This window comes from Sander vitreus, chromosome 18 (genome assembly GCF_031162955.1).
Source record: "Sander vitreus isolate 19-12246 chromosome 18, sanVit1, whole genome shotgun sequence".
Lineage (NCBI taxonomy): Eukaryota > Metazoa > Chordata > Actinopteri > Perciformes > Percidae > Sander > Sander vitreus.
This window is the reverse complement of record NC_135872.1, coordinates 25,865,013-25,937,101: the sequence shown is the minus strand read 5'-3', so window position 1 is coordinate 25,937,101 and position 72,089 is coordinate 25,865,013.

The window sequence follows — 72,089 nt, the reverse complement described above, 5'->3', positions numbered from 1 at the left end:
GCAATACTTTGACAACTAGTCAACCTTCTTGGAACAAAAAACATGTCAAGTCAAATGTATTTATGAAGGAGTTTTAACAAAACATATCCATCAAAAGGATATAAGTGATACGAAAAGGAGACAAATAAAACAAATCACAATATACAAAGCTTAAAGCCATCTGCATTCTCACGCATGTGAGAACGTGCACCGCTATGCGGGACAACTTCCACTCCCCCCTCGAGGAGCAATTAAGACTTTCTCTGCTGCAAAATGTGTCACAGAGCTGGTGGGACACTTCAGCACTTCACTTAATGTGTTAATATTATGCACCAACCTGAAAAAAAGTAGTTATTTATTTATGCATTTATCTTTTTTTGTGTCTTTCTCTACCAACTAAATAAAGATACATTAGTTTTGCAGCCAGTGTTACATTTTAGCATTGTCCGAGATGTCTTTGACATGACAACGTGACGTTAAACAAAGTTCATGACAGGTCCAAATTGTTTCACTTTATATGAGTTCAAGGAAAAATATTCATGACACAATTATAATGCTCTCACGACAGCCAATGTCAAAAACAACCTCTTAATGACAGCTTAATGTAATGTTAACACATTACATTAAACTGTAGATAAATAGTTTATTAAAGTTTAATAATTGGGCCTGTCGTGACATATTTATGACTAAATGTGTGTGTAAATATGTTATCTAGGTTAATGTCAAGATACCGACAGGTTGAATTGTCTTGTTTAAAGTCATGTTGGCATAACACAGAGATTGTTGTCTTCCTTAATATCAAGTTTTAATCACAAAGACATCTGGGACAATGCTAACTTTGCATTAGGAAAATAGGAAACACAGGAAAATAGGGTCCAGGTTGAAAAAAACGGCAGTTACCCTTTAACTCTCCTGAGATGACTCGGATGCAGTAGGCACTTGAAATGCCAGTTGATGTTCAAATACTGTATATCCTCACTTTACTGTGACTTGGATGTCAAAATAGAATTTCAAACACCGGCTTGAGGACGATAGAGATAAAATCAGTACGACTTTTTTTTTTTATCCCAGTATTGATATAAACCGTGATATAGCAAAAGAATTCTAGAATTTTAATTGATAAACACATAAAAAGGTAACTAGATGGGAATATCCTTTTTTTTTGCCTAATCCAGTAAATGAAAAACTTCTTTACATCAATGCAAAACAATCCTGATGCTGATTAATTCTCTCACAAAGGCCAGCGATTTGAAAAGAATAGCTACCTTAGTGTAATAAACATGTAGTGTGTCTGTGACAGATTACAAATTCACATCATCTCACAGTATATATATCTTTATATTGCACACTTCAACCAGCTAGTATGCGCTGCTGAGGTGCTTTGCATTGCAAACAGGGATGACAAGAGCAACACATCGAGAGGTATTTATTTAAAGAGTGATAAAGCTCTTTGATTAAGCATTGTACAAACTATCAGCAGGTCTTAATCTACCCTGGCACAAATGCCCTGTCTACATTACACCTACGTCAGTAATTTACCCCAGTGTGGACCCGTCCTTTTCATTTTCAAAATGAGAAGGATGAGAAGATGGACATGACAAAAGCAGATGAGGATGGATAAGGATTATAACTGAAGCCACAGGCAGTAGATGATTGAGGTAGAGCTCCAGCATGGACAATTGGAGCTTTCCAGGGAGGATATCCTTGCTTTGTAAACAGCCCTCACCTCTTTGTCTCTGGGAGGCAGAGTACAGCCAGAAAACAGCTGTGGTCGGTACAGGAGCCAACTCCCCTCAGCTTTATCTGACAAACACATTACCTGGGCATCTGCAATCCACCAATTGGTATTCATTGCAGACGGCAACAGCAAAACCATAGTTGTGTTGTTAAAGGAATCTACATGTCTGTGGAGATGGAAAATCAAACCACAGGGACTTCAACCTTGGGAACAGGAATAAAGCAGAGACAAAGGCAAGTAGCCCATTTGCTCGTGGTAACACAAGCTAGTGAGTACTGGCCGCACCCATTCAGGATGTTAGACACGTCTACCTGGGAGAAAAGCAATCACACACTCTATCCAATGATTAAAACAAAGATGAGACTATGTCTTTGCCCGACCCCATCCTCTCTGCTCCTGCTAATGAGATTCTCTGAGCCACAGGACAGGTGTGGAGCTATAATGAGTGACAGTGTTGCAGGGAAATATTTGGCCAGCACTCCTCAACTTGATGATGCTATACATAAGCCTGCCGCTTTCACTTGATCCTGAGGTGTCAGGCTTCTCTGAGGGATCGACACAGAAGTAGAAGTCGACAGGAAACCGTGCCCCAGATGTATGTTGATTATATTTTAGTGAGAAGCCTCCCTGTTTTCTGTTCTGCTCCTACTTTAATTTATTGACGCAGTTTGACAATGTAACACTAATTCCATCGGTACAGCTACAGTCATGTCATAATCACCATGTTAAAGACTTTTCATTTTCTAATTATTTCCATTAACTTGCACTTTTCAATTTTCTGAGCTCTACAGTATTAAACTGGAAGTGAAGTGTCACTATATTGCATAGATTTAATCCAATGTGCAAGCTAAAATAAACATTAGCAAAATAATGTGAAGTTTTTAGCGTAATTTGAGCTTGACCTTGATACAAATGCATTTCGTTGAATTGTGTTGATCTCAAAAGTATCACCAAATGAATGGACAGCGCCAAATTAGTTGAAAATGACATCCTAAATGTGTTTCTACAATGTTTAGTTCCAAAGTTAAACGCTTTTGACATTAGACCTGGGGGACAGGCGGCCATCTTGGATTCAACCTCTAACATGTCCTCAGAGGTCCTTCCACATCTAAAAATAAATCTTATGGTATGCACTAACTATGTTAGAAATGTCATGTTTTTCTCATAAAATGCATACTTTTTATAATATGAGAGCTGATCTGCTGTACCATGCTGTTAAACTAAAGCAAAATCCCTTCCTTTGCCTGGTAGGCTTTTAACATGAAACAATGGAGGAAGTGTTGAAACCATAAGCAATCGAGAAACAATTGAGAATGATAATAATTTTGTTGGGCTGTCATATAAAAATGATTACCAGCTGTTAATTAACAGTTTATAGTATTCAATCATAATTAACTGTACAACACACTGGCAAACTGGTAGTACATAACATGAAACAAAATGAGATTGAATGTGACTCCCTCCACCCCACTGAATAAAAGACTTTTCCACTGGACAAAAAAAACAACTCCCACTAACATCTGGCTTTTGTCTTTAGTGGGAAAGGTTACAATCAGCATTCATTCCTGGGACAAATTACTCTGCAGTAGTCACAGGTATTTATCGGTGCTATTTACGATTGGCAATTATAGCAACATGCAACACGTTTTCACTCCCAAGTCGTTCCAGCGTGATGTTATGATGCCTTTTCATCTCAGCCAAAAATTCAGTACGTTTTCGTGCAAGCAGCGCTGGAACATCATTCCAAATCAGTCGGTAACGAGTTTGAATGAGAGACTGAATACGTAACAGAAAAAAAAGAAGTAACCACCACATTTCACAGGCTTCCATGCTGCTTTGTACTGTTAACTAACCCTGTTTTCCGGCGTGTTCGTGACCTAGAACATGACAAACTAGAAAAAAAACATAAAGGCATATACGTCTAATGGGAAATCGCCTATTTGTTGTGGGTTTTCCCGCGTTAAAAAAAAATCCATCCTACCATAGAGACGCATGTAAGTTCCGCCCCCACCGGCGAGGAGAACAACACGACAAAGTGCCTGTAGCAAGCTAAAAACAAGATATTTAAGCGTGTCAAATAATTATTTAACCACCTTTGTTTACCAGAGAGGACAGACGTATTACTTGTTTACTATACAAGACATCTTGATGACACCCATGCTCCACCCTCAACCTTTAGCCATCTTGCCATCAAGAGCCAGGAAGCCTTTCTGACTCAGTGAGTACAATATCATACTATCTTACTTCCCACTTGGCTAAGTGGCTAGGGGCTGGTATGTATATGTCTTGAAGGGGAGTGCAAGGACGGCGAGTGTCTGGCTGATTGTGGCTGGTCTGTGTCTTAAAGTCCAGGGCTGATTTTTGTACCCCAGTCCAGCCCTGATGCCATCTAAAATCACAATTAAAATCTGAGTAACGACTATCTTACCATACCACCATTAGGACCATTAAAAGACAGTGTTAAAGATCTCTCAACATCTTCAGCCTACTCACGATCGAAACAACACCAGGCACAATATTAACTGATCAGCACACTGCCAATACATGTCAATCACTACTGTTACAGACGTCAATACTTGAGAGTAATATAGAAATAAATTTGACTCACCTATAGCTAGCAGTTAGCCAAGTTTTCCTTTTAAACCACTTTTGGTTAAATTATCTTTTTTTTCTAATCTTTTCCTTCTTAAGACATGATTAAGTCATCAGGTTGTGTGGTCCCATATTTTATTTCCAATATCTACTCAAGGTAAAGTGCTAAATCATACTGTAGTTAAATAATCTAATAAATGACTACTGTTGTAATCTTAAGTAACCAGTACCTGATATTTGTAGCAGAATCGGGCACAAAGACAAATGTACACACTACAATGCAATATTTTTCTTAAGAAAAATTGCATTCAGAATATGGTGAAAATTCCCAAAATGTTACTTAGACAAAGTGGAGTTTGCTTTAGGTCTTCATAATTAATCCAATAGTATTCGCAATCTCGATTTTGCCTTCCCACATTTACATGAACATGATCGACTGCAATATTCACATTAAAACTTGTAGAAAATTAGTTTATTTTTTGACCTTTGAGCACAAGCTTACTTCTATAATACTGCCATGTTCACATTTCTGTTTTTCAATTATGCTAGCGGTGCTATAAATATATGCTCATTCTTAACACTGTAAGGTGTTTTGGTGAAATGGCCCCACCAAATTGCAAATGTGAATTGAACTGTGTAATGTGATAGTTATTACTTTGGTTATGTGGCTCCTTGCTTTCTTTATTGTTCTCACTATAACAATAAAGTAAAGTCTGGCGTATTTTTGTATCATGCCGTTTTAAATTTGATTTGAGGGTCCATGCTGAATCACAGCTGTGTTTCCTCAAGAATTGCTTTAATGTAATTGGCTTTAAAGGTTTTTAACAACATGATGCCAAACACTTGAGAAACTAAATATATAGATGCTCCTTGTATTTTAAGAGGTTTGATCACTTTGGTTCAAACTTGGGAGGAGAAACTGACACAGAGTAACATGCAGGAAACATGTCATCTTGTGTTTGTTGTAATTTACTTCTCTGCTGTTCATACCAGTGAACATATGAAGAAAAAGCTGAATATTAATGTCAGTCCAGACCACAAAAATGAACAGTGGAGGAATGTTTCTTGATGAGAAAAAGTGGCCTTTTCAAATAAAAAATATTGTCCTCACGTTACTAGTATAAAGCAGTGGATAATGGAATGCACAAAATCCATTTCTCAACACAATTGTGAAAACATATTAAAGAGCCCTTATTATGCTCTTTTTCAGCGTCATATTTATACTATTGGGGTCTCCTAGAACAGGTTTACATGCTCTGATGTTCAAAAAACATATGTTTCTCATACTGCCTATTGCTGCAGTGTCTCCACCTGAAACTGTCTGTCTGAGCTCTCTTCCTGAAAAGCCCAGTCTGCTCTGATTGGTCAGTTGGCCCACTCTGCTGTGATTGGTCAACCAAATGTCTCCACGTTCCCATATTGTATTGCACACAGATGGCAGCTTCATTTCATTTTGCCTAGAGACCCAAAAACCAACCAGTACTTCTATGCTGAATACAACTGGGCCCCTTGTTTTAATGAAACACATCTTTATTTAAGAATATGCACCATGTGCGCACACTATATTATCTAAAATTATAAAGGTGTTCAAACTCGATTTTGTCACAGGGTCCTGGTACTGTACAAGACAGGGCCACAGGATTATGTAACACTGCAGAACCGAGGTGAGTTGTACTCCAGTGGTACTAATTCCCAAACAAGAGCCCTATAGGGATCTTTATGCTGATGCCCTTCAACACAAGTATTGTGTCTGTTTTGATTAGCGAAACATGATGAACTGAGAGAGAGGAAATTGTCTCATGTTTCAATTTGCAGCTCGCATTTACATTTACAAATTCTGTGAAAGGGGCCACTGGTGTATTGATTAAAACAGAAGCATATGTATTTGGTCAGATCCATGTGAGACAAACAACCGAAAGCCTGGTAATGTCCAATGAATGCAGCTACCTTGGCTGCACTGTGGTTCTTACACATCTTCACTGCAGCCTGTAGCCCAGCAGTCACTTACAATTTGAAGACATTTTACGCAGTTTGGTCACTCCTTGCATGCTCCATCAATCCATTAGTCCCTTATTAATCCATTAGTCCCTTGCCCCGGGTATTTCTGCCCTTTTTAGTAATGATGTGCTGTTTGATTTGTAATCCGTGGCCTTGAGGTTTATTCATGGGTGGAGTCATACAAATATGAGATCAAGTGGCAGCTCAAAGATAAAAGAATAAAGGGATAGTTTGGATATTTTGAAGTAGGGTTGTATGAGGTACTTATCCATAGTAAGTGTATTACCTACAGTTCTGTAGATGTTGGTTGGCATTCCCACAGTTTGGATAAACAGACACAGAAGTGAACCAATGCCTTGCTCTGGACGAGGACTGTGAGGAACTGTTAGAATGTAATAATTCCGTCAGCTCAGCGAAAGGGTTGGTGATTGGAAAGGCAGACTAGACTGACATGGTTGGAGCGAGGGTTCATGTTGTAGTTCTGTGGTGCTGAAGAACACCACCACTTTACACAGTGTCCTTTCTGAATGGGTTCTCATTGTCACTGTATTATTGCTGTGACTGAAATAATAATAAGAAGGGCCAAACTTTGCTCTACATCTGCTCTCTCTCTGACAAATCAACTTTAACAGTGCTGCAAACCTTACACCAGCAGCTTCCACACATTAAATTGCTAGTGGAACAATTTGGAGCCTTCTGAGCTAAAAGGCACAGTAGGGTGCCATTAAGGTTGTACAGGATGTTTTAATCTGGGGGGCATTTACACATGATTAGTAGTTTAATTCAGAGGACTAAAAGATTAACAATTTTAATTATTTATTTTTTACTACTTTAAACGTCATAAGACAAAATGATATCCAAATTATTTTTTTTTATCTTAACAATATGATGATGAAATGATTAACAAGATCAAACAAGCAAATCATACAATTTGTGTGTTCAGACCAGGTCCAGACATTTTTTCAATTTTCAATCATTGCGATGGTCTACAGACCAACCTATGTGCATGGGTTGCCGTGGTAATGGTGTGGTAACAACGTAGTTACTAGGGGTGGTACGGTTCACAAAACCCACGGTTCGGTTCGTGTCACGGTTTTAGGGTCACAGTTTTCGGTTCTGTAGGGTTCTTGTTATTTTTTCTTTTAATCTTTAACACTCCAGAAATATACAGCATATGATATATAGCTTAATTATCCACAATGTAGGATACAGTATTAAATAATGATATAGTTGAATTTGACTTGACTTTAAGCACATTATTGGGACCATCTCTGAGGAAAGCTAGGTGAGATTTTGATACAGCAAGAGGGAAGACATTGATGATTTCAAAATGCTTTTCATTTATTTGGCAAAAAAAGGAGAATGTGTATTGCCATCTACAGGAACTTATGTGCCTTTTTAGCACATGAAGATTGAAATATTACAGAATATCAATTGAAATAACTTGCATTTATCAAACTGCCAACTTCAGTGTAGCTCTTACAAAAATGTATCCTTTAAAAGAAAAAGAGAGGAACTCTTAAAGCTCTGTCTTTTGAATAAGTCAGAATACGTACGAAAACATAAAAACAGTTAACATTGTTAGTTAATTTCCTATCCTGGCCTGGGCTGGGACACACAGTCATACGGTTTGATAAAGTACTTATTGGACTTATCATTGCACTTACAATAATGAGCATAGCTGTCAGGTCCTCCTGTATACGTCTCATCTCCGTTTTTGAACTGAGCAGCCCCGCCCGCTGCAGAGACCTGATAGGATCTAAACTGCAGCCGCTTTAGCGAATTTAGAGTGAAAAAACATTACAGTACATTGATGTTAAAATGTTTACAGGTTGGAAGGACGGTCTGAAATGTTTTGCACGGTCTTTAGCTGTACGTTTTGTTGGTAACTTGTCCACACCTCTTCTTTCGCGCAAAAGGGAAACACACTGTCTGAGGTCACATACGGGTACCTGACGGGCACGAGGCTATATTGCGCATGCGTCGAACTGTGCGGCACACACACGCTCCGAACCGAGATAAGCAGACAGAGCGGTTCGGATGTTTTTTCATGTACCGTACCACCCGTAGTAGCTACACTTGCTTTCCAGGACGGAGGCATGAGCTGGCTAGCTAACCAGCCAGCTGCTATATGAAAAATGCTATATGACTAAAATGTAACTACTTTATGCTTCATCCACACACTGTCACAGTGCAGAAAAGCACATTGCTATCGCCAAATGAGTGACCATTTATTTTCTGTACTGTTTACCAGTGTAGCATTAAAGGCGAAATTAGCCAGCTAGCTAGCTAACTAGCCAGCTGCCCGCTAGCACAAAGAACTTCAGAGAGCGGATTAGAGCAGGCGTGCAGGTGTCAGATCTGTGCAGAGCACCGGAACAAAGACACATCACAGACACTATGTTACTATGAACTACGAGAGCTCAAGGGGTTCCATAATTACCCAAGTTAAAGTAAAAAAACTAAACCATAAATTCAAATTAATTCATAAAATCTATTTATTTCACAGGTCTAAAGCATTCCAATTCTTAAATCAAACAAATCAGTTAAATTTTATTTATATCACCTATGGACCTATATCACAACTCACAAATTTGCCTCACGGGGCTCTACAATCTGTACAGCATAGGACAATCTCTGTCCTTCAGATAATAAAAAACTGAAAATTCACCCTTTAACAGTAAAAAAAAAAAGGAAGAAGCCTCAGGAAGAGCAACTGAGGAGATGGAATAGATGTTTTGTCTATTCGAGAATGACAAAACTATAGATAGATTGTAATCATATATGAAGAATGGATACAAGAGGATGTCAGTAACTTCAAGGTGTCTAAATCTGATCCTGAGCTACACAACCTCCTCTCTACCATGGAGACATAGAAAGAGGACAGACTACACAGTGTTTGTCTCCCTGTGGGGACAATCTATACATATTACTAATACGCTAGGTCCGGACAACTTTTAAATTCAAAGCGAAAATTCTTTATATAAAAATCTGGTATCACTCTTATGTGCTATAAGCCTATATACATGAAGCCCATTGCAACTAGCCCCACTTCTTAGAGTGAACTACTGCAGACACTCATGATATGTTTATGCATTTTTTTGACACATGAGCTATATTCTTTGTTATCTTCTCCAATGCAGCCTGGCTAAAACTTTGGAACTTTTCTTTCTTTTACATAAGGGTATCATACTTTTTAGGGTCATGCTGTCCCCAGTAGATATAATAAACCCACGTGACAAAGACAAAATAAGGCCAGGAGGAACCAGACTGGGACAGACTTGTATAGAACATGTGCAGTTTTGTTAGCTTGGTCTCAAATGAAGAGCTAGAATTTGCTATCCATCTGCCAATTAGCCAGTCCGCATGCCTAAAGGAAACACAATATATATCCATTATGTTTTCTCACATGAGGCAGCAGACCCCACAGAGTTGTCTCACTAGCAATTCATTACTGCGATACGCAATCCTTCCCTTGGGGCAGAGCCAACACTATTACCCTGGACACACACAGTATCTGCCTCCCACTGCTGATATCACAATCTGTGAAACTCAAGGAGAGCTAGCGGTCTTTCACACGCACCCTCCTCCTTCACTGATAAGCTCCTATTACACCAATGTAATTCTTGCACTTCTTATCAAGACCCCCCTCGCCTACATGTGGACATACACAGCCTTCAAGCCAGTACTGTAGCTAGACGGGCTAGTCGTCACCACATTCTCTCTTCATCATGCCCTCATTTGCTTTCTTCTAATATTCCATTATACCCACTGCTATTTCTGTATCGCTCTCTCTCTCTCCCCCAAACAGTCGTGTCAGATGGTTGGCTACCAAGAGCCAGGTTCTGCCTGAGGTTTCTGCCTGTTAAAAGGAAGTTTTTCCTTGCCACTGTGGAACCAAATGCTTGCTTTTGGGTCTCTGTAAATTATCTGTAAAGAATCCTGAGATAACTTCTGTTATGATTTGATACTATAAAATTTAATTGAATTCCACTGTACCCATAATATTTGTTGTCCATTTACTTGACCAAGCATTACAACAGTTCCACATGTTATATTTATGCTGGCTAAATTATCCAATCGGACCACAAAATTACTGTGGGTCAACTGCCATGCAGGTAATTATCTAAAAAGTCTGAAGCCTTTAGGACAGGGGTCATCAACAACATTTTTCCAAGGGCCAGAATTTTTCTAAGCAGAGACTCCGGGGGCCGGACCTCCAAATAAAGAAAATAAAATGTATTCATACCTAATACGCCTATTCTTGTTCGACTTGTTCACTTTCTTATTGAATTAATGTATGTATTAGTGTGAGAAAACTCCTAAAAAACATGGTAACTCCATAATGATAACTCTTTAACTAGAAAATGATCTCAGACTAGGAGGCAGTTCACTAAGGAGTGATGATTAAAGTATGGAAATGTCGTTGTAGTATGCAGTGTCCTGATTGGTGGAAAATGCTTGCAGAAAGAAATGCCCAAAGCTTTAATGATGGATTGATAAACAGGCCACGCATTCGTCTAGTATGCTTCATTTGCAATGAAACGATGCTGCTGCAAAATAATACAACCAGCATCATTATCAAGACTGAAGAACGCGAACATAACGATCCTGTCATTCACGTGCATATTAAGTAGCCACATGCATATGTTTTGGTCTTATAATGCAGCCATAGATTTACTGCTCCAGCGCAGAGGATGGTTTGTTCAGCCAGCAGTTAAGTTTACAAGAATTTGTTAGACTACAAACCGACAACTGTTGTTTTAGCTAGTTTGTAAAAATTTGCTATTTGCAGAGTAGAGCTCTGTTTGCGTAAAACAGCACGGTGGACAAGAGTGGACTGTGCAGACAGAGCAGATTGAAATATTGCTTCCAACATGTTTATGCCTGTACACAGGTGAGTGGGTAGGCTCTTGATAAGTGTTGATTTTTTACCCACAAAGGTTTTATTGTAGCCTAGTTACAGTAACGAGCCTAGCATTAGTTCATCTGAGACAGCGGCCGTTGGTAATCCTCTCTGTATCATTCCCAATCAGGTAGTGTGTGTTGTAGAGCGTGGGCAGCTGTTCAGAATCCCAGCATGTGAATAGAGATGCAAATACAGGGGGCTGGATTTGTGCTCTACCTGTGTAATGTTACCTGCTGTAAATGCTTGAAATGCTAAATACCAGAACACATTTTTTCCACATTTTCTGAATTCATTACTCTGCGGGCCGGACTGAAAGCTTTGGTGGGCTGGATGTGGCCCGCGGGCCGCCAGTTGACGATGGCTGCTTCAGGATATAACTCTAGAGACTCTAAAGGGACTGCATGAGGAGCCCTTGCTCAATGTGATGTTATAATTATTTTAGCCTTTGGTCTAATGTTCAGGTGCTTAGTGTAATTGTATGGTACACCATTACTGAGCCAGTGTTTGGTGAGGTCAGCTTTGCTACCAAGCAGCATGTTTGCACATAACCATAACACATTACACATGCATATTTGTTATGTCCAAGTTTGTAGTTCTCAAGATCAGTCTTGGTCTCGAGACTGGTCTCAAGACCACTTTTTGAAGGTCTCGGTCTCGTCTTGCAATCTACCGGATCTCAGATAAAGAGGACTCTCTTTAGCAGCAGCAGTGTGTAAATTCTGCACTATAACGCTGACGGAGACAGCCGGGAACCCTTCACATTTTTATCGGCGCTAAGAAAGGAAACATAAACAAAGGTAAGCTGTGTAAGTGTAAGTAATGCTAGTGAAGCTAGCTAGATAACATTATAAATCTCTTTAGAAGTCTCTTCACCCCTCACTCAAAGTGATTTAGCAAATTGTTGTTAGCTAGTTGTGTATATACTATATTTTTCAGGGATCTGGTTAGGGTTAGTGTGGGACTCCGACTGGTCTGGACTTGGTCTTGCCCTGCGTTGGTCTTGGTCTTGACTTGGTCTCAACCCCTCAAAAGTCTTGGTCTTGTCTAGGTCACAAATCACAATGGTCTTTGTGATGACTAGGTCATGGTTTAGATGGTCTTGATTACAACACTGGTTGTGTGCCCATTTGACACTCGCTTTTGTTTTTTTTATATAGTTGTGATGTTACATTGGGTAGACTATTGGGTTTAGGAAGAAGAAGAAGCACTTTATTAATCCCTCATTGGGAAATTAAATTTTTACACTTGTTGTTATTCATTACACACATAAGCCCGAAATACCCAAACCAAGTCCCTAAAGACTGAGCTACTGCTGCCCCCAATAACTCCCGGCTGCGTATTGCTGTATGGCTGCAGTGAGTGCAAGCAAAACAAAATCGTTATACAAGTAGATTTGTGAGTCAAATCTACAGCTGCAATATAGAAAAAGTCAGTGTTTGGGCTGCAATGAATAATTTGGACAGGGTTGTTTATTCAGTTAAATTTGCTGCAGCACATAGAGATTGGAGGTCCCGGTACGCTGATGCTTATGAAGATGTATGGGTAAGTTCCCCCTGGGATGCACCTGCTCAGGCAGCACAATCTCTTCTAAAGCAATGACTCTTTTTTTCTCTTTTTCTCTGTCCACTGCTGAATCTTAATCACTGTCACTGAAATATAAGCCAAGCGCTAAAAGATTCAGATGGCCTTGCAAGAAAACAATATACACCATACATATTTCCATCTGTTTTTGAAAAGCAGAGTATAGGATTCAAAATCCTGTATTTAAGACAAGACCCAGGGCCATGGGAGTTACTACCAGGGCTACTTTGAATGTCTATGGATTAAGTTAACTGTTCTTTTAGATTCGCTGAAATGTGAAATATACTCATTCATATTCATTACTAAACAAGTTGGCGGCATCATTGAGGATACATGATGTTTAGAAAAGTTCTCAGCAGCCTAGACTAGACAGTGAGCAAGGTTCAAAACATAAGAGCCCTGAATATGTTTTGAAGATAAACTACACCAAAGAATTTTTTAAGTAGTAAACTTGTTTTATGATTCATCACAATATAGATAATACAATACCTGCTAAAATAAATGTATCACCCTATCTTGTACGTATTTCATTTCTTAAAAAATAAAAAAATTAAATAGGTAAAAATTCAACAAGGTTTAACTTAGGCAATAATCACCTACAAATAATCTTGGGTAACACTTTATTTGAAGTGGTGTTCATTAGACTGACTAAACACTGAGTCTTTTATGACTGTTGTCATTAAGTGTCATTTGGTCAATTTTGTCACTTTTAATGCAAAGTTAGCATTGTTTGTGATGATTGTTTTATGACAACTTGACATTAAGCAAGACACTATAACCTGTCAATGTCTGTGTTATGACATCTTGGCATCAACCCAGACAACAAATCCTGTCATTAATATGTCATGGCGGGCCTAATAATCAAACTTCAAGAAACTATTTAGCTTAACATTACATTAAACTGTCATTAAGTGTTTGGTTTTTACATTTTACATTTTACATGAGACCATTATATAATTGTGTCATGAATATTTTCCTTGACCTCAAATAAAGTGAAACAATGTGGACTTGCCATAAAAATGACATGAAGTTTGATTAGACTGTTGAATCCTTTCATAACGGTGTCATGACCACTTGACCTTAAGTGAAGTGGAACCATTTGGCATTATCATTAAGATGTCAAAGTATAAGGTTAAATAAAAAGTTGTAAGAGCAGTTTGACGACGAGGTGATTTAATGGGTTTTGGACAGATGACGTTAGCTTTAGGCTAACTTTACTTGATGCTAAAGTAACCGCTAACTGTGGTTAGCTGCCATTAGCTAGTTAGCTCTGTTAGCTGTACAGCTGACTCAGCACCATGGTGCATCCTTAAAGAAAACCATCTCTGTAGTGTATTCCTTGTCATAAAACTGGCCTCCCCTTCATCAAAAGTCCTGTTAACCATTAATGGCGAATTTGCGTTTCCTAAGGATGGCGAAGACATGTCCCGCCCTACTCTACCTTAATCTGCAACGGAGAGGAAAACATTTAAATATTGACGGCTGATAGAGATTGTGGCTATATCTGGTTGGTTTAACTAAAAGAGTAAACACCCATAATCAGCTGAAAAGGGGAAGCAGGAGAAGAGGGAGAGAATGTGAATAAGTGGGTAACATAAGATAGTCGTCCTGGCTGAACTTACGCTAAGCTTCATGACACATTAGATGCAGCAAAGGCACAGTGAGTGCATGCAAATATCCTGTAAATTATTAATATGTTCTTGTGTGGAAAAAAGTGCCTTTGTAATCAGAATCCGCAGTGGACATCAGAGAATAGTAGTTGGGGTTTTAAAATCCACAGTGGTGCCTTTGATCAAAGAACTGAAAGGTGCTGACCTACACTCTGTTAATACTCTCCACATCCTCTTTAATATGAGAGCTGTGGCTGGAAGACACCCAGCAGGTACAGTATGCAGCACAGTATGTAGGTGTAGACACTCCCAAAGCAGCATGGAGAACCTTCACATCTCTCTTTAGTGTCATCAGGCTGGACGCTCTGCGGCTGCAGCCCGTAACAAGACTGTATGTTCCCTGTTGTGTTCTTATGCTAAACACATTACTTGCTGTCTCAGGAATATGAATGGCAAACAAATGTATTAGCTGCCCTTGAATAGTTTTCCCCGTGTTCACAGTCTGTGAACACTGTAGTAGTCCTAATCAGTGGTGTGAAGCGTGAAGAGTACATTATCTGCACAGCAACAGCAACAAGACATACAAAAGAAAGCTGAGGGATGGACAAAGCTTCTCTTTTTCAAACAGAGTTTTCACTAAGCCTGGTGTCAGAACCTACCCCTTATAATTCATACCATTCTGGTGTTGTGCTGATTGACTGCTGTGTTCTCCGGTTGGAAAAAACAACTGAGCCAATCAAAGCTTTTACAGGTTTTTGTAAGTCGACAAATAGCAACTCTTGACAGATTTCTTTGATCGACATGACAAACAAAGAGTTAACTGCTTCTAGCAACCACTAATGCTAATTGTCTACTGAAAATGAAGTCAACGCTGCAGATACGTCAATCACTAGGCTACTGGGTGGTTAGAGCAAAATATCTAACAAGAAATGGCTGACTTGAACACAATGTCAAACTGAAAACAAAAGAGATTTAGTCTGCTTATTAGCTTATTTTGCAGTTTAGTCTTTTTATAATGGTTGTGCTGTAATTCATAAACTAGAAGTATGCAGCATTTATTATGTATACTATAGGCTTATAAGATAATGTTTAATTCAGGTCTATCACATATTGTTAAGCTCCCACTTGGCTATATATACTCAATACTCAATATCAACAATATCAATTTAGTTGATAACTACTTTTGTTAACAACAAAAGTAGCTATAGGCTATTTATATGTTGTGACTATACAGAAAGCAGTAACCCTCTTGGATTAATGTGTGAACACCAAAGTCTGAATAATAGGAGGTTTTTCTGTTCTTATTCTTGCAATATTGTGCGAATGCATACATATGGACTGGGAACCATAAGGAATGAATGTTAAAAGCTCAACACCTAAACCATTCTTCATGTTAGCCTAAATATCTTTCAAATCTAGCTAGCACCTAGTCGCCATTAGAAGAAGTGCAGCTTAAAGGGGAACTATGCCAAAATTCATACCTGCTATTCCTATGGTCAAAGACAGTCTAAAAATATTAGTTAACATGAAAATCTCTCTCCGAAATCCAAAAACTAAAGTGGTAAAGCTCAAATTTGTGATGTATGATCAGACAATGGATTGGGACTGAATTCATGTTCTGAGTATATGGGTGAACACTATAATAGAATAAAGCTCATATGGGTATAAAAAAGAAAAAGGTTATCCCATTCATTGTCACTGGAGCAGCTCCAGACTACTTGATGACATCACAAGTTCTTACTTCTCTGGTTTCTGGCTTTAAGACAGAGTAGGTCATGTTCTCAAGTATTGATTGAAATTTCCTACACCATGGAAAAAAGATACTGGGATTCTTTATTTAAGAGGTGTTCCCCTTGGCTTTAAATAATCAAGATCCCTGTCTGAAAAAAAATGCTTTTTTTATAACTAAAAGGAACGATAGACAAAACTATGAAAAGGTTTCTTTAAAGGTCCCATGACATGGTGCTCTTTGGATGCTTTTATATAGACCTCAGTGGTCCCCTAATACTGTATCTGAAGTCTCTTTCCCAAAATTCAGCCATGGTGCAGAATTACAGCCACTAGAGCCAGTCCCACAATGAGCTTTCCTTAGTATGTGCCATTTCTGAGAGAGGGGGGCAAGGTAGAGAGTGGGGTTGTGGCCTTGACCAACTGCCACTTTGCTCGTTTGAAAGCCATGATGCCTCTCTCTCATGGGTGGGCCAAATTCTCTGGGTGGGCAAAGCAGAGAAAGGGGAGGTAACCTTGTTCCTTATGATCTCATAAGGAGCAAGATTCCAGATCGGCCCATCTGAGCTTTCATTTTCTCAAAGGCAGAGCAGGATACCCAGGGTTCGGTTTACACCTATCGCCATTTCTAGCCACTGGGGGACCATAGGCAGGCTGGGGGAACGCATACTAACGTTAAAAAACCTCATAAAGTGAAATTTTCATGCCATGGGACTTTTAAGAGATAGACGAGCAGTAGCCCATGGACTGCCACTAAAAGCAGATTCAGAATTTCCTGCTAGCAGAACTAACCCAATGTTGACCATGTTTGCTAATATAAGCAAACTTTAGATAGGTATTGCTGTGTAGCTGACATTATTGGGTCAGCTTACTAACTTTACAACTCTTTTCGTAGTTGTGCTACTAGTAGCACAAGTAGAAAAGAGTTGTAGAGTTGTAGAGAGTCTTAGGCTGTTTCCGGTAGTGATGTCCAAATGAAGCTTCATGAACCATTAGTTGTATTTGTTGACCCAACTAGATGACGCCCTTGGTTTAAAGAAAAAGGCTCAAGGAATGGCAATTCAGTGTCTTTTCAACACTTTTCAATGACCAGAGAGCACAATCTATTGGACTCAGAAAATAAAGAAAATGCTTCAGGAAGCTTTATTTGGACATCACCAGTTTCCAGAATCATTCACTCGTTCACTACTCCCTACTTGCTATATCGGGGAGTTCTATGTAGAAGACTTTGGGACACTACACAGTACTTTCCTCTTACGTTACGTTATTGCTGTGGATCCACTACCGTTGCTATGGCAGCGTTACCTTATTCTTCCAAAACAACAATTCAGCAACAGCCAGCTAACACATATTTAGCTTTTTCACTTACAAAATGATTAATTTACGAGCTGTATTAATGTTTATGAATTTACGTTACTTGTTGTTGCTAGGTGACAGAAATCCGCAATGCATTGTGGTATAGTTTTAACATTGTAGTGAACATCGATATTCACTAGATATTACAGTGCATTGTGGGAAACAATAAGTGCCCTAAAACGTATTCCACAATTTATATGGTTTTATGACAAAAGTTAAACAAGAATTAAAACTGTGAAAATGTGCTAAACAGGAGAAATATTTGTTCTTTCTTGTACCTTGTTGCACTCCACAAACTTACGTTCAATGTACTTTTATCCTGTAGTTGCCTTGTGGCTTTATTGCTTCAAAACAAGAAGCAATATTTCTTCCCCCTTGTACAACATTGACCTGTAGTTAAAATACATATCTAAATGTCACATTTTCGCAACAGAGGCAAGTAGTAGAAGATTTTGGCTTCTTCTTTTCACTGGATTAGAAAGCCTGCTTAAAAGCCAGAAAATGTACAACCTGCTAAGTAATTGAATCATTAGTATTGATCAATAATCCTATTACCACGCTCTCTCCCCCTTCTTGATATACAATGGTCATTTTGCAATACAAGGCAGTAAAAGGAGTACAAATAGGAGTACAATGTAACAGAGAGTGTTAAGCCTGTTTGTCTCTATGCAGCACCCTGACTTGGAGCATTCAGCATGCTGTGCTTTGGGATTGTGGGTCAGCTGCAACAGAAAACGATTCAGCTGAAAGACACAGTAGCCAAGTACTGTATCTGTTCTCTCACCGTGGGGGGAAAGGGAACGTGTTTTAAATAAGGCCCTCTGTCAGAGTGACACCTACACTGCCACAGGCTACAGAGACTATTGACGGTGCTGCTTGTGACCAGCGACAATCAGAGGAAGTCAACTGGGAAGCTTGATTTGCACACAGTAGAGTACACATTAAATGTTGACCAAGGCAAGAATCCTGATCCGAGTGAAGCCCTTCTCTAACTAAAACGTTTTATTTTATCCTCTCAAAGTAATAATCTCCAGGTTTTTTGATAACGGAATGCACTTTGCTGCTCTCTGAATCCTCTATTTTGTTTACAGAGGCAAAATCATTTGAGTACTTTTAGTGTGTATTATCACAGAATGATGACCCCATTCTGACAGCAGTTTTAGTCTGCCTTCTCAAGAACATCAAATGTCCATTTCAAGGTTTCAGAATCTATCAACTGCTGAACGAGATTTGGGGGTTTGGGAATGTTATTTTCTAGGAGTGTTACGATTTTGATTCTAAATCGATAACCAGTAATAATAAACCAGTATTTGTTTTTCTCTCCACCGACTCATTTGCACACGTCCAAAGAAAACAACACACACATAGTTGACAGTGTAATGGCTGGTAGCATGCAGCTAAAGACACGGTTTAAAGTTAGCTTACCAGTAGCCTCAGTGTTTTCCCTCAGTGTTCATCTGCACTCTGTAAACCACGAGAGCAGAGGACATTAATGATCGTTTTAAGTTTTAGCAGCGGCACTCACCAATCTGTGGTGTCAGTGCAGACCGATAATGGGAAAACTCTGAGAGTGTAGCTGAACTTTTCCAGACACCATGGCCAATGGCCTCAGAGATGAGGGAGAAACAATAAAACTGGTGCATTCAGGGGCACCGCGTAAACTCTGACAAACTCAAACTGTTGTTGTAAAGTACCCTTCTGTCTTTTAGTGGGTCTTTTTTGTTGTACAACAGTTTGAAGAAAACATTTAATTGAAAATTGAATCAAATCGTTGATTTGGAGAAGTGTGACACCCCTATTACTTTTTGAGCCAGTATTCAGTTGAAAGCCTTGTCTAAAAAAAATAGCCTGACCTGTTACTAACAAAGGCCGGATTAAAAAAGATTGAGGGGTGTTTGGTCTACTATAGTTACTTAATACTTCATCATCTGTCGCAAACTTAGCTCAAATTTTGCAACACACACACACACACACACACACACACACACATTTCAAAAGCCAAATTACTTAAAAATGCAAGATGGAGATATAGAACGAGTCAGTGTTGTAATGCATGTAGGTATGAATGAAAGTATATGTGTTAGTGTTGTAACCTATGTAAACCTAAATGAAACTACAAAGATAGGGATTGCCATGATGAGATGTTGAGGCTGCCCAGCAAGATAGAACCAGGCTACTGAAAGAAGAAGACAGCTGAGCAGCACAGGAAGCCAGATGGCTGTCACAAGAGTCATGTCACTCATTTTTTTCTCTGTAACAGAAATTCAGTCTTTTTTCCCAGTCACTTCTACTTTGATGTTGATCGTTCAAACCGCTTGGAAAATAATATGTCGTTTGAGATGCTGAAAGGATTTTTGTGTGAAATGTCTGATAGACATGTTGAGTTTCTCTGACTTCTGGGAATGACTACTCAAAACTATTCATTCAAAAGAATGTGAACTATTGAATCATCATTTTGAATCATTAATCATAAAATGACACATTTAGCGGCAAAGGTCAAAGTTAGTTAATTTCCTTCTATTGAGCTGCATCACAAATCAGTTCTCACATTTGTACTGTATATTAGCACTGAAGAAGGTAAAGCATTACTTGGACCCCCACTGACTGTATGGCCCATTGATTATAAAGCATTCCATGTCATTGTGCTCATGAATACAATAAACACTACACGAAACTTGGCAAAGAAAACCTTTTTGATGTTTGTAGAGGGTATAAATAATGGATTTGTGACTTGTTGTGTGTCACAGGATGGGTTCTGGGCGCTCTGCTGAAACAGGCAGTGATCTCAGCGGGTCCTCCTCCACTTGTCTCTGAAAGCTGTCAGATGATCAGGGAGCATGCAGCGGTACTTTGGCAGGGATAAACAACACAAAGCAGCTCAATGAGTCCTGATGGGCTTCTGGCTATCAACCAAATTCAATATCACTGTCACAAACATAAATGTCATGTTTCCTCATGGTACACAAATTATATATTCATAAATTAGTTTAAAGAAATTTGGAAACTCTCTAAAGATCGTTGATAAATCAAACCCTGAGTTCTTACAGTTTAACATTGTTGGATCCTAACCATGTGGACTCTCTAAACAATGAGAAAACTCTGCAAACATGTGTGTGACCTCCTCTGACGAAGGAAAGGCCTACTTGCCTAGACACAGCCTGGACAGCCAACAGGCACTAAAAACTCACCTTTTTGAGACTGTATACACAGTTTGGTTATTGGTCCCTGAGTACACGGTGGTATCCTGGTTATTATGTATTCATTTTGATAAAGCTATCAACATATCAATATCAATAACTTTACCTTGGCTAATTGCTAGTAACTAAATCCAAACATGTCTCTAGCAACAAATAATGTAACTGTCTGAGATTTTCCTCTATGCCTTCTTGCCAAAGCACCAACAATGTCACCACAAGTCCATAAAACAAGCCCAGCTGACTGCATTAAGTTTACTTGGCTGTAGTTGGGCTGACGTGGCCTCAATCCGCTGCATCGCTGGCTGCCGACTTAGATCATGGTCGTCTCAGCCTGTAAGAGCTTCTTCTTCATCAGGTCTGGCTAAAGCCTCACACACACTGCCCATCACTGGCATGGATTAGAGGGCTACTGCTTGCACATGTCTGAAGCGTCTACTCTCACTGAGTCATGAGAGGCTGCAGCAGCTCTTCCCAGACCCAAAACATCACCTGAAAACACTTTAAGTCAAGGGTTTTGGTCTGACTTATCCTCCTTTAAACATAATCCCTCAAATCCAGCACTCTGTGGAGCATTATCGAGTCAGAGTGTAGCTTATAATTCCTAGACAAACAAACGTAGAAGTCTGGAATTAAAAGCTCCCAATATCCCAAGTTTACTTTGAAGTTCTGCATTCAACATGCAACCCAAGTCTCCTCCAGCATAGTAATGATCTACTTAGAATGTTTAAACTTCTACTTAAGTGCTTTTGGTCCATGTTATCATAATGATAAGATGGTTACTGTTGAAATTAATTTTAGTTTTTACAACAAAGTTTTGGCCACCACAACTGTCAGCTGTAACAACTTTGTACTCACCTGTTAATAGTGGAGATGTGGTTGCAGGGATACAGCTTTACAATGGAATTCAAGGCCATCTCTGTAAAAAGAATACACCAAACATGAAAATCAATTTTTAAATAAGTCAGTTTCACTCAAAAGGCTACATTTTGTGAAGAAAGTGTGGTATCTTGTGCTAAAAACTCTTTGAAAAGGTACACGTTTTAAAATGTTTTTTCATTACAGTTTAACTAGGAAGTTTTCTACTAAAGTAGCCAAATTTACGAATGAAAGTCTGAGTCAAAGTGTAAGCATGGAAATGAGTTGAGTTGTCAGTTGAACTGTAGACAATAAGCATAAGCAGTAAGCAGTTGAAATGTGAGTGTAAGCTCATACTACACAGTACTACAACAGTAGGTCAAAGCTGAACCAATGAACAGCTCTATAAAATCTATTTACACCAAAAGCTTTGAGTGGTTTGAATCCCCCCTGGTAGCTCGTAGATGTAATTGTATAGTTTTTATTGATTAATCAGCAAATTTTGTCCATTAATTATTACCTATAAAATGTATTTTAATAATTAAATAGTCATTTATTAAAAGGTGGTTCAGGCATCTGGTAAGGATGCCCCCTGTGCGCCTCCTTAGGAAGGTGTTACAGGCACATCCAGCTGGGAGAAGGCCTCGGGGAAGACCTAGAACTAGGTGGCAGGATGATATCTCCACCTTGATATCCTCGCCTGGGAACGCCTCAGGATCCCTTAGTCAGAGCTGGTTAATTGGCTCAGTAAAGGTAAGTTTGGTGTCCCATGCTGCTGCCCCTGCGACCTGATCCCGGATAAGCGGATGACGATGGATGGATGGATTTCATGAAGTTGACATCTTAAAATTCCTTGTTTTGTCCAACAATCATATATTTGATTTAACATAATAAAGGATTAGGAGCAAATCAGCAAACATTTACATTCAAGAAATCGGAACCACTGAATGTTTGGCACTTTTGTTAAAAAAACAACATAGACTATTTTATGTCAATCAACTAATCAGTTAATCGACTAATTGTTTAGGTTTTGGTTGTGAGAATCTGTGGACTTTTTTATGGCTTTTTTATGGCTGTAACTAACCTTTTAGTTACAGCCCTGGTAAGTGAAGTGTTATAATAACCAATAAGAATAGTGGCCACAACTATAAATACATTTTCCTCTAAAAGAGAGAGGTGTGCATTGTCCCATTGATTGAGGCTACAAAATAGATTTGATGGTAATGAGGTGGGTTTTACTCCCTGGACTGGCTGGGAAAACAGACAAGGTACAATAATTATGCCGTGACTAAGCAAGTACTTACTCTGAATGTAAGCAAAGTGTCATTTAAAGAGAATGCGTGTTTGTTGATTATTTCCTCTAAATTCAAAAGGTATCTTAATCCTTGCAGGTTCCTCTAATTCATCCTGGCAGTACAATATCACAACCCAGTCTCACGACAGTTCGGGAAATCACGTTTATCTCGTTTATTTCGTGGTGGTCAGCACGTATTTTAAACTAATGTATTTCAATGGAAAGCATGACTACGGTAGCGAGTAGTATGAAATGTCGAAAATCCGCGCAGGGAGGACTTTCACCCTGGAGACCGAGGATCGCGTCCCGCGTGTGACGTTAACTTTCCCCGTTGTTCTTTTCCTAAACTCAACCGTCCCATTGATGTCCTGCGTCCCCCAGAGACCACGGATCGTGTCCCGGCGTGTGACGTTAACTTTCCCCGTTGTTCTTTTCCTAAACTCAACCGTCCCATTGATGTCCTGCGTCCCCCAGAGACCACGGATCGTGTCCCGGCGTGTGACGTTAACTTTCCCCATTCTTCTTTTCCTAAACCAAACCTCCGTATAGATGCTTCCCATTACGTGCTGACCACCACAAAATAAACAAGATAAACGTGTCCGTGTACACGAATGAATAGATTTAAAATAAGGTAACCATTTCACGAACTGCCGTGGGACCGCGTTGAATATAGTCAAAACGTGTATAACAATTTTACTTCACCAATCTTAATAGTTCCAGCCATCTCTATTTGTTCCTACTATGATTTTGTTGTTGAAATACTCATAAACCTGAGCAATTTACCAGCCCTGCTTGCTTTGGAACATACTAATTTTGCTGTAACAAATTAAATATTCATAGCCATACAGCACAAAACACAAAAACAGCTTAACTTTTATACTTCAACTATAATATCTACTCTATTGAAGAATAAAAGGTCTAAAAGCGAAAGCTGATCCTGGGGATGCTTCCCTTCCGTCTAAAAATGCCATTATGTCTGTGTTGCATCTTTCCCTTTCAGGGCCTATATATAGGCCTTCAGCTTGGAAATGTAAACATCAGTGTGATCTGTGTGGCTGCCTGCTGACAGGGCCGTCCTCAGTCACTCAGGTGGGTTGACACTGCTGCCACAGCGACGGCGTCTCTACTCTGCCTGTCAACAACTAAAGAGGCTTCAAAAGAGTCTGGCTTAGACATGTTTATATGGAGAAAATTAAAGTAACGTCTCTTTATAATGTGCATCACAGGCAGAGAAAAAAAGTAAATATGGTGAATTTTGATTAGCCAGCTTGCTGCTCTATTAAAAAAATAGTTTACAGCCTGTTAACCATTAAGTATGTTTACAAATCACATGAACGAACAAATCATGCCAACGTGACAACAACAACAAACTTCGAGCTAGCAAGCCACATGCTAAAAATGGCAACTTTTTAAGAAATTTTGGATCGTGCAATAAGGCACATATGTTTATGGCATTTACTTTTGGCATTTACTTTACTTTTATCTGTTGGGACCGATTGGTGGGATTGCTGTAGACGAAGTACACGCGGCGATCCACTGGTAAGAGCAAATTATGTTTATCCATGTATTTAGCTAATTTAAATAGCTCATGTTACTGTATTGTGTGTCTGGAAATTAGCATCGCCGAAAACAATTGTGATTGGTTTAAAAATATGCAAACAACCCAGAGCGTTTTGTGGTGTAGCCAGACCTTACTCCTGGCTATCAGTTAAAAAGCCATAAGCAGCTACTGTCAGACTCCCTATTTTTCAGCTGGAAAGACAGGGAGTTTGGTGGAGCTTTGACAATCACTAAAAGCACATGTATGGCCCTTTGAGAGATAGCGGCTGCTCTACAGTGTGTCTGTGGGGGGAGTGTACGTCACGATTGGTGTAACTGTTCGTCAGCCCTACATATATTGTTAAGCTCTAAATATGCCATAGTATTATAAATATCTTGTTCATGTACAACATTGTGAATCCTTGTAAGTGTTACTAGACAGCATGTGAGCATTATGTGTCAATGGCACATCCTGGCGCAAAATTATGGCCAATGCTCTGCTTTTTATACTTTGTGCTGAAACTGCTACCGTATATTGTACAAAATGTACTTCACAGTCTTATCTATTATGTCATGGTTAGGACAAGAGAATTCGGTTGAACCAAACTTTTAAATCCACGCAGACAAGCTAGTTTTGTGCAGAATTTTTTTTTTTTGTGTATTGTTGGAAAAATCACCCATATTAACACCATATGCCAACAAGAATCTATGTGATTATGTGTACAGCACATCTAATCCACGTGACTAAAGGCAGTCAAGACAATGCTCAGTCAAGTCTGAAGTCTTTTGAGTGTGAAAGTTAATTCAAGACCATCTATGAGATGCAGTTGAAAGTAGTGACGTCCAAATGAAGCTTTGTGAAGCATTTGCTTTATTTTCTGAGCCAACAAAGAGTTGAAAGCACACTGAATTACCAGTCCTTGACCCTTTATCTTTAAACCAAGTGTGCCATCTGGTTGGTTCCACAAAAACAACTAGGCTAGTTCGTGAAGCCTCATTTGGACATCAACATTTGAAAGCACTGTAAAAAGCAAGTAAGCGGACCTTGTATTAAGAGGGGCTTTTTTAAATCAAAATTGCAAGTCACCTGTACGTCTTTAAGGTCTTCAATAGCTGACAACAAAAATGACTTTATTGTGAAGTAGGTAACAAGTAGTCAAGTCCAAGTCAAGTCTCAAATTATCATTTTTGTCACCTAAGTTTGACTCAAGTCCAAGTCTCAAGGTTCCAGTTTATGTCAGGATGTGTATATCCCCAAAAACCTCTACCAATGAGAGGGTTAGGGCAGCCTGTAGGAAGCCTGAGAATCCAAACCCAAAAGCATTTGCTGCTGCTAATAAATCTTATTGAAGGGAACCTAGACAACATTCTTATCAGTGTAGTTCAGAGCTTCTCTCCGAAAAGTAAGGGGACAACCATTTGATTCGGCCTTGATTGCACTATATTTGTATTTATAATCTGCCGACTGACTCGTGTTCACATACTGGACTTGGACATGAAAATGATGGATAAAGGATTTGCACAACAAGCAGCAGATGCTATTAAGGCTGATGATGAAGTAACAACTTAACTTTCTGTGCAGCATTGTCACGAAGACAAATACCTGTGACTGTTGCCGATTCTCTCTCTGGAAGTGACTGGTACACTCGTGTATGATTAATGAATCCATTTGCAACTAAGAATTTAACTGGAGCAAATTTGCATGCACACAGAGAGAAGAGAAGCAGTAACAAAGAGCAATGATTTGGTAACTGATTGAAGTAGCTAATAGTCTGTTTGCAGTTATGATGTATTACTGGCTGCAGGGCAAACAAGTATCTGTGGCTGACTTGGGGAAAAGTTCCAAGCTTTTTCTGGACTTCAGACTGGAGGGAGCAGATCCACTTAGCTTTCCACTGCACTGCCTCCTATTGCTTTGGCCATTCAATTGACAACCAGCCATATGGCAAGAGCACATTAAATTTTTAAACTGAGCATTATGCATGCTTATCATTCCTGACGGGCCCAAATTAACTTTTGTCACTGTCAGACGCAGAGTGAAATAAAGCAAAAAACAAGAGGAGAGCAGTGGCAGTGCAGTTAATAATGCTGTTTTCACATGCAAAGAGTTTTCACTCTCATTTACATTCTCAGATCACAGTGTATTGGAGGGGATAGTATGACTGTTGCTGTGCTGTCCAGTGCCAACTGTAGCCTGGGCGCTTAAAGTGCCCATATTATGAAAAAAACACATTTTCTGGGATTTGGGGTGTTCTTTTGTGTCTCTGGTGCTTCCACACGCATACAAACTTTGTAAAAAATCCATCCATGCTGTTTTGAGTGAGATACAGTTTCTGAATGTGTCCTGCCTTCAGTCTCTGGGTGAGCTGTTAAAAATCGGCACGGCTTGTGACGTCACAAGCCGAAACGTGCTGGCTAACCGCAACCGTTAGCTCGTAGCGTTAGCATGGTAACGCTAACGCTAGCATGCTACGTCGTTCTCAATAGCAAAGCACTGCTACAACACACACAAGTTCACCATAATCTCCAAAAGACCTACTTACATGTGCGCCCTCATTTAGAAGTCTCCCAGCTAATCCTGCCTTGTAACTGACCGAAGCTGGAGAAACGGCCTTTCTTTTACTGTCTATGGAGCTAGCTAGCTGACATGATCTACATCTGAGCTACTGCATGTGCGAGTGCAATCAAAGATAGTACAGAAGAAGAAGAAGAAAAGAGGTCTCACTCTGTAGCTAAAACAGAGACCAGGTGAAAAGAGGATCTGCAGCAGTGAGAGAGAGCTGTGCAGTACAACAAAAATATGGTGTTTTTTGAAAATTAAACCATGTAAACCTATTCTGGTACAACCTTAAAATACAATTATGAACCTGAAAATGAGCATAATATGGGCGCTTTAAAGGTCCAATGTGTAGGAATTTCTTATTTCCCCAAAGATTTACATTGCCAAAGAGACACCTGTAAATCGGTACATACATTTTTTTCAAGTGTCACAACCTCTGCAAAATGACTCGTTTCACTATCAGAATTTGATCCATCCACTCATTTGGAAAATCTAGAAGAGCCGCACAAAAAAATTTTTTACCCCCATTCTAGTAGCCAGCTCGGCCAGCTGTAGTCTCTAAGTGTGCCTGCTTTATTGGCCACACAGTTGTAATTGATAGTATTTGTAAGAATCAGCTATTAGTCTTATCCACTAACCTTAAGGCTTAAAAAGTTACCAAAACTCTCTATTCCAGCAGCCAGCTTTGTCTTTGACTGGTCTATAAAGAAAATGGGGAGTGATTTATAACTTGTGCAAGTGTGCAAAAGCTGTCAACTTCTATTGGCAATGGTGCTCCCTGATGAAGACCTAATGACTATAATTACATTGGAGAGGAGGGAAAGGAGCAGTACTCCCAGGCAAACAAACAAAGTCTAATAATCTCCCTACATTTAAACACATTAAATGCAGCTAATTGTCATTGCATGTAACATTTGTTCTTAAACATATGTTATTTTGAGATAAAAATGAAATGAAAATTTGGTCATCACTGCAGAAAAAAATAGGTCACAGTGACAAGCTAAAGAAAAGAAAAATCCTGCAGAATGTTCTAGGGAATCCACAACAGTTTTAAATGTGTTTGGTAGGAATGTGTGGAGTATTAATGATGTGAGATATGTTCACGCTGTAATATGTGCCAAATGATGAAGATTTTTTATGCATGATTCATTCATCAAAAAAGAATATTTCAACAGCTGCCACACGCACACATAATCGGCTCTTTTGCATCATTGAGGAGCGTCAGTGGAGTAATAGATGGTTACATGTCTTTCTCAGGGACACTTTACAATAGTTACTGAAGGAAGGAGAATTGCCAACCAACAGGGCCAACAAGTCATTATACCTAAGCAACAAAATAGGTCTTCTGTAACCCTTGTAATACTTGGGGCTTTCCAACTTCCAGATCCAGTTTCACAAGATAAATCTGAGATGATTTTACACTTTAGTCTTGCATTGCCAGAACTTCCTCCAAAGCACTGCTTAGGAGGGTCTGGCTAGTCCCCACAGCATTCCGGGATGGGAGAAAAACGTGCTCTGGTTTATTGGCATTTCTTTAAACCAATCACAATCGTCTTGGGTGGTGCTAAGCCACGGTGCCGCTGCAAAATAGCCTCTGGAAGGAACTTGTTTTGGTGGAACGTGTATGTTCAAAAGTTGTTTTAGTCGTGGGACAGAAAAATCAGCTTGGACAGATAGTCTAGCTAGCTGTCTGGATTTACCCTGCGAGATCTGAGGAGCAGTTAACCATAGTCCTCATAAATTGACCAGAGTTTAAAATTCCAACACTAACAAGTCCGGCCGAAAAGAGTGACATCCGGCGGAATTTCCAGTGGCACCTGAGCAATCCCGGAAGTGGAACGTCGTGGATGTAGACTAGAGAAACATTGATCATATGTTGTTGTCATCAGGGTTATCTTGGCTTAAGCATCGGGAAAACAAAGCCTGTGTTTTAAACTGAAAGTTTGGAGTAAGTAAAACTTGAACATTTCCCAGACTGGAAGGGTCCAATGCTTTTGGAGCTTGACCAATACTAAGGACTAACGTCATGTCCCCACTATGATAGTTAATTTTGAAAACAGCATTTGCATGGTAAAACCATGACCATTTACACTAAATTAATGTGAGAAAACAGCTAAATCTCTTTTACTTCCTTCTTTTTCAGCAAACTTATCTATGCATCACAGTCAACGTCTGGTAAAAAGAGGGAGTTTAAGGGTTTAAGACCATTAAACCTCTATTCTATCCTCTCTAGCAACACCTGTTGTGGTTTTAATACAGCCAAGCTTACAATGTAGTTATTCTCATTTACATATTCCTCTTGTTTTGTCTGTTCAGCTCATTTAGTTCTCTCGCATTGTGTGCTCACAGAGCTCTGAGTCTACTGCATTGTGGAGTAAAATGTAGTTTAGGTCACATTCAGGAGGAACGTGGCTTCTATCTGCTGAGATTAAAAACACTAACATCACTAATGTGACTGTCCCTACCTTTGTCAACATTAGGTCTGTGTTGTTGCCCTGACTACACATATAGAGCAGTTTTTTCTATAGTAAATAATAATAATCATAATAATCATTTCACTTTCATTACTCTTTAATGTCTCTCCCTCAGACACATAAACATACGCATCATAACTGCTTATGATCTGTTTGAGATCCACTTCATATCCTCCATAAAAATGTATTATTGTTGAACTTGTGTTGAAAAAACACCAGTGAATGTGTCTTTAGGCTCACCTTCACCTTGACTCTTGGGATACAAAGTTGCACTCTACTGTCATAATATTCAGTGTTGTTATGTAATTAAGTACAAGTACTTCAATACTGTACTTAAGTGAATTTTCACGTATCTGTACTTCGTTACTTACATTTCTGGAACTTTTGAACTGTGCAACACTAAGCCAGACATGCAGATGATATGACCCTTTTGTTGTACAGGTCTGCAGAGAACATGCATTTGCAAAACCTTAAAGTGCCCATATTATGAAAAAAATCACTTTTTCTGGGAATTGGGGTGTTATTTTGTGTTTCTGGTGTTTCCACACGCATACAAACTTTGAAAAAAAAAACATCCATGCTGTTTTGAGAGAGATACGGGTTTCTGAATGTGTCCTGCCTTCAGTCTCCGGGTGAGCTGTTCAAAATCTGCACAGCTTTCTACGTAACTAGCCGAAACGAGGGGGCTAGGGGGCTAACCGTTAGCATGCTAGCGCTAGCATGCTAGCTCGTTCTCAATGGCAAAACACTGCTACAACACACACAAATTCACCCTAATCTACAAAATAAATTGTATAGAACTACTTACATGTCCCTGTTCTGTAGGTATTCCACACAAAGTTGGAAGTGCGCCCTCGTTTAGAAGAAGTTGCCCGGCTAATCCTGCCTTGTACAGGCCGAAACAGCTAGCTAGCTCATGTAATCCTTAGCTAGCTACTGCGCATGTGCGACTGCCAACAAAGATGTTAAAAGTTGAGATGTCTCACTCTGTAGCTAAAACAGAGACCTGATCACAGGGTGAAAAGAGGTGCTGCAACAATGTGCAGTACAACAAAAAGATGGTGTTTTTTGAAAAATAAACCATGTAAACCTATTCTCATATAACCCCAAATTATAATTATGAAACTGAAAATGAGCATAATATGGCCACTTTAAACACACAGCTAACAGCTTGTCATGAGATGCTGCTCTCTTTTTGTATTATTATTATTCTCTGCAGGGAGAAAACAAGTGGAGCCCATACAGCAGCATCACTTCAGGAGACTCTCATTAGACTGTATGAGACGAGGATTAAATGGGTAACCGAGTCAGCACTGGTGCTAGCAAGCTACTGGTTCCTTTCTGACAGTCTCAGGAACATTACCCTAGTTAGCAATGCTAATATAAAATAACCTACAGATGTCTTCTATTCCCCTCATCCATCACGTGCCTCTCACCATGTTTGTAGTGGTCCTTCGACAATATTCCACGTCACTTTTTCTTATCTATTGTTAAACGTTTGCCTTAAAGGACAATTCCGGCGCAAAACGAACCTAGGGGTTATTAACAGATGTGTACCCACTCTGTCGCTCTTTGGGACATGTTTTCATGCTAATCGAATGTGTTTGTAGCTTATAAGACGCTAGCGCGGACTGCTGATCAGCTTACAACGCTAGTATTCGGGTCACAGGGAAAGTAAAAACAAATCTCTATTTATACCACTAAAAAGACTCAAAATATCACCAAACTTCAACGGTAGCATAATGAGGGTCCCTAAATGTTAACCGAAGCATTGAGAACATTTTAAGTGTACAGACAGTTTATTGAACGAAGAGCTGTGGGAGCTCCGTGAAAGGGCTACGAGAGAGAGAGAGCTACCGGTAGTCAATGCTGCAACACAGCCTCGTACTTCGGGAAGCTGGTGGTGTACCTGCGGACATTGTGAAGCTATGGCCACCAAACAGTAGTGTCTGTGTTGCACGGAGTGGGACCTGTTGCGTCGCGACACCCAAAAGACGCAGTGTTTTGTACAGTCTGAAGATTTCCCCTCTCTGATAAACAGAGCTGTACTTGAAACTTTTTTCCATTTCCCGAAAATAAATTGGAGATGGCGACCAGGACCAGAAGGACCAGATGGACAGTTATCCACTGAGTAAGTACACTAGACAAGTTATGCAGAATGGGGTTATTTCAGATATATTGAGCAAATTGCTTTTGATTTTAGTTTGCATCGCCAGCTGTAAGTCATGACTTAGGTTTTCAAGACGGCGGCGGCATGTAAACACGCTACTGTCTTTATAATCTATCTTTTCAATAAACTGTCTGTACACTTACAAAGTTCTCAATGCATCGGGTAACATTTAAGGACCCTCATTATGCTACCGTTGAAGTGTGGTGACATTTTGAGCCTTTTTAGTGGTATAAATAGCTATTTGTTTTTACTTTACCTGTGCCCCGAATACTAGCGTTGTAAGCTAATCAGCGGTCCGCGCTAGCGTCTTTCAAGCTACAAACACATTCGATTAGCATGAAAACATGTCCCAGAGAGCGACAGAGTGGGTTCATATCTGTTAATAACCCCTAGGTTTGTTTTGCGCCGGAATTGTCCTTTAAATCAATGATGCCATCCCATTGTTGTAGAGGTCAGTGATGACAACACGATGGTAAATCTGTGTAGTGTGTGCTGCGATGTCTTACACAGTCACACAAGAGAGGAGAGCATGAATGCTCTGTCCATTGTAAATAATGGACACATGGTGCTGTATAAGGGTTGCATCACCCACATTATTTCCTTACTTTCCTCTAGTGGTATATATCAATGCAGGTAGTTTTGGTTTCATTTATTATATGTTTTCAGATAGCCTATCTGTCTCAAGAAGAGTTCAAATAATATGTTGAGAGGTGTGTGGATTATCCAGAGTAACATATTGTTTCAGAAAGAGATGCTGTTTTAAAATAAACATTTTAAATGTGAATTCTCTATACCATTAGCATCACAAATGAAATGTGGTTGAGGTGGAAATTTCAGAGATCTGAGGTGGACATTTCAGAGTTCAATATCTCAAAGCTGCACACAAACTAAAAGTATCTGCATAACTAAATACCATTAGAGGGAAGTGAGGAAATATGTTTGTTTTGTAATTTGGGTGAATTAATCCCAAAAAATAATTTAACTTTTTTTTTTTTTTTTTTACAAAGGTATTATACTGCTGAGTGTGTTTGATTAGAGGCACTTCAGTGACTCCTGTGGTACTTGGCAGCCACAATACTATCATAACTGTAATAAGATTAAGGAAGTGGCTGTATAAATCTTTATGGCTCATCATGGAGCAGTAACATCTACACCAAACCATTGAATACAGAGTGATGTGTCTGTTCCCAGTTTAGCACCTGGAGCTAAATGTGGGCAGGTTCTTCACGAAGCAGTGACCTGTTAGAGTGACAATGCTACGATGAAATAGGTTGAGCAAGCTAATGCCTGAGGCCTCTTTGTCTTCCATGCCAAGTTGATCTGATTAGCTGGGCTAAATCCAGGGACCCACACACACACACACACACACACACACACACACACACACACACACACACACACACACACACACACACACACACACACACACACACACACACACACTGAAGTGCATCCTCACAGGCACCCTAAGTACAACACTGTGCTACAAAGACCTGATCGTGTTTGAATCCCCTAGCCGAGACTATATGGAGGAGGCTCATAGGAGAATCCAGCTGCATACATTACATGCACTGCTTCCTCAGTGACGTCTTTGTGGGCACCCAGGGAGAAAGTTCCCCATTACTAACCATCAGTAGTGTGATTAAGTATTAATGTTGGAGAATGTTCACTGTTGCAAACAGATTAGAGCTGCAAAGATTAATAGATTAATCGATTAGTTGTCAACAATTGAAAATGAATCGCCAACTATTTTGATTATCGATTTATGAGTAGTTTTGTCAGAATTTTTTTTATTGTGAATATTTTCTGGTTTCTTCACTCAAACTTAATATCTTTGAGTTGTGGAAAAATTTGAGGGGGGTCATATTGGGCTTTGGGAACTACTGATCACCATTTTCTGACATTTTTTAGACCAAACAACTAATTTAGTCGAGAAAATAATAGACAGATTAATCAAAAATTAAAATAATTGTTACTGGCAGACCTGAAACAGATGATTTTATGGGTGAAAATGTCCTGTACTGATTTGAATTCAGAGGGATATGCAAATGCTATCACTTAACCATTTTACTTTACCAAACAATGTATAAGGAACATACTTTCTAATAGTGAGCCATGTCACCTTTTGAACAGACATTGTATTGAGGCCTCTTTATGAATCCGTCTTAGTTTTAAACAAGATCCACCTGGTCAGCCAATTTCGTGGGAAAGAGACACAAGACAAGAGAGAGACAAGAACAAAGAAAGTGAGATGTGTGAGCAAGAGCTGGGCTATATACCTGCAACTCCAAGTTTTTTTTCAACCTCACAAGTTAATGTTTTTTAGTCCCCTGAGTCACAGAGCCACCAAGCTGTGTATTTATGTTTTAATCATTTTCGCCAGCTATGAGAATGAGTCATCACAGTCCTCTCTGTTGCAAAAATCTGAATGGCAAGGAGTCAAATTTAAGTATAGGAGGAATATAGATACACACTGATGGTGTCACCCACACACGTTAAGACGAATACATCTTTTAAGCATGCACATATAGCCAAAAACACATAGCAAACCTTGCTATTTAGAGTAAAGTGTTGTCAGGAAAAACCTGGGTACAGAGTTGACGTCTCAATCGCGTCGCGCTCTATTTTATACAGTATATGATGGCGCCAAAGACACACGTGAGAACACTTCTGTCCCGTTTAATCGTATGAATTCTGCTTTGTGCTGTGCTGCTCTGCAGGGTTTGGTAAAATTGTAGGCCTACTTTAGAGCAGCTTATAAACATGATATTTGTCTTTCCATTTTCTTTAGTATTGTATCCAATATAAGGCTACATGTGGTTTTACATTAGTCACTTTCTTATAAAATGCAAGTTTTTAGGCCTTAGTTTAATCACTTAATCCGAAAAAAATAGTTAGGCATCACCCAATTTTACCAGTAATGTCTGCACATCAGTTTATTACAGCACAACAACAGTTGCAATGGTCAAATTACATTAAACTGGAATGTTCCCCCTGTTTTCTTTAATAAGAACATCGGATAGGCCTATTTCAATGATATTCGGCGCTTAACTCAAATTGTCCCTGGTTTTCATTTGAGAAATCTGGTCACCTTATTATATAGGTGCATGCTCTTAAACTCTGAGACCGAGCTTATCATATACCATAACAAAATGCGCAGTTTAGTGATGATTTTATAACATCAGTAAACGCTGGCTCCTTACCGTCTTCTTCCTCTGACAAAACAGCTGTGCCTTTTCAAATGCTGTCCTGTCCCAGGAGAGATTGTAGGCCTTACAAAAGCTTTTCTATCCAATCTGGAACTTCTGCTTCTTTTAGGGGACTTGTTTCCAATAAAGCCATACTCTTAGATCCAGTATTGATAGTATTGTTGTCCATGTTTTATCCATCATCGACCATCCATTAACGTTTACTGTCATTAGCTATGTTGCTAAAAAAAACGTATTAACATTCCCATGAGAGTCTAACCAAATAGGAGGTTTATTTACGTCTATGTGAGGCGGGTCAGTGTGTATACTTTACTTTCCATCAAATACAGTCAGAAAACGCATAGGTGACTGACCTGAATGCCCTCTGGCTCATTGCAGACAGGAAGTGCTTTGTTTATAAGTTTAAAGTTATTACTACATGAAAGCTGCAAGTGCTGCAGCCAACACCCCTAAAGCCCCCCACATCCAGCGCTGGTGTGCACATACATGCATGCATACACATTGCCAGCGTGCACAATCACACACTCCTGATTGCTGATTTTACAGCATCCATTAAATCCTTTCTCCTAACAACAATCATCTCTTGTCTCCCAAACCCACCCGGACAAGCACTCTTCATCAAATGATTGCACATTTGTGATTTCACAAAAAATTGGGTTAGTTTCTCACCGGGCAGGTTACTTCACATGGCTCATTTCTCAGAGCAGAGCCCTGTGTGGTCCTACTAAGATGAATACAACATCAAACATGTTGCAAAAGCTCAGTCTGCAAGATGGAGAAATCCAGCATATCAACTTTGTCAATCATAGTCATAAATGAGTGTTTTTTTATGTGTTCAAATTAAATGGGCTGGTTGATTAAAAACCTCAAACATGTTCAATACAGAGTTGCTCTCATATAAGTCATTCATCAGTAATTTCCTAAGGAAATATGCTTAAGGTATGAGGACAATGGCACATTTCACTCGTTTTGTTGTGTGTTGCCCTGCCCAATCAGAAGTGAGTGACATTTTCTTCCGACAAACATCCTTTGTTATTGACACAAAGGCTGCAGCAATTATACTTTATAAGGAGCAGGAACCTTATGTTTTTTTAATAACAATTGAGGACACATGCAGATTAAAGAGTTGGTATTTCTTTAAAAGACTAGTGTGTAGGAGTTGAAATGGAATATAATATTCATAAGTACGTGTTTTTAAATAGTGTATAATCACCTGAAACTAAGAATTGTTGTGTTTTCGATAGCTTGGACTGAGTTGTTTATATCTAATTACATAGGTAATGGGTCCTCTTCCACAGTGTTGGGGAGTAACGGAATACATGTACTGGCGAAATAGTTGGTATTTCGAATACAGTACATGACGATACTTCTCTGTTTCACGAGTTTATTCACTCTCTGAATAAATTAAGGCAACTCCATGCATTTCCCAGAAGCCCCAATATGAAAACGAAAAAATTAGCTACTTGCGTGATCTCTGATAGAGGTAGAGATGGAGCCGGAACCGGCACAACAGAGCCAGGGCAGGAATGCGTTTCTATCTTGGAAATTCAAACAGCATTTCACATTAAAGAAAGAGAAGGGAGTGCAACCTCTGCTTGCCAGCATCCAACCTCCTTTCAGTGTCCAAATTACTCCACCTCCAACCTGAAGAAGCATCTTAAAGTATGTTTTTTCTTTAATTAGCCAAGGGTAGTCGTCTGCTGTAGTTTCTCCTAACAACAATCATCTCTTGTCTCCCAAACCCCCAGACAAGCGAAAAATCTATCTGCTTGTTCAGGTACACATTCAGCCAGTTGGAAAGAAGAACACACCAGAATAGGCCTGTGTAGTAAGCTGTATGTGATGGCCGCATTCCACTTATAAAATGCAATTCAATGTGGAAGTAATCCAAGTATTCAGAATACGTTACTCAGATTGAGTAACGTAACGGAATAAGTTACAAATTACATTTTTGGGCATGTATTATGTATTCTGTAACGGAATACGTTCTGAAAGTATCCTTCCCAACACTGCTCTTCAATAGAGCCGCCATCTTGCACCGCCATGTTTCTACAGTAGTCCAGAACGGACAAACCAAACAGTTACGCTAGAGAGGGCCTTTGGCAGTTTTACGTTACCATAGGCCACCATAGTTTCATCTAAACTCTTAGAAAGGGAGGGGTAAGGGAAGGGGTATTCAGTTGGTTCCTCCTTACCACTACAAATACCGTGTTAACGTCATAAGGGACGAATGGTAGGGATGGGAAAGAATCCCATGTTAACCACACATGAGCGTTAATGTTATCGGTATAGGGTTAGTCTAGCAATGATATAGAATAAAAATGTTTTTCTTTTCTATTTCTGTTGTAAGAATAATGGAAGTCAACCAGTCCAATATTTTAAATAGAGCATCATGAAGAACAATAAACTCAAATTTGTTTTCAGAAACAGCCAGGAATTTGAATTACAGTAGTGTGGATTTAAAACACATGTCCAGCATTTAAAAAATCTATACCGTATGAATTCACTTCAATTCACTTTTATTTATAGTATCAAATCATAACACCAGTTATCTCAAGACACTCTACAGATAGAGTAGGTCTAGACCACACTCTATAGGTGCTTTCCGACCGGATAGTACTCGTACTTTTTAGAGGAAAAGTACACTTCTAAGCAGTTCTAAGAACTACTCTCCCCCAAAATCTTTTTTTCCGTTTGCATTCCCACTGGCCAAGTGGCCATAGGGACTGGTAGGAGGGGTAAGGGAGTGACGCAAGCACGGCAACGGTCTTCTAGACCTTAGTGCCACATACAACAACAAAGCAGCATGGAGGAGGCCGTACATGCCCGGCAGTGCCTGCACCTCCGCATCAGTCCACTTTTCCGAGTTCCGAAAAAGTGTTGTTCCGATGTTTTGCTCAACACAGACGGGGCTTTATTATACTCGGAACAGACCCCGCCTCTGCTTGCTGCTGCGCTGTGGACGTGTGTGTGTGTGTGTGTGTGTGTGTGTGTGTGTGTGTGTGTGTGTGTGTGTGTGTGACGGCCGGCGAGCCGCAGGACACGCATGTGGAGTTTACCTCCGAAAAGACAGTTAACCACAGGTTCCCGTTAATCTTATGATGGACATGTGTTGTGATATTTAAACAAACAAACCGTCAACGGTGAAATAAAAGCCTCTTATTTACAAGAGCGGTCTGAGAGACCTCCAGCTCACAGCGAGGTGTCTGAGCAAGACTGGCCAAGCGACGAGCTAAAGGCCGGGGCAGGCGCTTGCTGGCTGTCGACTCACTTCATGGAGCTTCTCAACTCCGAAAACTTTGAAGCAAATTGTCAATTCGGCATCAATTTTCGCAAGACTGCCTATATTCGAAATCTAAACAGTTAATTTCTCGCCTAAAACGTTGTCAGAAGTGAATTTAATGATGAATAAGATGGTGAAAATTGTTAAAAATGTCCCGTTGTTGGTTGTTGCTCTGACTGCAAGTTCTGAATTGGCAGTGGGTGTGACTTATAAGTTCGACCAATCAAGTACACCTAGGAAAAGGGAAAAGACCCTGCTCTGGAGTAGGAGCTAAAAAAGTACGCTACTGTGGCCAGAGGAACTTAAAAATCCCCACATTTTTCCTGTCGGAAAAAAGTGTTCTAGGAACATTTAGTTCTAAGAACTGCAAAAATCCCTCCGGTCGGAAAGCCCCTTATAAAAGACCCAACAATTCACGTAATTACCCCAAAAGCAAGCATTTAGTGCGATAGTGGCGAGGAAAAACTCCCTTTTAGGCAGAAACCTCGAGTGGTGAGGAAAACTTCCTTTTAGGGAGAAACCACGGACAGACCCAGGCTCTTGGTAGGCAGTGTCTGATGGTGCCAGTTGGGGGTGTGATGAACATTGGCAATTGTAGTCACAATGAAGATAATGGAACTATGACTTTACCGACAGGGAGAGCCCCACTCCAACACACTCTGCGCTATAAATAGAAAGCTCAGTCCTATAATACAGAAGTCAAGGTTCCATCCAAATGTAGCGCAATAGAATTTTCAGAAATTGGCAAAATATAATGCTAATTAATGTGCATTTCCTTCTATTAACATTATGCACATTTTTAGGATTTGGGCTCGTTAACAAGTTGGTACTGCTAATTCTTTTGGCACCAATTAAACCATTGCATAAGAAGAGGGCAACAAGATGATGTAATTAAACTGAAATAGTCAAACCCTAAACAAACTAAAACAATACGTAAAATGTGATGAAAAATTTGTTTGTTTCATGTAATAATTCAAGGAAGGTTACAGTCTTCTCATCGCTCAAACACACATAAGAACAGGTGGATGGAAACGGACTTAGAAAAAATAAATCTAGCCCATCATGTATATTTAACAGAATACAGCTGTACAGATTTAGCCTAATGTATAAAGAAAGGATAACCTGCATTATAGTTAACATCTGGTGTACTCAGAATGCAATGGATTGCAATGGACCAACAGACCACAAAAGGATTTAGGCTAATGTGGCCGATATTGATCAGTAAAAAATTAATTAACTGTCCCTGATACCTTTAAGCTTGGGAAATCCCTAATTGATAATCTTTAGGCTGCCTGCCATCAAGGTGCTATTTAAGTCATCAGTGTGTAAATATAAGGATGCTTCTCTTTATTTCACTCTGATTTCATCTCCCCTTTTCCCTTTAGATAACCTTTTAATCTGAAACCCAATAATTCCAAACACTGCTGCTCACTTGTACTTACTTTATCTACAACAAAACAATTGCCTGCTTTGCCCAGTTGGAAATCCAGCATCCTAGCCAGGAATTTTCAAAAACATTTTTGCTTTGGCCCTGTCCAGTGTGTTAAAATGTCTAATTAAAAGTGGGTTAAAGGAAGGGTTGGTAACTATTTCCAATATTTTTTTAATTTAAGTTGTTTAAAATGGTCTTTACACCCCGACAGCAATAAATAATTTACGGGCTCTAAAAAAAGGAGCGAAAAAAAATATCCATCATCTGTAGCTGCTGTAATCCTGTAAAAACAACCACCAATCACCCCCTTGCGGTCCACTTGGAAAAAACCATCTTGCCCCGCTGGGCGTATTCTACCCCTCCCATGTAGGAGCCTGAGCTCAATGTGCATCGTCGCTACCGGAGTTATGGCAAGTCTACTGGAGAATGGAGTAGTCATGTTTGTTGTAAACACTCTGGTGTTTGTTAGTTTATATCCACGACCTTCCACTTCCGGGATTGCTCCGTTGCCAACGAAAATTTCGCCGTATGTCCTTCTTTTCGTCTGGATGTCCGTTACCTTCCGCTTTCTTTGTGTTGGAATTTTAAACCCTGGTGGATTTATGAGGACTATGGTTAACTGCTCCTCAGATCTCTGCAGGGTAAATCCAGACAGCTAGCTAGACTATCTGTCGAATCTGAGTTTTCTGTTGCACGACTAAAACAACTTTTGAATGTACATGCGTTCCACTAAAACAAGTTCCTTCCTGAGGCTATTTTGCTGGGCTGGGGCTCTGCCTGGTGCTTAGCGCTGCCCATGACAATTGTGACTGGTTTAAAGACATGCCAATAAACCACATCACGTTTTTCTCCCATCCTGGAATGCTGTGGGGACTAGCCAGACCCTCCTCCGCAGCGTTGTGGAAGAAGGTCTGGCAATGCGAGACTAGGTGTTTGCTAACCAGTGAATGAGACATGAAGTAGTTTTGATGAGTGAAATTGTGGTCCTTTCTCCACTCTGGTCTGCTTGAAGTAGCGACGCAGCAGTGGTCGTGCACGTCTGTGTGTTGGGCAGAGCCCTGAGGGCAGGGGGAGGGGTTACATGGAGCCCCGAGGAGATGCTACTTTCAAATCTTGCTAGCTTTTCAACATTACCAACCCTGCCTTTAAGGGATAGTACGAGGACATAGTTATAAACCAACATTAGCAGCGTTCTTTTCTAGAGTGACTGATGTAGCTAGAACTGGAAACAAGGTAGGTTGTGGTGGTGGGTGGGTCAAGCAAACACAGGACTTTCACCCAGGAGAGTGAAGGTCAACTATCACTTTTTAAAATTAGGTTAAGATTTAGATTATTAGCTCTAGATTATGAAGTTTTATGGACTTTAAGGCCCTGACACACAAAGGTTCGTCGGCCCTAGTTTTGCGGTGTGTCACGCACCGTCGCTACTAGTCGGCCTTCATCTGTAGTTTTATTAGCCTATCCAACATGTTGAATCGGTGTCGGAGCTCTTGGTAAGAGGAATCCATTTAAATTTAAAGCTTAAGCAAATTAGTGCACGAGAAGAAAAACAGAAGTGAGGAAAGCAAGCAAAGTTGAAAAAAAGCACGTCGAGCAAGTCGAGAGGACAAACACAGAAGGCTCTTCTCATTTTTCAACCTTTCAACCAAAGACAACTTTATGTTTCATTCAGACACTCTTGTCAAAGCGAAGGAAAGCACACTGCTATCGCCAGATGAGTGACAACCTTGTTTTAGGTTATTTTCTGCAACCAGTGTAACGTTGGCATTAAGTCATGTTGGGTGGAATTAGCAAGCTAACTAGCCATTTCTGTCGCAGCGGGCTGTTCGGTTTCTCCACTTCCCCACCCCATCTCTTTTGCCGAGAGAACGGATGACAGCTTCATGGCGAGCTAGCTTGTTCATCTCCCAGGGTCCACTGTCGTCTCTGCGGGGAGTGAAGCAGAGGGACTGTAGACCCTTTGCGCTGCTCGCTCATTCGGGCTAACGCTGTTTTGTTGTTGTATGTATCATAGCAACGGTTTGTATATCTGGTTTCCCTTTTTCACGCAGGCGCATAACGTACGTGGTAGTTAGCGGTCAGCTGTAATATTTGAGGAGTGTTCAAGTGCAACTTTTGTTATGGTCATATGTTTAAAACGGCCACCCTGCGGCAGTAAATAAAATAGTCGAAGATGTCATTTTGGGAATCATTGACAATCAACCTATTCTGTCGTTTAGGTATAAGGATGTGTTGCTAGTGGTTGTTAGTGCAGATAAGCTGCTTGCCTGCGCCTCCTCCATTCGGAGAGCCAGACTCCAACAGATGAGGGTCTCAATTTAAGTTTCTAATTTTAGATGGAAAAGGGGCTTAAAAGACAGTGTTAAAGCAGTGATTGAAACAATCCTGAGGACTTTCTTGGCAGGGAAATTCATTTACACTACCTTCAATGAGAGAAGTAGCTTCAGTCTATCTTAACCTGAATACACATTTCAGGGGGTGTTGCTGTCATGATTGCTCTTGGTATTTGTAGAGTTAAGAAGTCCTCAAAAGGCAAGTTATATTCCCAGCAACATTTGATACGTTTTTGAATGCTTATAAGCCAGTGTTGGCCTTTTACTAGCACTTCAGTGTGGTTTACTTATGATGAAGAGCAGTTTGTTTGATTACTGATTTATTTGTTGGACCCCTAACCCACGGCTGTTAAGTGAAGCCACACAATTGCATTCATGGTTTCCTTGGATTTAACATCACATATTTACATGAAAAGTTGTCTAAATTAAGCAGCTCCAGCAGGGGACCCCAAACTTCCCTTTCCCGGGCCACATTAACCAGCTCCGACTGGGGGATCCCGAGGCGTTCCCAGGCCAGGTTAGAGATATAATCCCTCCACCTAGTCCTGGGTCTCCCCCGAGGCCTCCTCCCAGCTGGACGTGCCTGGAACACCTCCCTAGGGAGGCGCCCAGGGGGCATCCTTACCAGATGCCCGAACCACCTCAACTGGCTCCTTTCGACCTTTACCGTTCTTAAAAACACGAATAATAATAATACAAATACTGTATATATATATATATATATATATTACTAGACATAACTACCTTTTAATTCCATTCTATTAAAATCTATTTTACATTTTATAAATAAAATTTTTTTCTGTATCTATTTTATTTCTCTGTGCTGCACACACTCTGCGTTGAGCCACACTGTTGCACTGGTTGATATTTTCCTTTTTTAATCACGAATACACACAGTGCAGTTTATTTTGACTCAATCCCACATATGCTGTGCTGCTGTCCTAAATAATTTACTAAAGCAGCAAATGTGGATTAATCTGCTGCTGAAAATAGTCCTAACAAGCATTGTAAACATTAATAAAAAATTTGCTTTCTCTCAGAGTGGGAGGGTTTGCTGTAGCTTCACACATCTCTCACCCACTCATGCTGTGCTTCATGTGTGCTAATAATGGCTTTAAAGGCAACAAAATGAGCTAGAGATGAGACACCGGAAAAAGTTACTTCTTATTGAGTAGGTTAGTTCTGACGTCTTTCGTAAAAAAAATTATTGACTAATGCAGTGCCTTTTGTAGCAATTGCTTGGTTTCGGGCGGAGGAAGCAGGGAGCCGGGCTCAGCCTGCTGGGCAAGCCGCTACAGCATGCAAAACGGCCAGAGATATGTGGTCTTTGGTGCTTTTTACCCCCAACGTCTCCTCCCAGGCAGCGCTGCAATGGTTATGTTTAGGGTTAAGGTTAGGGTTAGCTGCCTGGAAGGCGCCGTTGGAGGCAAAAAACACCATCGAGCGTAACCATATGGACGCTTAAACCTTTGGCGTTTGTTAATTACGCTTAAAGTGCGTCCTTTGGTGTTATTCACGCTCAAAGTCTCCTTTAGCTAACTCTGGGTCGGGACGTACTGACTGACATGCGGCACAAGAACGGGACAGTTAGGTTTAGGAAAAGATCGTCGGTGGGGTTATAAAATGTATGTTTCTGTGACACACAGGCCAAGAACTGGACACAAACCCCGGTCTCCTGGGTGAAAGTCCTGTGTTGTTTGACTCATCCGCCACCCCAACCAACCTCCTTACGTGGCTCACGCATGAGGCGATACTAAATCTGCAATGGAAAATGGAAAATAGAGGACGGAGCACCGCGGCCAAGTCGAGTCTAGCAGTACCAGCTCTACTCGGCTCGGCTTGACTCGACTTGGCTGCGGTGTAAGCGCCATAAGTTGAAGTCTGGACGATTTCAGCTTGGTTAACCTGAACAAAACAGGAGCTTCCTAACAAGTCCACAAGCTAATTTTGCACAGAAAGCACAAGGATCAACATGAGTTTACAGTGAAGCAAAGTGGGGAAGTCTGCTTGTTTACAATTCTTTCTCCCCCTCATCATAAATCTGCATTAGAAACTCGCAATCCTACACTGTCCTGCTGAAATACATAGCACAAACAAATGTGGATTAATCTGCCATTGAAAATAGTCTTCAAACAAACATTGTAAAAAAAAAAGTTAAATTGTTGCTTTCTTTAATGATTGTGCATGAAAACCACAGTATGGTTACACTTAATAATAATAATAATAATAATAATAATAATAATGTTATTCATTGTGTAAGACCCAATTGAATAAGCAGGCAGTCTGAGATCTTGTCTAATGTGTGTTTTCTTGCTGGCCAGTTGGAGAGACCTTTAAATGGTAGCCTATTAATACACAATAGTATTGTATTGAATAGTGTATTTCAATACAAATGGATCCACCGTGGAGCCGCAGTGAACACACACACACACACACACACACACAAACACATACTGCTTATTTAAAGGATATAAGAGTACAGAGGATGGCATTAAATGCTATATATAACTTGACCTGTTTTCTGCAGGCAGAGATTCCACAATAAGGGGGACAAAGGTACGTTGATCTGTTTAACCAATTTGTCTGAGATGGCACATGCATCTATAGTGGTGTTAGTGAGCTGAGCTCAGGTACTGCTGACTCTTTTAATCAAGTTAAAAACATTTATTCTATATTTCTTGACATTCTTTATATTGTCCTCAAATATGTAAACACCAGTAAAACATAAATGTAAAGAACAAGGTGTTGTGGTTAAGAAGCAAATAAAGTACATTATCTTTTAGAAAGAGGTTAGGTCAGGTCTCTATCAAGAAACCAAACCCACTTTTTAAACCAAACCTTTGTGTGTGGTGATCTTTGACGATTGAATCTGTACATTCTAATGAAAAAAAAAAAAAAAGACCAGCCTCTAACAGAATATTTTTAGTTTAAGACCTAACTTGATATGAAATATATCTATAGTCCAAAAACTACAAAACTACAATAACTGGAAAGAGATCTATAAAAATGGAAAAGAATAGAGATTAATCGATTCAAGATTAATAGATAAGTTGTTACTTATTACTTATAACTATTTTGATAATAAATTTTTTTTAAATCGTCACTCCTCTAAGACAGTAAACTGAACATCTTTGAGTTATGGACACAACAAGATATTTGAAGACATCGTCTTGGGCTTTGGAAACCACAGATCGACTGGCTGTGGCTCAGTAGGAATTTGCAGATATCTTTTGAAGTATAAGCTGTTCAGTGTGCATGACTGACAGATTTGTGCCTCACTCAGACATCAACATGAACGCCGACACCTGGACGGGCAACCATTTACCGTGCTGTCACTGGTCTTTGCTACAAAAACATACTAGCTGTTTCACAAAAACGTCTATCTCAACAGGTTAGACCAAGCAGTTACAGAATCATGCTTACATTATACACCTGTTCACCATGTTTGGGGTTTCAGTAGACAGTGAGTCATGTCATCATCTAAAGACTCCCCCTGGGTGTCTAAATGGAAGTGGTTCCAGCTGTTGGGCTCAAACAATTTTCACTGGATCTTTCCCAAAATGAATCATTGTAGCAAACACTGAGCTTGTGACATGTGCTCTCACTCTGTGAGTGTGCATCACTTGATATTGAATACTGCACCAGTGGTCATATTAAGGAAGGAACCAGTATACCAGTGTGCATTTTGTGTGCATTACAAAAATGTCAGAATCTGAAGCAGAATTTAATGCAATACCATATAAATATTACAGGTTTACTCCAGTGATTTAATACTGCACTTCCATAAAGTTGGGGGACTCACAAGAGATAAAAAAAAAAAAAACTAATGCAGCAGAAGCTGAGATATCCAGATTTTAAAGCATAACTACCGTTATTTTCAGCCCTATTTCCTATGTTTTTGTGTCTAAGTGACTTCTTCTACATAGGTCTAGTATTAAGCGAGATCGCTGCAGTTGGCAGCAGCGAAACAATCTACAATGTAAGTTAATAGGCCAATTGTCCAGCTTGTCTTTGCCTTCACAAAAGTGCTTGTTTTGCCACTGACAGGCTCAGATTAATATCCTAAGTGTCTGACAACATTATGGAAAGGATTTCTAAGGAGTTTCACCTTTCTGTTAAAGAGTAAGATCCTTTTTTTAAACATAAATACATCCGTGAAATTGCGTTTGCTAAACACACCAGACTCCATGTAAATAAACAGTAATTTTAGCATCGTAAATTACACTTCATTCAAAGTCGACAGGAACAAAAAGAAAAACTATGAAAAGCTGTTTTGGGTTGTCTTTCCACCATCACAACTCTAGTGTTGTTTGAAATAAACACATAGTTTACTGATTTACATGTGACAATATGTTGGCTCTATACACACTTAAAGTATTGCTTTTTTAAATGGAGTCTGGTGGGTTTAGCGCTAGCGACTTCACAGCTGTTTCTGGTTAAACAGAAACAGCCCCAAATAGGTTTTAAAGGTCTATATCTGAAGGGATCCTTTCCATAATATTGTCAGACACTTAGAATTTTAATCTGAGCCTGTCAGTGGCTAAACGAGCACTTTTGTGAAGGTAAATACAAGCTGGACAATTGCCCTATTAACTTGTATTGTAGCTTGTTTCGCCGCTGCCGACTGCAGCGATCTTGCTTAATACTGCCCCAGTGTCAAAGATTGTTGTTCCCATCAGTCACTTAGACACAAAAGCATATGAAAATAGGGTCCAGGTTGAAACAAATGGTAGTTACCCTTTAAGGGCCTCAGTGCACTCAAACTAACTAGTTAGTAGGTTGAATTGTCCGACCATGCTTAAAGTCAAAGTGTTTCAATTGCTTTTGTATGGCAATACTTGGAAGTGGAGTGAAAAGCCTGCCGTAAGTAAGTAAGTCAGATGAAATTTGAGTTGGATTTATAAATGTATCTCTTTATCTCAAGTTATTGTGGTGCATCTTAATGTATTTTGGGCACTTGAAGTGGTAGTGTGTACAAAATGTGTGACACAATGAGGAAGCCGTCAGATTAAACTGGTAATGAGGTTACAGAGCACATGCTGTTCCACAAGAGAGACAAATCATTGAAAGTCTGTACTCACGCTGGGAGAATGTAGCAATTTGTTATGATCAAGGAAAATGGTGGTGTTGATACTGATACTTCTGCATAGCCTCATAAGTGCTTATTCATGTTAATAAGACAAAAATAGCGGCACAGTGGGAAAAACGATCCAATGGGAACACTGGCAATATTTCACAAAGAGGAGGTGGTTGTTTATTTTCATGCTGTTTCCCTCCAGCCCTGACATTTTTGTCAAATTTGGATTCAATTCTGGAAAACTCCACTTAATTAAAAAAAAAAAAAAAAAGTCATAAATATTCCATTAGATGAATATACAGGACTGAAGGTGCTTTGCTGCTCACATGTATTATTGGTACCAAAAAAAATATTAATATTTTATATAGAAAGAGGCCTGGAAATGCTGAGCTTATTTTCCGACATGTCATCACTTCTCAGGGTTCACACAATCGATTCAAAGGCCTGCTTAAGCACATTAACAGGGACTGGTCCTCACTGAGTCAGTCATTTCTAAAACACACTGCATGTGTTCAGACGCTCTTAAGCAATTTGTAATCAACATAGCCACGGGATAAATGATACAATTATTAATTAGGTTGTTTTTTCTCTCACTGGGATTACTTTAATGCAGTCAGATTTAATCAGCGAGGACTAATTTAATTGCAGTCAGTTGGAAAATACAACAATCTGATATGTTAATCGGCTTTTAAAGCATGCTGAATATTTGATTTCCTCTTTTGTGCGACAAAACGTAGGGAAGCTGATAACATGTAATAGTAATAGAGCTCAACAGTGATCGCCCACTTTTTAAAACGACTCTGGTCCCGGAAGTGATTTTCAACATTCAGTATCTCCATTGAGGTTTCATTAAATGCTTATATGAATAGTTTTAAGTCTGGATCAAGAGTCGTTGCAAAAGAACATTTTGAAAACAGTGGAAAAAAAGGCAACGGTATAACACTGTGTACATTAACGATCATAGACTTCAGTGGTAGCAGCTCACTATAGCTGTTTGCCGGTTCGCGGGTGCGGTTAACAGTGGTAACAGTGAGCTCCACCGATCATCGCTGACATTGCTGCTACGCTACGATTGTGGGTAGTGTAGTACTTCACCACGACATGGTGAAAACGTGTTTTTTTTCCTAAAACTAGGTTGATTTCATATGGACCTGGGGCTTCTACAGGGGCATGAACCTTTGTTTTACAACGTCGTAGCTTGTGGTAAGTCTACCTTGAATGGTTTAATAATAATAATAATAATAATAATAATAATAATAATAATAATAATAATAATAATCTTTGTTAAGAGAGCACTTTTCAAACTCCACGTTACAAAGTGCTTCACAAAACAACAAGACAAGCATAACAACAACAAAAGAACAAATAAAAGCTATTTGGTATGTAAAAACCTGTACAGTGTAGGTAAGAAAAGAAATCAACAATTTTAAAAGAATAAAAGACAGTTCAAGGAGGTTCATGCTAGGGCTGTGACGATAACTGCATCACTGCAATACCGGCATTATTATTTATTTTCTTTACTTTTTGTTGGCGAAAGTTACAGTAGAACAGATGTTTTGTGATATGAGATATAATGGAAGCAATAATCTTTGTCTAGTTATCGACTGTGAGTTTATGGAGAAAATAAAACTTAAGTTGCTCATCACTTCAGTTTGCACAAGAGGATACAAGAGGACAGTCCATTATTATGAATTATTTCTACAGGTAATTTGATATAATACACGGTAGGGAAGGCAAAGACATTTCTAAGTCTCAGCTGAGGTGGACGACACTGCAGACATTAGCTTAGCAACTAGCGGAGTTTTCTTCTGCTTAAAGCTTACGTAATCCCGACAAAACCGCACGGTTACATTTTACATGTTTACATGTTTCGTAGCCTAAAACAGAGCAGTTTATATTGGTAGAGAGAGCAACAAGTTAGCAGACTGGCGAGCCGCCCTCTCTGCCCTCTCTCCAACCCGGTCTCACGGCATTTCGTGAAATGGTCACATTATTTTGATCTATTGATTCGTGTACAGGGAAACGATTTTCTACTTTATTTGGTGGTGGTCACCACGAAATCAGAACGTTACCATTTCACGAACTGCCATGCGACTGGAGGAGATGGTGACAACATGATCCGCGGTCTCTGGGGGACACAACAACGGGGAAATTAAATGCCTGCTCTGGGGGATGCAAAAACGGGGACGCCACACGCGGTAGATGGTGACAACAACGGCGACAACAACGGGACGCGCTACAACAAAGGGACGGTTGTGGTTAGGAAAAGAAAGAAGGGGAAAGGTTGTGGTTAGGAGAACAAGAATGCGGAAAGGAACTACCACACGCAGGACGCAATCCCCAGTCTCCGGGGTGAAAGTCCTGTGTTGTTTGTATTTTTTTAATTTACTTTATTGACAGAGCTTTCTGAACTGTCTGTGGAATAGATCAATGGGGAGGAGAAAAAGCAGCGTGACCAAAAATGACAGCTAAACACAGAAAAGACTCACATTGAGCTAAAATGGAAACACTGTGCTGCGATCTTTTTATACAGTCTATGGCTGCAACATACAGTATGTGTAAGGTTTTATGATTTTTCGGAGGGGAATGCCATTCACTTTACCGGCAGTATTGACCACAGATGAAGCCACCGTGTCTTCAGGAGCTCAAGTTTGTTGTTTTATTGTTCACTTTTATCTCACTTTACATCATCTTTTCTATCTCTTTTTCCTCTCGCTTTTACCTCACCGAGGCAAATACGCTACTCTCCATTACCGCTCGCTGTGCTTGCGTGACCACACAGGCACTGGTGTCACTCACTTAAGGCACCCTGCCATTCTCGTTCTAACTTACGCTACTGTCGTAAAGAGCTTGTGGTTAAACCGCCATTCTACATTGATATGTTGCTTCTTCATCACGATAAGAAAGAAACCGTCACAGCCCTAGTTCATGCTCAAATAAAATCAGGAAAGGCTCTCCGATAAAAGTATGTTTTAAAAAAGGGACTTAAAGGAGATCACTGACTGAGCTAACCTGATATCCCTAATAATATGAAATTTTTCTCGTCTTCTTCACTGGAGTTACAATCAGGAGTGTAACTTACTGAGTCATTCAAAAGTCAGTGTGTCTATCAATTATTATATCTACTGTACACAAATATGCTTAAATCCAAGAAGGAAAATGACATAATATAAAAAAAATTTTTTTTACAATGGATGTATCAGTTTAAGATGTACTGTCCTGTATATTTCCACCTGACACTGATGTAACCTGAGGGGCAATTGAGCTAAAAGTCTGTATCTACATCTATCAACGACTCAGTTTTTTCAATATTCATAATTATAGTCTCCCTTTAAACATGGATCAGAAAGATAGCACAGACACGTCTTTGATCAGAACAAGAATAACAGTTAGCAAAAGCTTCACGTATGTCCTCTCACCCCGTTACTGCACATGCTGCGTGTTAATAGTCTTTAATAAGTCTTTTCCACTCTCATCGTTAATCTGCATTACAAAGTCTTCTTTTATGGATATAGGGTTTCACACTGAGTCTCATGGATCATTTGGATCATTGAGTGGTTATCAGTTAGAAATGTTTGTTTTCTCACTTTGTAGAATACATCTTAACACCACAGTACCCACTTGCTGAATTATTCCAACATCTAAAAGTAAATTGATTCGCTATGCAGAATTTATCTGACACGCTCTATAAAGTTAAACATCTATTGTCATTCTGCCAGCAGTGCCCCTACATAATTTTAAGCTCTCCGATTGGATGATTGTTGTTGCATTGTTCTTAGTAAAGCTGCACAAAACAATATTTATATAAACAATGGTTCAAATAACTATGTGAAAACCAAGTCGCTCGCAGTGACGAACACAAAGTTCTCTTCAAAGAATAGAAAGAAAAACTTTGTTCCAATCAACAAAGTTGTACTAAGCTTTTTAGCCTTTTTTTTAGCTCATTTTGTTTTTACTGCTCACAGGCTTTAGTTTGGTCTCACCACTCTCATCACCAGCAGGCAGCTGTTTTCAGTGAAAAAGTTCTGATAACTGTACACTTACACTGTACAGTATCTGCCTAACACCAAACAGCCAAGAAGTTGGCAAGTAATCGGTGGATATCATGAAGCATTTAGTTGGTGGAAACCAAAACAGAGCTAAAAAGAGAGTCAATATTGGACTTAAAGTGTTGTTGGCAAAACAAAAACAGCTCCAAATAAATGCTAAAGTCGCTCTGTGTCTGCTGGAAGTGTAAACAGGTAGTCTGGATCGACTACTATCCGTTCATTTACCGGATAGTTCGGCGCCACCGGAAGTTCCCCTGGATGGCCCTCACTTTCCGCTTGCATCGAGGAACATTAGCCAGTCTCTAAACTAGCAAGGTAATGTTACACGCTGAAAATGGCTACTTTTGAAGAAATTTTGAATGGTGCAACAAGGCAGGCCTGCTTGGTGCTTTCGGGGAATGACTGTAAAGGTTTACAAAGAATATGTTTACGGCATTTACTCTTTAACTGCGACGTTATGGGAGCTATTGCCAATGATTTGCTATGGACAAAAAAACACGTGATACACTGGTAAGAGCAAATTACGTTTAACCATGTATCCAGATAATTTAAATAGCTCACGTTCCTGTATTGTGTGAACAGTTCATTTAATTTAATATTGTACGTGGCGTTTTCTTTTGTGGGGTGCAAATGTTTCACCTAAACAAGTTCCTTCCTGAGACCATTTTGCAGAGCCATGGTCGCTGCGTCCGGAGCTTAGTACCGCCCAAGACGATTGTGATTGGTTTACAGAAATGCAAACTCCTGACCATTTTTTCTCCTAACCAGGAGTGTATGTGTGGAGGGGCTAGACCTTCCTCCGCAGCGCTGTGGAGATATGTCACAAGCTAAGAGATATGTCTGGCAATGCAAGACTGGTAAACAGGCAACTGTATGCTAACACGTTGGACATAATGTCAAATTCTGTAGAGTTCTGCACCCATTTGGAAAACAACTTAAAGGTACAATATGCAACTTTTCTGCATTAAAATGTCTAAAAACGACCATACCTATGTTATATATTTTTTTGAGTTGTGTAGTTACACTATCCCAAATGTTTCCATCAAATGGCAAACCCAGAGAAATCTGTTATTTTATTTTCAGACACGTCACATTTCATTTAGTTGCCCGTCAGTGGCGTCATATAACCTTTCACCATCTAGTTACTAGTAACTTCCGTCAAAACACAAGCACCCAGATGCTACGTTCGAGAGTAATTGTAAGTCATACAATGTCACAGAAAGAAATACTGGTAACACTGCTTTTTCTGCCAAAATATATAATTTTGTGATTAATTACATGTCACTTTGCAACACAGTAATACAGCAGAAACCTTATTTATTGATACATATCAATATTAATCCAGCTTAATGTTACTACAATGTATGTTCTGTTTGACAAGTAACTAACGTTAATGCTAGCTAATGCTTGGTGGGTAACATTATAGGGTTACATCATTCATCACGCTCATAAAGTTATTAGTAGTATGATTGTTTTGACCATGGATAAAAGCAGCACTGCGCTAACCCACGAATAAGTTCACTAGTAACGTTAACGTTAGCTGTATAGATAGACGATTAATTTAATGCTAATTTAGTCAGCTAGCACACCCCGCTCTGCCTGCCTCATTACCCCGGCAAAAAGAGACTTCATTCGGGATGATAGCTGACAACACAGCCGAGACATGTAGCAATAGCTAGTTACTGTTAGCCCCAGCCGATGCCGGGTGCTAACGGCGCTAACGGCAGTTTAATGAAGCGTCGGGAAACAGAGAATAGCAGACCCAGGCTTCTTAGTCACAACATCGGCCATCCATAATGTTAGCTACTGGTGTTTGTACCGTAAATCTCCTCCCTGTCGAATTTCTCCCCCCTTTGCGTTTAGCTGTCTTTACAGTTAGCTGGCTAAATTAATCCGACAACAGGTGGGTTAAGCACCAAAACGAATAGTTAAGATAACAGAAAAGTGAAGGGGGAGATCTGGCAGCTGCTGACAACAGCAATCGAACGTGCTCGCCATCGCGGAGATTCCCCCTGCAATCCCCACCCACACCCGTCTCTCAGCCTCGTTGAGTAGCTAGCTAGCGTTACAACAAACCCCGTCCACCCGGTAAAATTCAAAAGGTGACATTGGCATGTGAAATATACTGTGATAGTGTGGTAAAACCTGCTAACGTTAGCCACTAATGTTAGCTTGGTGGCTCACTAGCTAAATGGTCAGCTAGCTACCAATACAGATTGAATGAAGAAAAACTTGTAATTATGTTGGGGAAACTGCAGCGATTTTATTAGCATGACATGAATAAACGTTACTAAATGTAACGTGAATAAACTTGAGTGGGTAAACTCGTCCGTGAACAGATGCATTTTAATCAACGATAGTGTTCAGCAATAAAAACTCCCATAATTCCACGCAACTTACCAACGTCATCAAACGTCTGTGTTTACCATCCATTGTTTTGGTTGAGAGACCCCTAGCGGCAGAAAGTTACATATTGTACGTTTAATAATGCAGCTTTGCGGAGAAAACGGGAATCTTGTTAAGCCCTTAAAATCTTGTTTTTGCTGACCTCCAAGGATTTTCTATTCTCACTGCAGTGATGTGCAGGTGTACTCAGGAACGCTGTGATATCTCTGTTGAGTGTGGTTATGAGGACTTGCCATAATGGTCGCCATAGTCTACCTTATGTCATCTGAGAGCCAAAAAAAAGAATATACCACACAAGATCAACATCAAGAGGATAAAAACATTAAGAGGTTACATTTTGTCTTTAAAGCTGCATTTCCTCGCTGTTCTTCCAGTCATGGTCCACAGTGTCACCTTGCTGTGTACCTGTGACTGTGTCACGCACCCACTGTCACCAGCTGTACAAAGACTGCACCAGACAAGAAGTGCTAAAGGAGAAGGACTACATCCTTGCCCTGGCGGTGCAGTTTGCCTGCCACTAATGGAGCCATGTTTTATGCATTGGACTGCATTAGTGCTCTGTGTCCTTCTGACATCAGTTTACCTCCCTTGTCACCCTGAGAGCCGGGCCCCTACAGAGACTACAAGACTCGTTTTAACCAGGAGAAGAAACATGCAACAGCAGACTTACATTAGGATGGAAATTGATGTAGAAGAAAGATCAGTGTTCGTGTGCTGAGATCTAAAAGCTGAGCTGATGGCTCAGAGTTTTCTGTGATGTAAGAAAATGTTCTTCTGTACCAAGCTTTTGTTTGACTTCGTATTTTTATGTACGTTTCACAAGAGAACAAATGGTAGCTCAGTTGGTAGATCGCACGCCCATATATAGAAGTTTACTCCTCAACGCAGCGACCGCGGGTTCGACTCTGACCTGCGGCCCTTTGCTGCACGTCGTTCCCCCTCTCTCTCCCCTTTCATGTCTTCAGCTGTCCTGTCAAAAGAAAGGCCTAAAATGCCAATCAAACCCGACCTCTCACGAGCGAATCGGTTCCAGGGAGGCGGAGATAGACAGCTGGAAACCCAATGATGTCTCTGCATGGTATTTGGACCATCTACGCTTTGATCGACAGTTGCTTGAGCCAGTTGCAATTCCATGTTACGAGACCCTCCTACCTTTTTAGCCAATAAGGAGACGATTCAAATGACACCAGAGGACCACAGTGAAATGTTCCTTCTGTGATGTGTGTCTGTGTTTCACCATAAACAGGGACTGTTATAATGCATGGCACACCCTGAACAATTTGTAATTACTTATTTCTATATATTTATGTAAATAGTTCTTTCAAGTTTTTGTGTGATTGATGTGTGTTTGTGTATTTGAGAAGTTTTGTATTTTGCACTTTTTTTGTCCTTTAGCTTTGCACTTTCCGAATGGACCTAAGAAAAATGCACAGAAATACCTGTAGAATTTTTTTTATATAAAAACAATTTTTGGGATTTTGAGTCTTTTGACTTACATTTTTTTCTGTAGTAAGCTGAGACATGTGGCTCTGGTCTTGTGTTGTCTGTATTTCACCTAGATGTGTTTACAGCAGTGTGTTTTAGTCCGTTTACAGATGTATGACTGAACGGAACGGGAAAAAAAACCCTCCATTCTAGCTGTAACTCAGTGTCAGTAAGGCCTAGAATCACTTGTAAAAGAAACTTGAGAGTGTTACCTTTCCAAGTGATATCAAGCACACCCCAGAGTGTCAAAGTATATGGGATCTGTACCAGCATGGGATTTCAGCCATTCTATTTTGTACATCGAAACTCAAATCACATGATAAATAAAACCATCATTATGTAAGATAGGACACAATTACCTCACAACTGCTGTGTGTTCTATGATAATATGTAGGCATCCTGACCTAAACTATATCAGATATCAACATGCAGCCTGTAATTCTGCCCCTCTGATCCTTCATTTACAGAATTAAAGACACCATACTGATCTGGGCCAGTCCAGGGGGCTGGCAGTCAGCCCAGGGCTGGATGGCAAGCCACTGCATGAGGGGGAAAGGGACTAATCCCTAGCAGCGTCCTTAGTGACATGTCAGCGAAAATGCTCAAATGACTTTATCAGAAACGCTGCTGGACACCTAATGTCAGCCAAATGTAAACCACCAGCCTCACCAGCCAGATCCTGAAGGAAACTTCTGCTTGACAGTAAACACTGGAATCTGAAGTAAACAACAGTAACCTCACAGTCACCACTGCCCTGAGTATATTAATTACATACAGTAAAGACATGCAGGCAATCTTTGCACTCTATATGTAACAAACCATATTCAATTAATGGCTCTGTCGTAGGATGGTTAACACAAACAACTATAGCTTAAAGAAGTAGATAGATAGATAGACCAGATTACACTGCACCACACCGGACCAAAAAACGCTCCGACTTGTGATGTAATGCGATCACGTTCGTATTGACACATAGAGGTATATGGCGGCCCGCTGGTAAACAATTTCATATAACAGTTAAACAGTAGGCGAGAAGTAGGCAATACAGTAACAGAATCTTGGTTCGGATCAGTACCGCCTAAGTTTACAGTTTAATTTGAGTTTTGCACTGAGTTTGAGAGGGATCCGCACATGCGGAAGTACAATCTATCATTCAAGCAACAGCCCTTGAGCCAGCGAAGACTTGAGCTGGGAGATGAGCACAGAGATCTGAAGAGGGAGGGATGTTTACCAAAGTTCATTTATATCATACATGTACTACCCACATTGTTATGATAGAAAGCTGGTTGAAAATAGGCAAAGTATCCCTTTAATAGAATCTATCAAAAAAACATTGAGGGTGGAAACCTGTACTATAATATACATTATTAAATACATTTAACACTTTTTTTTTTTCAAATTACTTATTCCATCAGTAAAATAACAAATTAACCTTCTTTTTTTTAAAGATTATTTTTGGGGCATTTTAGGCCTTTATTTATATAGGACAGCTGAAGACATGAAAGGGGAAATGACATGCAGCAAAGGGCTGCAGGGCAGAGTCGAACCGGCAGTCGCTGCATTGAGGAGTAAACCTCTATATATGGGCGCATGCTCTACCAGGTGAGCTACCCAGGCGCTCCATAATCACCACTTTAACAAAAATGCTAATTTCATTCACTAATTATTTCGCTTCCACTTACCGTTTTATCAATCAATGAAAAATCAATAAAACTCAACACTCTTTTTTTCTAATTAATAGGAGAGTGTGACTTTTGAACATTTTGAACATTAAACACTTCATTTCCTGCATCCAGGTGAATTTTATGCACCTATTTCTACCTTTTTCTGAATCACTTTATGCTGGTAATATCTGTATGTAAAGGGAAACATAGGGGACAATTCAAAATATAAAAACATAATGGAATATATTGCAATAAGACTCTTAGGCATTCTATATTGCTTTCATCATTTATTCTCCTTTGGATCGACTTTTCTAATTATATCTGAGTCAGCATACATACATACAGCCTAGGCAGCATTTACTCTTCCCTCCTCTTTTGCGTCTTTTGTTGGGGAATTAACCTCCTTAAATGTGCACATGACAATTATTCAACTAAGTGATACATTAATTCATTTAAATGAATTAATAAAGCCCTGGATTGTAATATTTCAGATGTGTTTTTCTGCTCATGTTCAAAACTTTGTGCACATTCAAAATATAACTCATCCCATCTGTGTTCTCTGTGATTTGGAGGAGTGGTGGAGGAGTACTTAAACTTGTGTTGTCCTTTTCTTTCACCTTGTACTCAAAACGTATTCACTCCCTTATGGAGTTAGATTCCCCTTTACACCTTGTAATATGTAACAACGGTTGTTACATGAATCTAATGTGAATCTACATTAGATTCATCCCCAAAACATGTAGGCTAAGCACTGTAATGCAAGGTTAATAGAGCTGATTCCTTATAGTTGAAATTTCCAAGTTGAACTACTTCTCACACCACTTTAACTTGAATGTAGCCTAATGGTAGAACGCTTCTTGGCTTCAGCTTAAAAAGTTGCGCCTTCAACACAGTCTAATCACCGTTGCTTGCAGTCGCTATGGCGACAACACGTCACAGCGAGACACGCGATCAGGCAAACGGAGAGACCGACGGACGGACAGAGCGGGACACACACACACACACAGCCACATATAGGCTCCAATTACCACAGTTTTCCCCACTCATTCTGTCTCTTTCTATCGAAGAGAGAGAAAGAGAGAGGTAGAGAGAAAGAGAGCGGGAGGGATTGCTTTGTGACAGGCGCGGAGAAATAAGCGTCCGGTATGAATGGCCAGGCGATCAGGCACGTTTACATAGGCTATTGTCCGGTTTCATATTTGTCAGTCAACTTTTCAAAATACATTCGGTGCTACACTCAAAACATTCGGGGATGAAGCCCCAGCAAAATCGACTGAAGCCGCCTCCGCGCCTAGCTGCACCTGCCTCAAATTATACACCTATTCCTGATCTGCACTCAACCAGCTTCTTAAGGAGATGCCAGATAACCAGTCCTAGCTGGATCGTTGAGTCAACTCTAGAGAATAGCCTCTTTCTTCACTCAAGCCTGGGATTGCCTGCCAGCTCACGCTTCAGTAACAAACTCTGGGAAATAACTAAAATACCAGCCACGTCATCTTGCCAGCCCTTGCCATCTACAAGCAGGACTCTAGCCCATTGCCCATCTGCTCCACTAACTGCCTGCTACTTGCCTTGCCTTTTGAATTTAAATAAATCTCCAACTTAACCTATTCTGTGTCTGGTCTGCTTCTGAGTTCCAGCCTAATTCTGACAAAAGTTGAGGCTGGTAAACTTTTAATGTGAAACACTAGTGCAGTAAATGTTGAATGCCATTGAGTTCACTTACATGCACATTAGTATGCCGGTTTGTGTCTTAACCTGGTTTTGATCTTGTTCGGAATATGGCATACATACATAAAACATGAGAAACCGGATTATAAATTTCCCTGTAATGATCATAGCAGTATCCAGGTTCCGGATCATCTGCTGTGTCTGTCTGTGTCTCGATTGCTGAACATTGCTAATTATTTCTGTAGCGACTGTGTGACCGCAACACCTAATAAATAGGAAACTCATTGACATTAGCTCAACAGCAAATAAAATAATAATAATAATGGCAAATTAGAAGCAACTGGAAGTTATTAATTATTGAAAAAAGAGTGGTGATGATAACTGTTGTTGTACTGATGGAATCCTTGTCTGTAGAAATATACATTATCATGAATTTCACAAGACTACAGGCAATCTTGGAACCCATGGGCTATTGGTCTGATGACAATTTAGCCTCTGGGGGCAAAGGACAATATTTTTGGGGTTCCGGTGTAGCCAGGAGATATCCGGATGTGGGGTATCTGAGCCAAGTCATTGTTTACAGTCACATTACCAACTTGAGTCAGTAGGAATGGAGTTGGGAGTTGAGAGACGACATCTACGACTGTATTGTCTCACAATCTCTATAAACAGACATCAGCATATGAATGCAGATACATTTTTATAAGAGCTAAATCAACAGATGATGCCTCTTTAGCTCTCCACATGGACTGTTTACCTGTTTGCAACATAAGCTTGCTCAAATGTGATTGGTTAATACTACTTGGACTACAATCAGACTACAAACTTCCACTACCAAAATCTTGTCCCATTGCCTACAGATTCTGCATTCATATGCAGATGTCTATTTATAGAGATTGGACTGCAGGTAATGATGGAAGTGACCCCAAGAACAGGGGGAGTTAGGAATAAAGGCCTGTCTCTCTCCAGTTAAAGTAACTACAAGGCCCCACCCACTGTTTAAGAATTGATATCTAGTTATTTCCAATCACTGTTAACAAATATAGGATGATGTGACAGGGAAAAAGCAAATACATTTTAAATAAGTAAGATTTAGCTCAAAACCCCTTAGCACATGGCAACACTAAAACCAAATGATGTATTGAATATTTATTCAATTTCATGTCATCTCGCTACAGCAACAAACAAAACACAGATCTTTAGCTACTCTTGTTTTGTGCATGTGTTCTTTCCTACATCCCTTTTAATGCATTTTGGCATAAGATAAGAATTACTAAAATAGATATAAACCATCAACCATAAAACCTGATATGGCACAATTCAGAAATTGCATACGAGAGCTTAGAGGAGTGATGTTCAGAATGCTACCTGCGGTTTCATTTTCAGTCATTTCATGTTATCACTACAGATCGAACCAAAACGATCCAACGCTCCATGCAACGATTAAATGCACCTCATGAGCAGTCAGTCAGTAAGTCTGAATCAACCAAAGTATATTTCCAGGATAAAGCTTGACATCAGGCTTTGCCCCTCACCTTCTGCTCTCTTTGTTGCCAAAATCCCTTTTGCTACAGGAAACAACAACAAACTACGAGCTAGCAAACAACTTGCTGAAAATGACAAGTTTTGACGAAAATTCGGATCGTGCAATAAGGCAGCCCTGCTCTTTACCCATTGAAAACAGAAATACTTTAAGTGTGAAAGGGTTAGGCTTAGTCTTTGATGGTAACTACAGACCCCATACCATTTGAGAATTGACGGTATGTAGTTGAGAACCTGCCAAAATCATTAGGTATTAATTCAAATCCACTATTGCTATTTTGTAATGTAGTAAAAGTGAAGAAAAAAAATAAATTGCATTCTTCTTCAAATCCCTGATCCAATGACTAGTACATGAGTGCATGTGAAACACAAATATGGATTTTAACACTGTTGTACTAGATGCAGAACACAGGCCCACACACAGTGTGCCATGAATAGCAGTCACGTGGTCTTTGCTGTGCTGTACTGTACAGTATGTAGGTTGATTTCTTCCTCCACCATTAGCATCACTTCAAAGCTTTTTTTTTTTGCTGCTCCAGTCCCCTGGGTTCCTTCGTCCTCTTTTCAAGGCTTGTCTCACGTCAACAGCTATGCAGTGAGATAAATTGCACAATGCATCTGTGTGAGCAAAATTACTATGAACAAGCTGTGGCTTGGAGTTAGCACTCCCATATAACACTAGGTCATAAGGCTCACGTTATACCACAAACTGTGAGCATTTTTGCCACTACACCATTAGCAACATGAAATATGATGCCAAGCCGAAGTACAAAGGAGTCTCAGATTCTTTCTAAAAACCATGAGCCTGTAAACTGAACTTGAACATCTGAGGGTCTGCATGCTTCAACCAAGGTTGTAATGAGCAACTATAAAAAAGGAGATAAGAAGAAACTAAGCCAACAACATTATAACATGATGTCAGCCTAGTCACAGACAAAATTACAGAAATATTTGAAGAAAAGCACATCATGGGTCAGTATTAAAGAGACCAGTCAGACATTCACTGACATGGCCTGCACAAACAAATAAGTTATAAAGTAACATAATAAAGGCCAGAATGTTATATTGCCTGTACTATAGTCTCACATTGCCAGACCTATCTCCACAGCATGGCAAAGGAAGGTCTGGCAACAGGAGCATACACTTCCGGACGCAGCGACCATGGCTCTTCAAAATGGTCTCAGGAAGGAACTTGTTTAGGTGGGACATTTGCACCCTGCTAAAGAAAACACACCACATACAATATTAAATTAACTGTTCACACAATACAGTAACATGAGCTTTATAAATTAGCTGGATACATGGTTAAACGTAATTTCCTCTTACCAGTGTATCGATGTAAACATATTCTTTGTAAATCTTTACAATCATTCTGCGAAAGAACCAAGCAGACCTGCCTTGTTGCACAATGCAAAGTTTCCTTAAAACTTGCCATTTTCAGCCTGTAAAATTGCTCAGAGGTTCCGGTTCTGTAACCAGAGTTTAAAGTTGGTACTATAACTGCCACTGCCCATCATACCAACTGCTATAATTATTATGAATCATATTTCTCCATATCTGTATATCTGTATCAGTGTCTCTGTGTCCCAAACGGCAGCGGCAGATGGCCGCCCACCAACAGCCAGGGTCTGTCCAAGGTTTCTACCTGTAAAAAGGAAGTTTTTCCTCGCCACTGTTGCACCAAATGCTTGCTCTTGGGGGACAAATTCTTGGGTTTTTGTGAATTATAGATTGTGGTCTAGACATATTCTAGTGTCTTGAGATAACTCCAGATGTTGTGATTCAACACTTTAAATAAAATTTAATTACCGTAAATTGAATTCAAGTTAACACAAAGAAAGCTGAAAATAAGGGACATCCAGCGGAACTTGAGGTGGCACCGAACTATCCAATAAATGAGCCCTCATTGATATAGACTGCCTGTACTATAATGGCTCACATGGTAAATTCACCATAAACCACACATTCTGCCAGTACAACAGATGTCATAATCACCTCTCTGCTTCTCTTTTTTAAATGCTGTAAATGATTTCACCTCGCAATAGTACAATAACATGTCATACTTACAACCTATCTTTTAAACAGACTTACTATTATTATTATTACATAGTTTCAAGTTTTTTTAGCTGACATCATTCATTACCTCCACAGCACAAAACCCCAACATCCATGTATTGCTTTTGTTACTAATGTTGCTGATCTACACACTCTGTGTGAGAAAAATAAATATAAACAACAACCCGAAACTGTATAAACGTACATATTAAGTATGAACCTTAAAATGAGCATAATATGGGACCTTTGAGGCCTGGTTCTGTCTGTTGTTAAAGTAAATAAAGCCCTCCGCCACAATTACTTCACATGTGTACATAAATACACCTAACATTTTTTAATGATAGCCCTCTCCTCTGCCAAAGACCAAAAACTAAGAATGAATAAGTAATAATAGTAACACTGGTAGCACTGCTTTGTGTTCCCCTTAAGTGCCTGGTTGGGTGGCATGAATCTGTGAGAGGGAGGCATTAATTATGACTAACAGCATAGGAGGCTGGACATTTTAGGACCGTGAAAAAAAACTAAACAACAAACAGGGGAATGCTTTAAAAAGATGTAACGTTATGGTGCAGGCACTCCGGATCCTGGAGGCCGTTGATATTCACTCATCAATCCTTCCAAAACACACAGATTTTTACAAAGGACAGTTAGTGGCTAAAAATACCAAGAAAACAGTGCCAGGTTGTATAAAATAAGCCTGTGTGTGTATGCGTGTGTGTGTGTGTGTGTGTGTGTGTGTGTGTGTGTGTGTGTGTGTGTGCATGCGTGTGCACATGTGTGTGTGTGTGTGTGTGTGTGTGTGTGCGTGTGTGTGTGTGCGTGCGTGCGTAATGAGAGAGAACAGGGAATCAGCTGGCTGATTGGACAGTGGCGGGACAGAGCTTCTTTCATTAGGGAGCAGGAACAACACAACAACAGAAACCACGAGAGGCGCCTGCTCTACCAAAGCAAATAGGATCGGCTTTTTCATTCAATCTACCTGTTTTCCATTAAGTTAATTAAGGTACACAGAGCTGGGGAGACTAACAAACAAAGGTAAAGCATCCTCCCTTTATGCACAGGCACTCAGAATGCAAGAGAGACAGAGGGAGGTTAAGGAAGCCAGATTGGGCTAGTGGAGCCTCTAATTGGCTCAAGGGCCATGGTGCAGTGAGTGGTAGTGTGTCAGCTGCGGCTCACCAGCACTGACACAGTAACCCTCTGATAGGCCTGCTAACAAAGAGGGAGGAGGTGTGTGTGTTTGTAGGGGGGGGGGTCTTTTTTCTTCCTCCTCACTTCCTGCTCTCTGCATCCATCAACCTCTCTCCATTTGTTTTACCTTTCTACTAGTGATGTCCAAATGAAGCTAGTGAAGCATTTCCATTGTTTTCGGAGTCCAATAGATTGCGTTCTCTGTTCAGCAAAGGGTTGAAAGCACACTGAATTGCCATTCCTTGACCCTTTTCTTTAAACCAAGAGCGCCATCTAGTTAGGTAAACAAATACAACTAATGGTTCATGAAGCTTCATTTTGGACATCACTACTTTATATGTCTTGCTGTTTTTATTCTCACATCTCCATTTTTAAACATACTGTAGACTGTACAGAAGCATACTGAGCTTAACATGTTGCTTACCATGCTAGTTTTCATTCATTTATCTTTCAAAAACAAACATGGGAATGTACCTGATCACTGAAGCTTCCTGTTTATGTGTTCTGCTAATTGCTAGTATCACAGACACCACATCAGTTTATTTCCTTGCGAGTGAGGCTGTATTAAACCAAACCCAGACCCCCAGAGGATGCACCGTTTGTCGGTAGGTTTTTGGTAATGCAGGTTTTGAATTTGCAGCACGTAGTACAATATTAGCTAAGGAGACCTAGTTACTCCCTGGGCTTCATACAGTATAATTAAGCTGCCATGTATAGAGCTCAACAGTGGCTGCCCACTTTTTAAAAGGCTTTGGTTCTGAAAGCAAGTTTTCCCATTTATGCATTGAGTGAAATCCATCTATAAAGAGTTTTAAGCCTGGAACTAAGCCAGCAAAACATATATAAACATTTGATTCAGCGCAAAACAATTGTAGAAAATGGAAGAAAAGTCAAAGGTACAAGACTGTGTACATAAACCATAACAGAGTTCAGTGGTAGCAGCTCACTAGCCATTCATACGTTCATAAACATTTCTATGGTTTATTGTTAGTATTCCCATGGTAACAGTGAACTCCACCAATCAGAGACGTTGCTGTTATGTTGCTCTTGGGGAGAGATTTGTGGTAGCGGGAACTAATTTCTAGTTGGAACAGGCTGAGAAAGACAAGAACATTTTGGAGCTGCTTTTTAGATCCATAAAATTAGCCAACGGATGGAGTTTTATGGCAGATAATGATGGAGCAGATGGCAAGTAGACATATAATTTGCCCAGGGTGGCTTCAACTAACAGAAAACTGGATGTCCGACACCATTCAAAATGAAATATTAGAAGAGTCCAGAGAAAGATTTTGTCTGAGGCAAGGGAGCTGATGGAACCACCGATGCAAGTAGAGCAGTTTTCCTGTAGTTCCTGTAAGCACATACACATACATAATCATGCACTCACATTATACTGCGCAACACCACTCAGCGAAAATATGTTCCCGCGCCCATGCAGCTGCATGCAGTTATAACCTCAAATCAACACTGGTCAGATGGTCCCATGGAACAGTTTGGACTTAATAAAACTAATAAGAGATATGCTGAAAAATAGATAATCAAATTATTCTGTATGATTGGAATTGTTTTGTCAAAGTAGATTTTATGAGTAATTCATTAATGGCTTCTATGTGTTCAAACTGTGGAAAGAAATCCTGTTTTCCCAGAAAAACTTTTAGCTTGTGCTAATTAAAACCTTAGTTAATGAAAATAAAGGGTTTCACTGAGATATGATACAAAACAAAATTATTTTTAGTGGAACCTGTACAATTAATACTACACTCTGTCATTGCAGTTTCTTTCCTTTTTCCACATATTTTTTTCTGTTGCCTTGGCATTTGTTGCCATTCGTCTCTGCATGGATGAAGAATGGCAATGATTATCTGGCCACCAATGCAAAGTGCATATAAATAATTCTACAAACTCATTGGCTTAGAGTGTAACACTTGATGGTCGCATTGGAATGAGACGACAAAGGGCTTCTCTGACTTCACTGACACACAGCTCAATGTCTCTATTTTTATATCGCTATACCCTCCTGGTCATTCAGTGGCCCACAGGGGCTACCCACCGAGACAAATACTGCAGGTTGTTAACTAAAATATTAGAAATTTAAGAAATAGCAGCCATGGAATAAGCTGCTTATGCTGAATGTTCACACAGTGAGCAGGCCCAGCCTCATGATCTATTTAGAGCCAGAGCACAGCGGTATTTCTGATGAGAAAAGTATATTCTGATTAAAAGATGACATCTCAAAAGCTTTTCTTTTGACCGATTATTCTTCCGCAGTTGTCTGACCTCATTTCATGAAACAAAGAGAGTTTCTTGTCAGCCTGGATAATCTGCTTTGAGAGGATCCTCATGTTACGGATACAATGTGGTGAAGGAGAGATACAATAACAGAAACTGCATAGTAAAGGGCATAGAGGCTGTGAAGGGTAAACACCAAGCATACCATTTCTACAAACCCAATTTGGTCCCATATATTTAGTACAGCACATACTGTTTAGTGTAATTTTATTAACAAAGTGCCACTTTTGCTCTCATCTTGATACATTTTCAAAGAGGCCATTCAGATTTTTATTATTTTACCAATTCTAAAATTGCTTGCCAATTAGCTGATTTACTGATACATTGTTTAAGTTAACAATCAAGTAAAAATATTAAGTCTATTCTATTGTAGCTTGTTTATTATAATGTATAGGATTTTTTTTTTAAAACATTAAACTAGACAGAAGAAGTCATACAGAAATGGAAAGCCTCATAAACGAATCAATAGTTACATAAGTAAGTTGATCTTCGTCAAAACATACAAAACAACAGAAAACGATAATCTAAAAAAATATATAATAAAAAATAAACATGAATAAAATTTCATTTCATGTATTATTTATCTCGAACAATCAACAATGTTGCAAAAGAAAACAAAACAAAAAAACTTTTAAAACCACAAAATAAAATACAACAATCAGTATTTAACAAAAACTAAAAAAAGGATTAGTTCGAGAAGGAGCAGGCAGAAGCAAATAGCTTATTTGGTCTTGCCCCTATTTCACAAAATCATATTATTACAAAGCAAATAGATATGCAAATACAGCATACAATTTTTCAGGTTTTACAAAAACTTACAACAATACAACAATATACAGCAATACCTTTACATTACAATTCCATTCCTATGTTTTGGGATATTCTTTTCTGTATTGGTCAAGTAATGGTTTCTTTATTCTATTTTTGAACTGAATGATATTATGGCTCTGTTTGATGTCATTGTTCAGTCCATTCCATAAGGTCACCCCACAAACTGAAACACACATGCTTTTAACAGCAGTTCGCACAAGAGGTTGCTTGAACATACATTGTCCTCTTAGATGATATCCCCCATCTGTTTCATTAAACATTGCGAGTATGTTATATGGTAAATTATTTTTTCTTTCACTTTAAACATAAATTGTGCAGTTTTGAATGTAACAGTGTCCATACATTTCAGCAAATGTGAATTCAAAAACAGATGATTAGTGTGCTCATAATACCCGGTGTGATTTATTATCCTGATTGCTTTTTTTTGCAATATGCAAATATTTTGTAAGGTGCCTTTGTAGGTATTTCCCCAAACTTCCACACAATATAACATATATGGTAAAATAGGTGTGCAGTACAGAGTATGTAATATAGTTTGGTTCAATATGTATCTATTTTTGCTCAATATACCAATACTCCTGGCCATCTTCATGCACAGATATTTAACGTGGGGCTTCCAGCACAGTTTGTGGGCAAGTACAACACCCAGAAATTTACTTTCATACTCTTCCAATTGTTTCGTTATCAATTACTATTTTAACATCTGTATTTATAGTAACATTTCCAAATATCATGAATTTAGTTTTGCTCAAGTTTAAAGATAACTTATTTGAATCAAACCAAAGTTTTAATTTATTAATTTCATTTCTGACCATTTCCAGCAACTGCTGCAAGTTATCCCCGCAACAAAACAACAGTAAATTTCAGTACATTTGATACTTTGCAAATGTCATTTAGGTAAAGGATGAAAACAGTTTTGGGCCTAAAACTGACCCCTGTGGAACGCCACAGGAAATACTAAGGCTCACTGACCGGTGATTACCCATTTGAACAAACTGACTCCTATTTTCATATAGTTTTTTATCCAGTTAAAAGCCATACCTCTGATGCCATACCTTTCCATTTTTTTTAACAGAATTTCATGATCAACAGTATCAAAAGCTTTTTTTTAGATTAATGAATATCCCCACTGCATAGTTTTTATGTTCAATACAATTTGTTAATCTTTCTATTAACTCAATTAGTGCCATAGACGTTGATCTACCGGCTCTGAATCCATACTGACTGTCCATTAGTAAATTGTTTTTATCAATGAAATTATCTAGCCTTTTGACAAAGGGTATTTTTGAGAACTGAGAAAAAATAAGCTATCATGTAATTATCTTTATATTTCTGTGATTTTTTTTCTTAAATTACAACATCATTCACCTACAGTAAAAAAAATCTTTGTTGGTTACAAATTTTGGAATGCAAAGCCATGCAGCATTTCTCTTTTTTTGTATCAATTTATATTGAATGTGTGTATTCCACATCAGTTGCGGTTGAAAGCACTGGAAAAGCTATAAAGTCGGATTTAAATAGTGATTTTGTCAAACTACCAACAAGTAGCGCAGCAATCCCCTTTGGGTGCCTCTTTTGGTCAGTTGGCAATGCATATAGTGTTTTTAACACTAAGCCAAGGAGCCCTTAACTGAGAGTGAGATGGATCAGGGACATCCTACTACTAATATTGTACCTACAATAACGTGTGGGCGGCCTAAAGCCTTTATACATACCTTTTTAGTGCATAGAATATTAAGCTATTAATATTTGTTGCCATGTTTTTATCAATTATGTTATAATGTTAAAAATGTATGTGGCAAAGTGAATCTTTAAGACTAACCGGATCTGTGGATGGCTACCATAGTGTATCCTTACCTAGAGGCTGGTATGCCTGTCTGTTTGCTTTTTTCACAAATAGGCGGATTTATATTTGCTAATAATAATAATAATAATAATAATAATAATAATAATAATAATAATATATATCATGTTAAGACATTTTCATTATGAAAAAAAAATTTACAATAATTTGGTGGCCCCACCTACAGTAACTCTGAGGACCCCCCTAGGGGCCCCAGACCCCTTGTTGAAGAGCTCTGTCTTAGAAGTTTAAAATTTTTCTCAAGTAATATTGACAGGTTCAATAATATTGATTAAAAAATATCTTTGGAGCTCTATTTAAAATCAAGTGCAAGATAAATAATGTGTGCCCAGTGTACTGTTGTATTCCTCTCTGGATCCTGAGTGTCTGGGCCCAATGCCAAAGCTCTGCTCATTTATTCATGATTTCTGATCCCTTCTCGTATGGCCTACCCAATCCTGGCTCTGACAGGTCAGCATTCACAGAGCCAGACAATAGTCCCTCAAGACTGAGCTCAACAACAGGCCAGAGCCTCATTTCCTGTTCTCTCCCAGCTCTCTGTGCCAGAACTGTGTGGTGGCCTCGTACAGACCTGTTTCATTGTGTTTACAACGAGTGAGGTCAGTTCAGCTCCTACTCAGTCAGTTGGGAGGATCATTTGAGCTTCTGTTTGGGTTTGTTGATGCTAGCTTGTGCATTCTCATTTGTCATATAACACAATGGGACAAATATGTACTTTCTTCACAGTGGAATTGCAAAATTTGAGGAATTTTCTTAAACAATTTTTGGCTAAGTTAGGTTTGAGCTGGTTAATCATTCGACCCTATCAGCATCAGCACTAGCGTGCCCCATGATCGCCATTAAATTAAAGCAAATTAAGTAGGCCCCCCATGTTTCTGTATCAACAAAAAGAGCTGTAGTTTTTAAATGACTATTACCAATTAAACATAAAAATAGGTTAGAAAATAATAATTATACCATAGCTAGATAATAAGGGTTGTTGATTGGCTGTTAGTTCACTGTAGCTTGTCACCTGGTCTAGTGCAGGCTGTTCTCATGAACCATTTATACAAATAGCTAAGCATAAGAAAAACGTTATGCACTATAATTCATATGTATTTTATGCATTTATTGATGTATACACCACATTGACTGGTGCTGTATAAGAGTGCTCTTGTCTGTGTAGGGAGTAGGGATGGGTGGATGGGTGTCTCATAAAACACAGTGGCTTTCAAGTGGGGGAGCGGAGTTAGTTTCCTAGGGAAAAGACTTTCACGCAGGAAACACGTGGTTGTTTCACAGGTGTATTACTTAAGGGCTTTTATCACTTTTATTTTTCTTTATTTGGGAGTTAAACATGCTTTTAAGTTTTCTTCAAAAAATTTACAATTTAGAGGGTGTAAACAGGTGTATACATTATACTAATATGTTGTTGCTATGGAGTCAGTTAGTTAGCTGTGGGCTATAACTTAAGCCTATTTTTTAGCTGGTCTTTACATTTTGAGAAATTGGCAACATTAAAAGTATGCAGAATTAGCTATTAGCAGTTTCTGTAGGCAATGTATCCATGGATATACAGATACCTATCACAAGATTACTTTGATACTGAAAAACATGTAAAAATGTAAGGATTTTCCAGTTCTACAGTTACAAGGAGTGTCTTTTATTCTATGATCTTTAAGTAAATTTATAGACATTTATTCACGATGGACATCAGAGACAATAACATCCCCTGGAAATGTCAGTCACAGTGAATTTGTGCCTGTGTGATTGTTTTTGGCAGAGTCAAGACTCAAGAGAGGAAAGAGTGCGATGGGTTTTAAAGTACCTTAATTGCTTCCATAAGCTGTGTCACAGCCACTGCTGCTGCTACTGTGTTGACAATAGGGATGTCACGAGACCCGGTACTTTGGTACCAAGTCGATACCAAAATTCTGAAAACATGACGGTACTCGTCTTTCTACAGTACTGTAGGTACTGAGGGATGCAATTCTTCTGGAACTGATGGGGGCAGTATACGACCACAGGTGTTCTAGTCTTCCGCTAAATGCTAGAGAAGAAGAAGAATGCCGATCAGCGCAGAAAAACAGAGCGTCTCATCTCTGTTGCCGTGCACGACGGCTTAGCAGCAGTCAGCCTCTGGCTTTGCCGTAACAGCAACAGCTTTCCCGACTTCATCTGGAGCTCCCAAACAGAAACCAAAGTTTGTTTCTCTCTGCTGTTGTCTGTCACAGCCTAACATTAGCTCCAATAGCTGACATTAGCTAACTTTAGCGCTAGTCTTAGCAGACCTCTATCATCAGTAAGTTAACTTTAACCAGCCCAGTTCTATGTAAAAAAAACAACAAAAGCAGAGAGAAACAGACGTAACTAAACATGCTTGCTGTTTGCGAGTTCCAGGTGAACTCGTAGAAGATGTTACCGTACGCTGACTGTGTGGTGATGCCAGGCTTCGGAGCAGCGGGCTGTTGGTCCAGATGACTGAAGTTTTCTCCTGATTACATGTAAATCACGCTCTCCTTGCCCGCTCCACTCCACACCCAAACAGTGACTAAAAGTTGAAACAAAACAAAAAAAACACTGAAAAAAAGAGTGACACAATACTTTCTAATATGTTTTGGTGTTTCATTTGAAGGAGAACTGTGTAATCCTTTGTGCACACTGGAGCAGGAAATGCTAATATCACCCAGATGGTCATGTGTTAGTTTAGGCAGGTGGAGGGCATATGGATGACAGACCACTAACCCAAATGCTGCTTCCGCCACCTAGGAGAAGGCTCAGAAGGCCTGGCATGCTGCATGTACTTCCTCCCAGCCTGCCAAAGACACACACACTCACTCTGTCCAAGGCAGATTGCTCAGGAGTATGAACGCTAGACTCATACAGATCCACTCATACAGCTTTTCTTGGAGAAAATTGAGGCTGAAGAACTAGCAGGCATGACTATATAATCCCAGCTTTAGGGATGTTCAGGGAGATGCAGAATCAATGGCGAATGAGGGGATAGTGCATCCATCCATAGTAACATATGAGAGCCTGACATCAGGACTCATCTGGGCAGGAGGGGGGAGTAGATGGAGCATCGCCCTTTCTACCTCTAGCCTTTTATTCCTTCCAGCCGGTGCCAGGCTGCTGTGACTGACTCAGTGGCTACTCCTTCACTGACCGTCACAACAGTAGGTCAGGCTAACTGTGACATTAAACCAACACCGGGCCGCAGAACACCACAGAGGCAGGCACTGCTCACTCTAGCAGCAAGGCTATGTCTGTTTGAAGCAAAGGTTTGTGTCTGGATTACTAACCATCAACAGTGGCTAGAAACATGAAATGACAAACAAGACTAGGGCAGCCTCCTCTTAGTCAATTAGCTGAATCATTGGTTGTTAGGGTCTTTGTTGATGCAGAACTTTTTGTTAATGTGTTGCTTTTTGCGCTCTTTTAGCCACTTTTTGATAGTGCTAGCCACATGTCTGCCACATTAATACTCACAAACTTAAGCCCCAAACTGGGGCACCCTGGTAACCAAGGGTCTACCAGTTAAGTTGCTTAAGTTGTCCATGAAATCTCTGCGGCCCTGGTTCAAATCCAGCCGGGGTCCTTTGTTGTGGTCTGTTTGTCGCTGTCTACTTTCTACTAATAAAAGGCAAAATGTCCCCTGAAACACTCATTTTCACTTATTTGTGAGAAGCAAATCAGTCTGGAGACACAATTTGACAAATGTTTCAATTACATCAACTCACTAAATAGTCAAAGAAGTCCTTTGACTATCAAAATGAATTCAGTAATTAAAGTTGTAGTCCGTAAGATTTGAAAGTAGAATGTTGAATTGGCTAATCAACGACTGAGTTAAAACAATGGTGATTGAGCATACAGTATGACCCACTGATGAAAGCACTTGTATTTGCTGCTCTGTCAAGTAATACGATATGAGTGTCTGGTGCGAATTTCCCGTCCTTAACTCAAATTCGTCAGTCAGCAGGGGTTGGTCTCCCTGTCTGCCCAGGTGGAGCTTGTCACCATAGTTGTAACTGCCAGTTATGCTGCGATCCATTGTACTCGGTAATTGGGAACATCTGATGAGGAAAGATGCAAAGAAACGGTACGTTGTCGGGTGCTTAATTTTCATTACTGCTGACTCACAACTGCGGA